The sequence below is a fragment of the Mixophyes fleayi genome, chromosome 11 (assembly GCF_038048845.1).
Source record: "Mixophyes fleayi isolate aMixFle1 chromosome 11, aMixFle1.hap1, whole genome shotgun sequence".
In the NCBI taxonomy this organism is placed as follows: domain Eukaryota; kingdom Metazoa; phylum Chordata; class Amphibia; order Anura; family Limnodynastidae; genus Mixophyes; species Mixophyes fleayi.
In genome coordinates, this window is record NC_134412.1 from 33389856 (window position 1) to 33461944 (window position 72089).

Consider the following 72089-nt stretch of genomic DNA (forward strand, 5'->3'; position numbering starts at 1 on the left):
TGTGAAAGCGCTGGACCTTACATCAAGAGGGGAAGCAACATTAGTAGCAAGTAGCAAATTGGGGAGTTTGACTGGGGCGGTACACCTGTCAAACCGTAACGCAGGTGTCCTAAGGCGAGCTCAGGGAGGACAGAAACCTCCCGTGGAGCAGAAGGGCAAAAGTTACTTAGGTACATTTTTTATCCCTACCTTTCCACTTATTTTTTCGTGATTTACATCTGCATTATCATATTCTCCTTTTTTAACTACAGTGTATACGATTGGATCATATGTACCTACCTGGATTTTTTTCTGATTTACATTTTGGATTTAGTTTGGATTTATTTTTATTGTTTATCACTATTTTTATGTTTTTTCTTTTTTCTTTTTATTTATATATTTTTTTCTTTTTATTTTTTATATTAACCCCTGGGATATATCTATTTTTCCCTTTTTTTGTACCAAGCCAAAATAAATCTTTTTGGGTTATTTACATAAGTGTCTCCTGTTTGTATAATACCATCCATGTTGAGAATTGTTGCATTTTATTTCCATCGTGTTGCTGCTCTTTCTAGCGCTGTGGGTCAACATTGTATTTTTATTTGTTTATACTGGGAAGTTTTGGAATTCGTCCCACTCAGACCCACTTTGGCAGCTTTATACATATTTTTTAGAGCAGCGCTGTTATCCCTACAATCCTTTTTTATTCATAATGGGATTATTAACCATCAAATATTGGAATTCCTCTTTGTTAAGTGATTGTGTATAAAACCCTTTAAGTAGAATATCTTTAAGAAGAGAGACATACTCGTCTGTTGGGTCATGGTCTAGTGGTATATATGAGACTTGGTCACCTAAGAGTCTGTTTGCCTCTTTAATATAGTCAAAGCGGTTCATATCCCCCCTTTGTCAGCCTGTTTAATGACTATGTCTTTGTTTTCTTTTAAGGTCTTAAGGGCTAGTGATTCTTTTTTTGTTAAATTGTTATGTATTGAATCGTCGTATTGGTGATTGCAAAGATCTTTTATCATGAGTTCTTGAAATATATATAGCTGCCTTTTGACTCTAGAGGGAAATACTTAGATGTAGGTTTAAGGCCAGATTTGCACTTCTTTTCATAATTAGTGTTCATCGCTTGATCTTTCTTTGCGAAATGTCGTTTAAGGGTAAGTTTTCGGGTGAATTTATGAATCTCAATGTATAGCTGAAACCTATTAGGTTTCTGCGTTGGGGCAAAGGACAGTCCTTTCCCAAGAAATGAGGTTTCAAATTGCGAGAGGGTATGATTTGATAGATTAAATATCCCATTTTCTTTCAATTTATTTACAGTCAGAGTAGGTGTCTCCTCTTTTGAAATGAGGTTCCCCCCTTGTTTGCCTCGTCTTCTACATACCTTCTTTTGAGTGGGGAGGCTAATCTTATATTTTCCCTTAGGCAGTGTTTCCTGTGCAACAATCTTTCTTTTGGTGTTAGGCCCGGGGGATAAAAAATCATCATCGCTATTTTCCCCTTTCTCAAGCATGGCAAACCTATTCCCGGTAAGCATTTCAAATCTAGTGTTCCTAAGGGGTTTAGGGCTATTCCAGCGTCTAGACGTAATGGTTTTCCAAGGATGTGATGGTGTATGGGCATTATCTGGAGGGTGTTAGTTTTGATATATTTTAATGTGGGGAGCTTTCTTCCAATTTCTTATATTTTTCTGTTCGTAATCCCTTTTATGCCTACAGAATTTCTTTCTTTTGTTTTTATGACTTCTCTTTCGATTCTGTCTAACTTCTTATTAAGTACATGTTCATTAGCTTTGAAATCCTCCTTATCCTTATGTGGTTCTAGGAGTATTTCCTTGTCTTTAAGTTCATTCTCTACTTTTTCGTGTTTTTCTCATGGATAATGAATTTAATTAAACTCTTAGAGCAATCAGGCAAGATGTTATCCCACTCTTTCATGAAGTTAGAATTGTCTAGACCAAATGTGGGCAACTTATTTAAACGTAATGTATGCGGTCAACATTTTGGTAATTCTCCAAGCTTTTTATGTCCCACCAGATCTTAGTTATTAATTTTTTATGACACTATTCAGACCTCTGGGTGATTCTGTTCATTGATTGCCACATCTTTTGTGTGTATATATATATATATCTATATAACTACTCTAATACAGGTATGCAGCCGATATCAGGTGGTTACCGTGTAAGATAGAATAGTATAGAATCAAGATATCTAAATGGCGCTCAACCTAGTAATTGGAACTATGAAGAATTTAAGCAATAAGTCATAAAAAACACCTCCACAGCAAGGTGTGGCTGCCAGACCTCCAAAATACCGGAAGGTAAATCCGGGAAACAATAGAATAGAAGAGGAAGGACAGCGCCTTCAGGTGTATAGATCACATTAAATATGCACAATGAAATATATAGATTATCACATGGAACAGACAACCCCAAAAAAATGTGAATCTTATTGGTGCCACAAATGGTCACCCAGCGTGTGTTTTATGTACTAATATTCTCAGTTGATTGTGAAGTCCCAGTCTAACAGCAGAAGTCCCAATGTGCTTCAGTGCAGACAATTAGTAGGGAAACGTATAGTGTGATATACCACGACAGGTCTAAAGCCCAGAGCTCCAAAAATACATGCGTACCAGAAACATAAAAATATCAGCTTATCTGTGTAACCGCTCCTTATTCGTTCACAGGACTGCTCCGCTGTTCAGAAAGTGTCGCCTCCGTTCACAAAGAGAAGGCAGTATATTGCTTTGCTGTGTAGATGTTTCTTGGTCATAGATATGACCACCCCATTGTTTCTAATTATATCTCATCCGCTCACCAGATAGGGAAAATAGAATAAAAAATACCATGTGGTGTAGTATTTTGCAGATAATAATTTAATCATCATAAAATATAAAATACAAACTTACAATAGACATAATATAAATAAGCTTATCTGTATTGCATGAAAGCAGGTTCACTGGTTTGATGATAAATCCGCAGTGGGTACATAAAGATGTTCCCCAAAGTCTCCACACAAAAGCACAATAAGAATATGCTCTCTATAAAGCCTAAGAGGTGGGTAGTGACACCTTAATACAGATGAGAGAAATTAGGCCTCAACGCATTTCGTTTCTTAGCTGAAACTTCATCAGGAGGAATTAAAAGATACGATAGTGGTGTCCATGTTTAAATATCGTGTGCGCCGCCATCTTGCGCATGCGCCCTGGCTACCGGGTGACATCATCTTGCGCAAGCGCCCTGGCGCTAATCATATCGTCAACAGTGTGTAAATATTTAGGCACACAATACTAGCGCAATAGTGTCTATATATATATATATATATATATATATATATATATATATATATATATATTAATATCCAGGTGCTTGCCACTCATAAATAACATGTGTACAGTACCCTGTTGCCTTCCTCTGTACCACTTGTATGGATAGTACAATAAATAGATTTCAGGTGAGGCGGCACTCAAAGACTTAAGACAAATTTTAGTTTGTATCAAAAGGGTGTATTTAATCCATTCTAACGTTTCAGTATAGTACTTTCCTCAAGGACATCATTTTGATACAAATTATAATTTGTCTTAAGTCCTTGAGTGCCGCCTCACCTGGAATCTATATATGTATTGTAGAAGTCAGCAAATTGGATAAAGTCATTTCAATTAATATCGAGCAAACATGGTTGTCTTTGTCTGAAAAGATGTGTAGAGCGCGCTACGGCATGGAAGGGCGTACGCAGCCGCAACAGGTGGCAATAACAGTTTTTACACACATTCGCACAAATATGCACATTTGTAAATAGTACACATTAATTGTAGTTGCAACACATAATTATTTATGTCGAAATATAGTAGTATTCATGTTTAATATTATAAGTTATATGCATGTTAGTAAAACATATGGTTCAGGTCAAAGGAAATGTTTCATGTCTAGTATCATTTTAATCCCCTATTCATCAACAGTTGTCCGATTCCTTCGCTGAAGAGATCGCACATTGCATACTCTAGTTATTGATGTTAGGGAATAAACCTTTAAAGGGATACTGACTATAAAATGCTAATAGACTAGTTGAGACTGGATTCTTGGAGGGAAAGTCGGAGCATATCCCCTGGAGAGATGACCCCCACCTTTTGATATTTTTGTTTGAACTAGCCTATGATCTGCAACACCCTGAACCCTCCTAAAAACCTGGACCAATAGAAGCAAGCCACGTCATCTGCATTGTTTCACTGTATTCTTGACTGCATATAAGCAGGAGCTTTTCATCTAGTGAGCAGTCATCTTTGACCACAGACTTCAGACCTGAATGACTGTTCACTGGATCCAGAGCGCCTGCGATAAGTAACGGCTGTACTTATTATTATTTTGCTTGAATTATTCTGCTACTTTTTGAGAATAAATATTTGTGCGTTGGAAACACAAATCAAGATTCGACAATCGTTATTGGATAGCGACAAAATGTGCATAACAGTATGTATGTGTATATATATATATATATATATATATATATATATATATATATATATATAGATAGATAAATAGATAGTATGTTATATTGGTGAAGTGCAAGAAATATGTGAAACAGACATTTCAGATAGGCCAAGAGTTGGCCTTCCCTCACGAGTATGTATGTATAACTGACATTGGTGCAGATTTGGTTGTCAAAAACATCTGTCTTGACAAGACAATGAAATTTGAAAGTTCATGTGCTGTAAAAATTTAAAGGACAGAATTTGACACCGGCAAAGAATACATGTATAGCTAGAGATATGATGGCTGACAATTTACACTATATGATGGAGTTAGACAATCATATAGACTGGTTGTTAGGAACCCCTCTAGCTGGTACAACACAACCCGGAATCTACTCTGCCAGTCAGGTGTTCACTGGAGCCCCTTGTGGTGGGGACAGACTGGGCTGCAGACTAACAGAGGGTCGTGAAGTGTGTACCGGCTGGGGAGAACCCAGGTAAGCGAAGTGAAGTCCAGGCAAAGGTCAAGGGCCGGCAGCAGATAGCAATTCCAATAAAAAGGCCGAGGTCAAGGGTCACAAGCAGACAGGAAGGTCGGTAAACATGCCAGAGGTCAGGGTAATGAGAAACACAGGCAGGGTCCAAATCCAGGCAAAGGGTCAGACTGGCAACAGAAGCTATAACCGGCAGTGAGGCAGCAGACCTCACTGCCTTAAGTACCCAGATGGACCAATCAGGGCTTACCCCTGGATAGTGCACACTTGCAGGCTAATTGCCTGCTACACTACACATCAATCAGGGCTTAGCCCTGTCATACACACCTGCAGGCTATTGCCTGCTAATTCAGCTCACAGGCTGAATCTAATAGTTTTACAATATGCGCGGGCGCGCCGGGATGCCGCACTGAAGTAGCATCCGGCCGTTGCCTAGGTAGCGGTCGGGAGTTGGAATGAAGTGATGTTCCGGTCGTCATGGTGACGGCCGGGACGCCGGGGAGGACAGGAAGCTCGTGACACTGGTAAAGTTACAAAATCCTTAATTAAGACAGCTCGCGGCAGACTTTGGCCAAAATTGGTGAAAATTTGGATAGTTGTGAAGGGATCATTAGAAAATAGTCTGGAAATTAATGTTACTGCTATAAATAGAAATAATAGGAGAAAAAACAGCTCATAATCACATCGTTTACCTCTTTTTCACAATTTTAATTAAATCCAGATCCAAAACTAATACCTTTCTTGATTTTTGGAGAAAATCATAAGTTACAAAACCAAAACATAAAGAAGTTTTAGAAGCATAACCACATCTAAAACCAAAACACGGTCAGCGCACATCACTAATTCAATATAGTCTATGTGATGCATTGTATTTTACTTATTTTATGTGATACCTGTCTTTTGGCTTAATGTACAGTACACTTTACAGTTCTCCTTATTTTAAAGGTATTTTCTTTGAATACAAAATCATTGTTCACAAGAGCAAACTCACTCCAGTTCCTTGTCATTCCTCTTACAAATTGTTTATACAGAGTTGTCACAGTCCAGCAACATGTGGATGGCATCATGAAGTCTGGAGATTACCAGGTCATTTTGGAGCGTAATGTTGCACCCAGTGTTAAAAAGCTGGGTCTCTGCCATAGGTCATGGGCCCTCCAGAACAACAATGACCCCCAGAACACTTCAAAAAGCACCCAGGAATGGTTCAAGATTTGAAACTGTTCTGTAGTAGCCAGCAACGAGTCCATATCTAAATCCTATAAAACATCTGTGGAGAGATCTTAACACAGTAATTGGGAGAATTTATATTTATTTTCAGCTGACAGACACCTTTGGAGGGGCTGTCTTTACCAGAACTGCTGCTGTTACTGCTAACTGACACTGATACTAGTGGATTAAAGACTGACTTTGCTGTGAAATCTTATGTCAAATGTGAGATGATGGATACTAATTAAAGTCAGTCATCACCTCCTATGGTTATAACTCTTAATGATATAATATTATAGAGGCCATTTTAATCTGGAGATAGAAAATATACAGAGTTTTTGCATCTTATTAAATGATAAATACTGATCCTATATTTGGTCATTTGTGGCTTGCTTTTAGTTGATTTTTTCAGGCAAACAACAACTTTTTGTGGGACTCGATGTAGTTCCTTATATGCACATTATTTGCTATAGGTGGTCTAAATTTGCGAATTAAGCCTCAGCGTATGATGTATGTGTGACTAATGTTTTTATCTTGTATCTTTTAATTCTGTTTGTGTGTGATATATAAATGTAGATGATTTTCATATAATATATTGATTTACAGGCATATTTAATTTTTTATTTTGTTAGATTGGCAGTGGCTCTGTTTTAGAATCCAGCGAGTGTATGTCAATTTTATTTGGTGCCAGTGATACTTGTGGCTTTGTTGGATAGGTCTAGGTGGGGTTTGGCAGCCTCTGCTTTTGTCCTGATTTTACTTTTTAAAGTGTTAGGTGGTGCACATTTTTATATGCAAGCTAGGAAATAAAGGAATATATTTGGTATACTCCCACAAGTACAATTTATTAGTGCGAAGAATAATAGTTGGGCAGCTTAAGCGACAAGGGTACAGTCGAGAGGTCATGTGTCAATTATGCCCTCCTCACTCTCATCTTGTCACACATTTCCTTACACTATTCTCTTTCACATATGGTGTGCACTGCACCACTCAGGTCACTAAATTCATAAAACACCCCTGCTTCATGGGGCAAAACAGCATACAGAGTTATTGTCATGCCCAAGCGACTTGCTCTCTACATCAAAGCTCCCCTATTGTGCCAGGCAAAATAACAGAATAAGGGGAACCACTCAGGAGAGACCATAATGCTGTAAACTGAGTTAAGCCATTTGCATGCAGGGTTCGCTGTTTTCATATACTGTCTCCTGGGTTTAGGAAGCATATACATTTTTTTTAGGATTATAATACACTTTCATTGTGAAAACTGCATTGTGTAATCTATGACAGAACATAGCTTTACTCCTGTAGAGGTTTTTAAGCAATAATTATTAGAAATTATTAATTATATTATTTTGTATGTAAAATTGAAATGCACAGTAATGCTTCTTCATTTTGTTTTCGATTTTGCAATTATATCTCTACGATTGATTACTTATCAGTTATTTTTAATTGCTTGATCAACCGTTTCCCAGGAAGATAAAATTGCAGAGTAATCTATTTAATCTTTTGTTAAGATTACAAAATTGCAAATTCCACTTTAAAAGTTCTGTTCAGTGATGTTGCTTATGTAGTCTTGGCTTTTTAATCTGTGCTTCATGCAGAATGTGAAAAGTGACTGCTACAAGTTCTCTGCACAAGTTCTTATAGCTTGATGTGATTTATTTTGGTCATTTTCTGTTCACAACTTTGATTTGTTGCAGTATAACTTATTTAAGATATCCTTTTTATGTGACAAATTTGAGTTGGTATTTTTCAGTAGAGCCTTATGAACTATAGTGAACCTTTGAGACATACTTCACTATTTAGCCACCCCACAATATAGCCCTTTGTGAAAATGTACTGTATGTGGCAACCAATTAGCAATTGCGTTTAGTAAACACCCCAAGCTAGCTTTCATGTAGCAAGATGGGATCATTTTCTCATCATGCAGTTTAGCCAAATGAACCAGGAGCCAAATGTTTATTAACTGTGGGAGTAGGGAAGATCCCTGCTGAAAGACTACATGGGGAGCTGGCTAAAAAGCAGTGAATGTCCAAAGTGTGCCTCCCTATGTAGTATCCTGAATGGGGTAATAATTAGGGACCATAGGGGATTAATACAGAAAGAAAAGAATTGTTTAATGTTAGTGTGAATGTGTTCCTTATTGGTTATCATATTTATTATTATTTTCACACAGGTAGCCTTAGTTACTTTCCATTTATCAACCCCAAACCAATAGTAGAGGTGAATGAACCAATCGGGTGCTGCAGACTGGGGACAATGGTAGGAGATTCAGGACTGGAAGAAGAGGCTGGCAACTCGGAACTGGATAGCAACTCAGAACTGGATGGCAACTTGGAACTGGAGGCAGAGGCTGGCACCTCGGGACTAGAGGCAGAGGATGGCGAATCGGGACAGGAGGCAGAGGATGGCGCCTCGGGACTGGCGGCAGAGGCTGGTGCCTCGGGACTGGAGGCAGAGGATGGCGCCTCGGGACTGGCAGCAGAGGCTGGCGCCTCGGGACTGGTGGTAGAGGCTGGCGCCTCGGGACTGGCGGCAGAGGTTAGCGCCTCGGGACTGGCGGCAGAGACTGGCGAGCTAGGCCTCATCCTAGGGAGCAGAACAGGCTGTAATGTGGGAACCGGAAGTGAAGCACAAGAAAACCCAGAATGAGGAGGGGAATAAACAGAAAACGGTTCTGTAGGCTGTCGTGGTCTGCGGACAGGACAGTCTTGTAAAAGTGTATATTGCTGGCACAGTAGAGACATAATTTATTAGTTCTTCTGCGCTCTTCAGTCAGATGGGGGCGTGGACCACCTGTGAATCTGGAGTTAGTTACACCATTGTTCTTGGTAAACAGTAAGTTTGTATTAGAGATGATGTTTGCACTGATTCAGCAGCAGCAGAACTGGGATAGACAAAATCTGACACTCTCCAGAGTGAGTCCATAAGTAAGGTAGAAAATTGAGCCAACTGACAGCGTAGGAAATTATGTCTGCTTGTAGAGTCTGTAGCATAGGTAGTTCAGTAATTTGTGAGGCAGACATGTTGCAAAAAGAGACAAATGAAAAACAATTGCAGAAAGAGTCCCAGGAGAAAATCTGAAGCAGGATCTCTCACACGGCTCCAAAGCTGTCTTTTTGGCTGCTTATACTGTCACGCTTCAATGTAAATCACAGCTAAGGAGTCCAGGATGTGATGAAGCATAAGGTGTTTATTGCTTAGTGTGACAGGATGGACCGCCTATGCCACCCTGTCTGTTGTTGCTGAAAACCGGCTGGGCTTTCTTTGCCACTGTTCCCTTTCGTTATTACAAGTATGCCCCTCCTGCCGCAGTGGGAGGGGCCTGCTGCCACCACTGAGCTCCTTCTATGACACTCAGAACCACGTTTCTTCTGTGTAACTGATACTGCTACCGTGTCTCATTGCTGGTGTATCTGGGCTGGTAACTCCGGACCTCTTACTATGGATCCGGGTTGCTGTGAATGGATCCCCCCTGGCCTATCACATGGAGCAGGGCTGCTGGGTAGCAGGCAGAGCAGTGGTACTGGAAACGCTTAGGTCCAAAACCTCAGAGGCAGCCGGAGAACGGATTAGATTTAGGGTCTAATCTGTAGATCACAGGAATACAACGATATTGAAGATGTTTCCAAGCAGGTCTTAGAAGCAAGATGTTTTTTTGCTCTCACTGATTAGAGGTATCAGTGATCAAGTCAGATGTTGAAATCAGAAGAACACTTACATGCTCACATAGCTCATCTTTTATACAGTTCAGAAATAGTCTATTTTTAGAATCAGGATATACTCTATTTACACAAACATGAATTTACATGCATTTCAAGGCTAACAAAATTTACACTTATCTATGAAATTCTAGAACACTGTGATGTCCTACACCTGGTTTTCAAATGCAGAGAAACCAGGAGCCAGTCCTAATAAAAAGTTCCTGCCTTCAATGTTGGACCTTCACACATCAAAAGATCTAATTAACATGTGGCCTTTCATCAGACGGTTCAGAATACATATTCACACAGAACAACAAAAACCAAAACAAGCTAGTTCCCCACATCACAATACACCAAAGGCCTGGTAAACACAAGCTCATTGTATCAGATATATACTTCAGAAATAGGCATATCCTATAGCAAGGTTAAACAAGAGACAAATTTCTTCCCCTGGTCTCAGAAATAATGATTTTGTATCTCACAATATACACAATATCAAAAAATAGGTGCACATGCAATTACATAAATAAGTGCTCCGCGTTATTTGCTTTAAATACATTTTTACCAAAAGTTATTTATAATTGATCCAGTCACACTATATAATATAAATAAATAGTGCAGCACTGTGGCTAAGTGGTTAGCTCCAATGGGGAGGGACTGATGTGAATGAGTTCTCTGTACAGCGCTGCGAAATCAGTGGCACTATATAAATCAATGGAGATGATGATGATAGTGCAAAACAATATAGTTGAGACTGCACAGGGATTTCTGATAAGACTAAATTCAGGTTGCAAGGAATACTGCAGAGAGATAGCAAGATAAGTGGAGAGAGATCCAGAGAAGTGGTATTAGCAGCAAATGTGAAGATTCAAGGGTACAGGAGAATTAAACCATATTAAGGGCAACAAAATAACAATGACCAGCACAGGAGAGGAAGAGAGGCAGGTATAAGTAGGGAACACCCAGGTGCAGGAGATAATTAGAGAGACAGGTTAACTCCTAGTAATAACAAAGAAAAAGGCACAATAGCAGCACCTCTGGTGAACAGAGGTACTGCCAGATAACATGATAAAACAAGTCCAAGGTCCTAGAGGCAGGAGCTGCCAATAGGGTGTCTCCCAATCAGCTAATCAAAAGCCAAGAATCTAGTGGAAGATTGTGGAACTTCTCTAATAGCTAGCAATAAATAGGTTTACAAATAATCCCAACCTTTACCCATCTTTATCCAATACTTTACTTAGCATATTCCTTAAAGTTTTGTTCAACCTCTCCACTAAACCATCAGTCTGACTGTGATACACAGAGGTCCTTAGCTGAGTAACCTTAAATAGGCGGCACAACTATTTAATGATTCTCAATATAAATAGGGTAAGCAGATCAGATAGGATTTTCCTTAGGTATCCCCCAGCTAAAGACAGGTATTAGTTTCCTAGTGATATCTTTGTTGACGTGTTGCACAATGGTATTGATTCCAGTTATACTAGTGACCCTGGGCAGACTCTATTAGAGGTCTGACTGAATCCATAGCTATTCTTTCAAAGGGACCTCAATAATGGTAATGGGACGAGCAGACTTATATAATGTGTCCTGGGAGCATGGTACTTACACTCAGGGCAGGATATACCAAAGTCCAATATATTTATGGACCCCTGGCCAGAAAAACCACTGCAAAATTCATTATGTTTTTCTCTACCTCCATGCCCAGCAGTTATGTGACCTGTTTTTATCCAACTCCCTTAACCTTCTTGCCATTACTGAAACCTGGCTCTCCGATTCTGACACCGCCTCCCCCGCTGCCCTCTCCTATGATGGCCTCTACTTCACCCATTCCGCCAGAGCAGGTGCCCGCCCAGGCGGTGGAGTGGGCTTCCTCCTATCCTCCACCTGTACTTTTTGTGTCATTCCCCCTGAACCCTTCCTCTCCTCCTCCTTTGAAGCCCACTCCATCCGCCTCTTCTATCCCATCCATCTCCGCGTCACTGCCATCTACCGCCCCCCTGGCCCCACCTCCCTCTTCCTTGACAACTTTGCTGCCTGGCTTCCTCACCACCTCTCCTCCGACCTCCCCTCCATCATCCTCGGCGACTTTAGCTTCCCCATAGACAACCCCACCGACCCTGCTTCCAGCAAACTGCTCACCCTTTCTTCCTCCCTTGGTCTCACCCAATGGACCTCCACCTCTACCCACTGCCTTGGTCACTCCCTTGATCTTGTCTTCTCCTACCTATGTAGTCTCTCTGACTTCTCCATCTCTCCCTTTCCTCTATCCGACCACCATCTCCTCTCCTTCTCTCTCCTCTTCTCCTGCTCCCCTCCCCCTGCCCAAACCTACTCTGTCCATACGCAACCTCGATGCTCTTGACCCGGCCTCTCTGTCCTCCTCTCTCGATACCCTCCTTTCTCCCCTTTCCTCCCAAGCCTGCCCCAACCAGGCGGTCTCACTCTACAATCACACCCTCACCTCTGCTCTGGATGCGGTCGCCCCTGCCCACTCCATCCACCCTCGCTGCTCCAAATCCCAAACCTGGTACTCCAAATTTACCCGCTTCCTCCAAAAATGCTCCCGTATCGCTGAACGCCACTGGAGAAAATCCTGCTCCCTGGCTGACTTCCTCCACTTTAAATTCATCCTTTGATCCTACAGCTCTGCCCTCTCACTCGCTAAACAATCTTTCTTTAAATCCCTCATCTCTTCCCAGTCCTCTAACCCCCGCCGCCTCTTCGCCACCTTCAGCACCCTCTTGTCCCCCAACTTCGCTGCCTCGGTGTCATCCTCGACTCCTCTCTCTCCTTTGGCTCCCACATTCTCTCTCTTGCTAAATCCTGCCGCTTCCAGCTGCGTAACATCGCTCGCATCCGTCCCGCATCCGGCCCTTCCTCTCCCAAGATGCCACCAAATGTCTTATTCACTCTCTGATCATCGCCCGCTAGGACTACTGCAACCTCCTCTTTACTGGCCTCACCCACTCTCATCTCGCTCCCCTTCGATCTGTTCTTAACGGTGCCGCTAGGCTTATCTTCCTTTCTCGCCGCTCCTCTTCTGTCTCCCCCCTCTACCTAGCCCTTCACTGGCTCCCCTTCCTCTACAGAATCCTGTTCAAGCTCCTCACTCTCACATACAAGGTCCTCGCCAACTCCACTGCTCCCTACATCTCCACGCTCCTCTCTATTCACGCTCCATCCCGCCCTCTCCGTTCTGCCAATGACCGTCGCCTCTCTTCCCCCTGATAACCTCCTCCCACGCGCATATCCAAGACTTTGCCCGCGCTGCCCCCGTCCACTGGAACAAGCTCCCTCCCTCCATCAGAACTTCCCCATGTCTGTCCAGTTTCAAACGGGCTTTAAAAACCCACCTTTTTCTTAAAGCCTTCCAGTCTCCCACTTAACTTCCTACCTTATCTTCTGCCTCTCCCCCTTCATTCCCCTTCCCTTTATCTGCCTCCGTTCCTTCTTCTCTCCCTCTCTCCCCTGCGTCTCTCTGTCTGTCTACCCCACCCCTTAGATTGTACGCTCCTTTGAGCAGGGCCATCTCTCCTCCTGTTTCCACCACTTCTAACTTTGCTCTCCAGCTACTTAGCCCTTCTCCTCGAGGACCCTCCACACCCCGTCCCCTCTCGCTCCCTCCTCTCCCCTCTGGGGGTCTCCCTGTCATCCGCGCCCTCCCTCTTGGGCTCCGTCGTATGCAGATCTTCCCTCTCCCCTCCCCCGCCCTCTCTAGCTGTGCTTTGAGCTTACTGAGTTACTGTGCTTACTGTTTACTGTACTGTGCTGTCTCACCTCATTTTGTAATCCATTTGTCCCTGTACGGCGCTACAGACACCTAGTGGCGCCCTATAAATAAAAATTAATAATAATAATAATAATAACATGAGCCAGGTCTAACACCGTTTTTCTGTATGCCTTAGGAACCATCAATTTTTCTACAACGTCTTGTCCTTTTTTGGACCTTTGATGCAACAAACCTTGACTCATTGCCATGTGAGGGTATAACAACCTACCGTCAGGCTCTACTGGGTTTCCATCAACCACTTTTACACTCTATCTAGCCTTTACCACAGTATGGTGTTTTAACTGAGACAAAAATATATTTTCTCACTTCAAGAAGAGGCACACAGTCAACTGGTTCAACAACATTCCCTACTTCAGTAAGAGTTATACTATTCTGCGCTCCACTGCTGCCCTTGTCCCTTTTGACTCCCCAGTCATGCTTGGAAAATGGAACACATTAGACTCTGGGAACACTCCATCTGTCACTGCATCAGTAATATTATCAACGGGTATGGGTTACTTACTTTTGTAAACAACTGGGTTTCCTACAGCTTCCAGAAGAATGAAAAATCTCTCCCTAATATAGCATCAAACATCAAATAAGGAACTAATCCCACAGTGATTACTAAGGGGCCACACTATGTTTCTATGGGCACTTTAGCAGGAACATAATGCAGAGTATCCTCATGTATACAGGTTACTCCAATAGTTTTCCCATGATACTTTAAGTGCTCACCAACTCGGCTTTCACAAGACTTTTAGCAGAGCTTTTAGCCCTTTGCCTTCTACAGTAATTACACACATTTGTTTGTCTGACTCAGCCAGTCGGTCTGCGGTGCAGGCTAGCTGGGCAAAGAAAGATACTCTGCGATGTAAGCAGTATCACATTGCATGGGTTCAGAGGTAAGTGGACAATTAGCAGCAGCATAGCCCTAAAACATCTGATCACGAGTCTCATTCTCTTGGCACAGCTGGCCAGTCTCCAGGTTCCAAGCCTACAGTCTCTGGATGTTTCAGTTCATTGCACCACCCTAGGCCCTTTTCACCTGGAACAGTCTTACCAGAATTATGGGCCAGTGTGGTACACTCATTAGTTCCTCAGCCACCATATATTGCTCCACAGTTTCCACAAGCTGGTCTGCAGTTTTAAGGTCCCCATGGCTTACCCACTTTCGCAGAACCACAGGCATGGATCGTAAATATTGGTCCATAACAACCTCTTCCACAAACTGTAGCACTCTCAATGTCTCTGGTTATAGTAAGTTCTTGGTGAAAGGGATAAGGTCATGCATTACAGAGCAGGGAGTTTATCCACCCGGTATTCTCAGCGATGAACTTGTTGCGCTCAAACAGACATTGTGACACCCAAGTGAGTCAGAATTGCAGCTTTTAGTTTATCATGGTCCTTGGCATCAGTAAAGTTTAAGTCAAAATATGCCTTTTGCGAGTCCCCGGACAGGAAGGGAGTCAATAGGCCTGCCCATTGACTTTTAGGCCAAATTTCCCTTTCAGTGGTTCTTTCGAAAGGCATTAAATAGACTTCAACATCATCACTCTTGGTCATCTTGTGCAGAAAATGACTAGCATGTATAGAGCTGGAGCTAATCATTACCTCCAAAGAAGCATTTCCAGACAAGGCTGTGAGAGACTGTACCAACACTTTGAGGGCCTCCTGGTCTTGGTGCTGTTGCCTCCAGATCTCCGCAACATCCAATTGCTGTTGCCTCCGGGCCTCCTCAATGGCTAACTGCTGCATCCTGGTAGCTTCCTGCTGAGCAGTGATAGCTCGCACCAACATCCTAATTACAACCTTCATAATATCTTCTGGTGCAAGGGGAAGAGCAGAATTTGGCTTCTTTAAACAGCTGATGATTAAAAAAAATGGCTGTCTGTCACATAAAAATTTTCACACAGCTTTTATTATTATGATGGCTGCAATTGAAGAGCATTGCTTGCATTCTCCACCATGTGTCTCAAGATCACGTTAGGGTGCCATCTCTTGGGGTAAATGGTAGCACTTCCGATGCAACAGCCAAATCATAGCACATCAGTCCAGTGACTTGGTACAAGTAGCAGCAGTTAGTTTTATATAGCAGCACAAAATAAAACATAACATAAATCCTAGCCTGTCCAGCACTATCACAATAAAGAATTCCCTCTCTAAGACGGATGGACCAAATATCCCACACACACACAAAATAACAGAACTTACAGGTAACAATGGCAGTGTCTCGCAGAATCTCCTGTTCCTGAAGCAGTGAGAGAACAGCCTCACAACCTTTTGACTACACTTCACAAGTGCAACTGCTAATATATGCCCACTCAAATTTATTAGGGGATAGGGCCTCCGCAGTGAATTAACAGAGTTAGTGGATGCCATTCCTAGACAGCAGCTGCTCCTGAAATGTGAGAGGTGGTGTGGGGAGAGACCACTGCGCATAATTAAGGAAATTGCAGTGAGCCCCCTTGTAGGCAGCATGTCTGCCTCCACTCCCAAGATGTTGGGCCCCACAGTTGCCCCCATTTACTCCAGTCCCAGCCCCCAGGTGCCCGACTCCCGGACAGAGCCGCGACAATGCAGAGAGGCTCCCTGCAGCATCTTTGACGTCATATAATTAATAACGTTAAAAAGTAAGAAATCACATGTACATAAGTATTCACAGCCTTTGCCATGAAGCTCAAAATTGAACTCAGGTGCATCCTGTTTCCACTGATCATCCTTGAGATGTACCTACAGCTTAATTGGAGTCCACCTGTGGTAAATTCAGTTGATTGGACAGGATTTGCAAAGGCACACACCTGTCTATATAAGGTCCCACACTTGACAGTGCATGTCAGAGCACAAACTAAGCATGAAGTCAAAGGAATTGTCTGTAGACCTCCGAGACTGGATTGTCTCGAGGCACAAATCTGATGAAGGGTACAGAAAAAGATATGCTTCTTTGAAGGTCCCAATGAGCACAGTGGCCTCCATCATCCGTAAATGGAAGAAGTTCGGAACCACCAGGACTCTTCCTAGAGCTGGGCAGCCAACTAAACTGAGTGATCGGAGGGGGGAAGGGCCCTAGTCAGGGAGGTAACCAAGAACCCGTGGTCACTCTCTGTGAGAGCTACAGCATTCCTCTGTGGAGAGAGGAGAACCTTCCAGAAGGACAACCATCTCTGCAGCAATCCACCAATCAGGCCTGTATGGTAGAGTGGCCAGACGGAGCCACTCCTTAGTAAGCACATGTCAGGCCACCTGAAGTTTGCTAAAATGCACCTGAAGGACTCTCAGAGTATGATAAACAAAATTCACTGGTCTGATGAGACAAAGATTGAACTCTTGGGCGTGGATGCCAGGCGTCATGTTTGGAGAAAATCAGGCACCGCTCATCACCAGGCCATTACCATCCCTACAGTGTAGCATGGCAGTGGCAGAATCATGCTGTGGGGATGTTTTTCAGTGGCAGGAACTGGGAGACAAGTCAGGATAGAGGGAAAGATGAATGCAGCTATGTACAGAGACATCCTGTATGAAACCCTGCTCCAGAGCGCTCTTGACCTCAGACTGGGGCGACGGTTCATCTTTCAGCAGGACAACGACCCTAAGCACACAGCCAAGATATTAAAGGAGTGGCTTCAGGACAACTCTGTGAATGTCTTTGAGTGGCCCAGCCAGAGCCCAGACTTGAATACGATTGAACATCTCTGGAGAGATTTGAAAATGGTTGTGCACTGACGCTTCCCATCCAAACTGATGGAGCTTGAGAGGTGCTGCAAAGAGGAATGGGCGAAACTGCCCAAAGATAGGTGTGCCAAGCTTGTGGCATCATATTCAAAAAGATTTGAGGCTGTAATTTCTGCCAAAGGTGCATCAACAAAGTATGGAGCAAAGGCTGTGAATACTTATGTACATGTGATTTCTTAAGTTTTTTTAATAAATTTGCAAATATCTCCCAAAAAATCACGTTGTCATTATGGGGTATTGTGTGTAGAATCTTGAGGGAAAAAAGGAATTTATTCCATTTTGGAATAGGGCTGTAACATAACAAAATGTGGAAAAAGTGAAGTGCTGTGAATACGTTCTGGATGCACTGTATGTATATATATATATATATATATATATATATATATATGATATATTCACCAAATAAATGTACATAGGTTTATTAGGCGTTTCAACTAATTAAGAATGTATGTAGGACATTATGCTAATGACATGCTAATAGTAGTCTATAGGGCTCTTATTATATTAGTACCTTACTAATGATTTAATTAAGAGAGCCACTTAGATTTATTGATGAGCTCCTTTTTCAAATTTTTATTATTTTCATTGGATTTTGATGTGAAATGCATGATCATTTGTATGATTTCATAGATATATGAATTTAGGCTAGATTGTTTCCATCCATGGCTAATTAGTCCCAAAGACAGTTTAATATTAGACTGGATGTTTAAATTTTACATTGGAATAAAGTAATACTAAACATATTCAGCACACAATGTTGCATTACTATTATCATATGATCCTTGAGGATTCCATTCCCCATTGGAAGTTAGAGATGTCAGTCATTGTTTTACTCTATCAACAGCTGACAGCTAGAATCTGATTGGTTGCTATAGGCAACATCTCCACTTTAGGCCTGCAGTTTAGTAAATATACCCCCAGATCTACACTAACTCATTGCTGTTGCAAACTTATGAGTATTTTTGAAAAGTTAACATGGATATGTGCCCTTTCACATAGCAATGGCCGAAGTTGTATAATTATACATCAATAGCCTCTAAGTTCATTGTAGTACACATATGTCCCATATTAACTCTTCTTAACTTTATAGTTGATGCAAACAATATCTATTTGCAGCACTTCTGCAACCCCTGTCAATATGCAGTCTTCTGTTCTCTGACCAGACCCAACAAGGTTGTCAACCATTACTACAATTTACTGTAAACAAAGTTAGTGAGAAGTTAGAAGTCAGTAAAAATGAAATGCTACATGTCACTGCAATTATACACACAGAGGTGCAACAAGAATGATGTTGTGTGGCGTTGTTCTTTATTTACAATCCTTAAAGCTCATGTTGTTGTAGATAATGCTGCTAGTTTGAGCAATATTCAAAATATAAACTTTCTTCCTTATACGTAAACAACTCTTGTGTAGCATCTGTTGGTTCTATTACAAACAAGGCAGCAACAGAGTTGCCAGACACTGCTTCTAGAAATATTTCTGCTTTGCTTCCATACATAGTATTGCAATTGTGTAACATGAACATGTATAGACAGTGTCAGATAAGTGCTCTTAATCCTATAAGAAAGAAAATTGTTCCCAAACAATATAAAAATGGGTTGTTTTCACATTTAAAATGTCAATGACCGTTTTACACTTTACATATTGTAAACATTTCAAAGTGCGGCATATTTAGAGGCCATGTGTAGAGTTATACAGAATAGTGGAATTTGAGATCAAATGAATGAAATGTTTTAACAAAGAAGATGTTAGAAATAAGAAAAAATGAACAGTGTGTGCTAGGTGACCATGATAGGATAAACTTTGACCCCAGCAAGCTGACCTTCATAGGACTATGACTAACACAGTGAGCCTGATTCTTACGCCTACCCTGACAAAGCAAGCTTTCATATCTGCACCTCTTCAGAGACTTTGTTACAGACAATGCACCTTGAAGGCATTCTCTAGAAAAGGAAGTAACAGTTTTCAATTAATTTGTATAGCTTTTCAAGCAAGTATTGAGCAACAAACCAGTCTCTACTCCAAATTGTAAAACAAAGCTTTAATTCATTTCGCTATTGGAATTTTTTGCAGAGGTCTTGGATTTTGCAACAAAAATTAAAGCAGCAATAACTTTGCACCCACGTGCTAAAAGAATAATAGGATGTTGTTAATACTTGGCCTGTGCCTTTGCTTATTGGAGTCAGTTTTCACTAACACACAATAGTCTATGGGAAACTGCATAATGATAAACACAAATATGTAGAAAACATATGCCAATGTAGTTTACACATCTTTTTCTTTTTTAAGGAAAGATATTTTGCATGATGTCCTTAGTTCTTAGTTTACCATTCTAAGGTCCTATATATGATATACACATTACATACCTACAAAATAACAAATGTACTCAAGACATGCAATTGAAGTAGGTATAATGCAACAGTGCAGCGTGTGTACGTTCTATGTACATTATCAGTTATTGGTTGTCCTGGAAACCTAGCGTCAAAAGACAAAAGGAGAAAAAAAGTCCACATACACTTAAGGTTGTTGTTGTTTATTAGAACACAATAAAAGTCAGTCATTTTATATGACACCACCTATTTAACTGTATTTGCATACAATGGATTATATGTAAGGAAAATTGAAAAAGACCCTAAATGGTAGAATAGTGTAAGCAATTTTGTTAATCTAAGCAGATTTAAAAAAACAAGTAGTGTTTGTATTTATGACACCAATGAAGAATATGTTATGATAGTAAGGCTGGGTACACACTACAGTGTTTTCAGCAGATTATCAGGCCAATCAGACGATAAACGTCCGGTTGACCCGATATCACAGTAGTGTGTACCCTGCAACTAGGAGCGATTATCGTTCCAAAGCACATTGTATCATTGAACAAGATTTTTAAACAGCACTAACAATCTCGTTCAATGATGGAACAATATTGTTAAAATTCTGTAGGGTGCATGCCCTCACGACTGTCTTTGTCCTCACAGCAGCTCAGCTTTCACAGCTCCCCTGTCATCTTTGTACTCCTTGGGATGAGACTTGCGCTTCTCAGGCCGCTGCCTGGCTGTGCATTAGTTAGATTGTAAATGTACAATTTGTGCTGTACAACTGTGATCATAGCAATAACCTGGTTATGTAGTTTGGCAGTGTGTTACTTTCTGGAGAAATATATCTCATCTGTCTTTTATTTATTTTAGGATGAGCCTTCCCTGGAGCGGATTTTAAAGGCCACCGTTACAAGTGTGGATTTCAATCCTAACATGAAGCAGATAGATGAATGTCATGGAACAGATGTCAGAACAATGATATTGTGTCAAAAGAACTATACCTAACATATTAGTCGGAAATAAAGTCGGTTTGTTGGTCTATACATAGAAACATATTGGCAGAGGTTATACATAAAGAACTTTACTTCTCTGGATTTATTAATACATAGAAATAATGGGCATCACCCTGTTCCCTCATGTTTTCCTGACCAATGGCCCCGGATCACGGCACTTCTCAGATGGGGGGAGCAACAGGTAGGACAGGAATAAGGACGTGAATGTGGTGTCAGACAGGAGCTGCTGTCATCCATTCAGGTGCCACATTCATTCCATACCACCCGTCCCCACATAACTGTGTGTGTCTATGATGGGCTTCATTCCCCCAGCATTCTCTCTCTCTCCCTCCGGCTAACAGCTTCTGTATAGTCAACGTGGGATTTATTCTACTTCTTTGGTGGATCTTTACCAAAGGGGATGTGGAGGTTAAAATAGATTATCATCTTTGACAATTATTGAACTCAAAGTCCTTTCCACCAAAACATGAATCCGTCTACATCACCGACACTATGCTGCTACTTATGACAGATGAAGAGCACAGATCTGAGAGTAAATAGTGTACAATGTGTATAGTGTATACATATGAATTTGGCATGCTGATCGGGACTTTTTTTTCCTCTAGTTGTTAAAATCACTAATATCGAATTTTCCTGTAGTGTGTTCCCAGCCTAAGAAAGAAACGTATATGTTGTCTGTATTACATTTGTATTGCATTGCAAATTAGAGAAACATTGTTTTTAATTAAACCTATTGCTTTTTAATTGTGTTTTGGGTTTTTTACATTCAAAATAATATTGTACAGCTGGTGCATTGTCCTCCAATTTTAGCAAACCTCTGTCACTTTGTAACTACTAGTGACCCTGTGGAGGTTTTTCTAGACCTTTTCCGACCAAATCTTTCTAGCGCTCTTTCAAATACAGCAAGTATTGTGGAGTTGGAGATAAATGGATGGTACACACAAAACATAACCATTGTGGGTTAAAATATATATATTTTTCCTATTACTATGTCAATAGCAAGGCGGTGAAGTAACGATCTGTTTATTACACTAATACGATATAAGCTAAATACACGTTTCTCCTTTATGAAATAACACTGTTGCATTCATTTATGTGTAGTCATGTCCTGAATATTGTTTATATTGTTTTGAAGATCATGTACAAACCAATTCTTTTTGACCCTCCTCTCTTCCTGTGCCTTCCAACTGCACTATTGTGGTGTGAATTTTCTGTATTGGCTTCTATGATTTACTTCCAACCAGCTGCATTCCTTAAGGTACGTTTAAATGGAAACATGCTGACAATGCATGTTCTCTGCATGCAATAAGCTTCAAATGATTAATTCATTCAGTCTAAGGAAAATGAAACTATACTATACGAAGGGTTATATTTTTTCTTCAAGGGCTGTCTCTACTGTGCATCAAAATGATTGCCAAAAGGATGGTTGGCTTTTTAGACAGGTTGCATTTGTGTGTTGTGTTCATGAAATCCACTCTGAGGGTAGCCAAGTCATATCTAATGTACGCCATTTATTTCCCAGAGCTTGGAAATCCATGGAGCGGGTATTGATGATGACGATGATTATATTTACAATGCAATTGGTCACCTGGTTTCACGTCAGGCTGAAGATGGTTAAACCCAACGAGCAGTAATCAATCCCAGAGAGTCTGACCACAGTGCTTTCTTCATATCTTCTGATGTGTAGAAAGAGGAAATTGTTCTCACGGTTATTCCCGTTTTCTTAGGTGAATGTACATGATTCCGCTCAGCATGCTGAGAGGAAAAGCCACCCAAGCCAGTATAAAGCAGTGCCCAAAATGTCCTCCTTCACCCTTGTCTTTGTTAAACTCCTTTACATGGATTGCATAGATCACTGCTCCAGAAAAGACAGCAAGACCTGCATAATAGAAAGCATGCAGTTATCCAGAGTTCAACATACAGAACACAGTAACACATATATAATAATATTTTTATGTGTGTGGTAGTTGAAACCAAGTTTTAAAAGTATACCCTTTGCCTACTCGCAATGGAGGCTGCCATTTTGCTGATTGAACCAATATTCATGACAACTGAGCCTATCAATTAACTAGAAACTAGTGACACCTGTGAGGCAGGGGCGGGCTGGGCCGGGTGGCAGGGTGGTATCGGTACCTGGGCCGCTCAGAATCTTAGCTGTCAGGGCCGGCCGGCATATGTTACTCTCTCTTCCGGGGGGCGGCCGGCCGGCATATGTTGCCCCCCGGAAGCAATATCGCCAGTAAACCAATGTGGTGTGGTGATGCGGCCGCGTCCCGTGTCATATGATGCAGCCGCCTGTGCGCCCCCCGGGCTGACATCAGCCAGCCCGCGCCTGCTCTGAGGCATGTTATGAAATGACAAATTACAGTATATTGAGTGATGTGTGGGAACTGGTGCAATTATGAGAAATTCTGTCATATGTCAGTGCTACAAAATGGTTGCTATGGGTAATGGCAAATATTTCCTGTGCACCAGTATCCATTATTGTCTCTAACCTTGCCTTTCTCAGATCTTAGAACCACCCTGTTTAAAGTTGCTGACTCATATTTCTGACAAATTCCATCCCACATTCCAGGTTTCCAGCTTGGATCATAAAGTACATTAAGGTTAGCCTCTGCCGATCTCGGATATGACGTGTCCAAAACATCTACCTAGAGGAGTTCACTGCTAAATTGTAATTAATTATTACATTGTAGCCAGGGGTGCGAAGAGGGAGATGGGGCATGCTAACGATACCCAGGCCACCCTTACAGCCCTCGGGATGGAAAATTATGATGACCCCAGCAGAGCCAAATTGAAGGTTGGGAAAAGTGATTATGCGGTCCAATAGCTTCTTAGTAGTCCGTGTGATCACACCACTCCATCATCTTTTGCTTTGGTTGCAGGCAAAGCATGATGGGGTTCTATATGGACATACACCCTGAGATGGTGCAGAGACCCTGGAGGGCAGCACCAGGGCCTGAGATTACCTTCAGCAAACCTGCATGTAGTACAAACATTTCATATGCTTAGTGCACAATAATATACATGTTATAGATGTTTGTAGGATGTTTGGTGTCTCTATCATAAACTCTAAATATACTATGCTTTCTTTGTGTGGAAAGTGGTCAGTATGAACCTGTTCCTCCAGCTAGGACAAAATGGGTCCAACCAATGGAACTCTGCAACAATAGTAAGTGCAAGTCATATTGGTAGTGGGTATGTTGACACTAGAAACAATGGTAAATTATACCCATTTACATGTGTTTTACATGTGTTTTACCACCAACAAAAAAAACAAGAATAATGCATGTAACTAATGCAGTGGGTTTGAGGCCTTAGCAGTAGTGCCTGCTGTAACACTTTATTACCTTCCTTATCTATTTATGTATCATTTTCATTATGAGAAAAAAGCTATCATACATTTTTGTTGCTTTCAATATGCACAGTACACTAATCTTCCTTTTGGATATCAGCATAACATCTCCCAGTTAGTACAAACTGTCACTGCAGAACTCCCTATGAATAATATGTTATTACTTTCTCATGCATGGACTTTCTCATGAATCATCGTTTGTCTTCATCTATTTCTCATCAACACAAAACTTCTTCAAAACTGTAACTACGAGGATGTGACTCAATCTATGATCATACACTACTGAGTAGTCCTGAATCCTAGCATAAAAGTGATATTAATATAGAAATACATTAATAGACAGGGCACACCACTGAATGATTGATATTGACATATAGACATTTGATCAGATCAGTAACTAAAATTATTTACTTGCGAGAATCTGAAAGATGCCTGTTGCATAAAAGAGTCCCCCTCTTTCCATGGTGTAGAGCTGGCACATGAACAGCATGAAGGATAAGCTGGAGAACAGTACTGAGAGGACCATGAGAGCCTGCACAGCATGGAACCATTCTGGGGAACAAGAGACAAGAATTACATAGCTGCTGCGGTCACTTACTGCAGTGCTGATACTTCTAAACATGGTTCTGGATGTCATGGCTAATGGTCTGTTCACTGAGACATTGGCTGGGACTTTAAATTAGTAAAAACGTTATTACGTCAACTTTAACTCAATTGCCTTAACTTAGGAATATTAATATTTACTATTTTTCTAATTATAAAGGGTCACATTTTAGCATTTCAGTTCAGTTTTCACCATGGCAGCTCGGCTTTGTCTGGCTGAAATAATTTTGTAGACATTTTATCCAGTTTCCTGCTGGGAGGCTTTGGGTGGTTCAGGGACCCCTCTTCTGCTGGTACTGGAAACAGGTTCATGTAAATATGAATGAAATACACAAAACCCGAACTCCTGGTCTTACCCCCACACACTACCACCCTAAAGTATTGTACTGTCATAGTATACCTTTACCGGAAAAATATTCCAAGACTGACACATGCACCATGGGGTGATTTTCCAGCACCAGATTTAAGTAATATTAAAACGTCCATTGAAAGTCAGGTATGTTTAGGAGACCCAGTTCTTTTTCACATTTGACAATCACACCTGTGTGGACCTTTTGTTTCTCAGCCCTATAATTGTCAGAACTTGTATAAAGGACACATATTTGGTATACTGGCTACATTTTGGGGTAAAATTATGGAATAGCACTAATTGCTGAAAGTAATTTTACGAAGAATTATAGAAAAGTTTCTTTTTTCCCTTATTTTGCCCAGTCTTCTTCTATATAAAACCCATAGGGGGAATTCAATCCCCCCTCCTCCCGTAACAACACAGCATTAAACTTATTACCATTAATACGGTAAATTTAACCCAGATTTCTGTTTTTTGCTCGCGGCTTAGGGAATTACAAGCAAAAACCATTGTTAAAGATTACCGTACTAACGGTAATTATACGTATTACTACCTTAGTAACAGTAATAGCGTGCAGGCTGCGTTACTTCAGCCAATTGTATTCCCCCCGTTGTATAAAAAGGTATAAAAATTAGGCTGGTCACCAAGGAGCGAATACTCTACGGTTCCTAAGTGGTTAAGTGATGCAAATATGAATTAAAATGAAATGAGATGAGAACCAAATGTCAAGACACAATGGTACATTTTCTGAGCACTGAAGGTTTTATGTCTCATGTCAGTATTAATAATTTTCATGTCTCTATAACATTACATTGCCGGCGTGTATTAAATTTACAGCATGGATGTTCCATGAGTATGAGCCATACAGCCAGTGGCTTTTAAGATCATCGATTGAAGATCTGGCGAGAACAAATAATGAATCAGTGCTTTAATAGGCAGCATTAGGCTGGGGGTCATGATTCATATTACACACAGGAACGGCTATGCAGTGGCTGCTTAATGGCTGTAGTCAGTGCTTTTCTGGTTTTTATTTTCTAAAAGGTGACAACTCTTCCTGCTTTTTTCAAACATACTTATGCTGTATCTATGTAGTGTGGGTATGACTTACCACTTGTAGACACTGAGGAGCACACCCAGCTCTCTGAGCTGTTGTTATAAATGCAGTCATGCCACAGATTCAAAGTACCATCTTCTGGCAGCACCCACCATGACTGGATTGATGAGAAAGATGAAAAAGTTACATTGCAGATTGATTTCCACTATTGTATTTAATAATCTTCCACAATTAAAATGGACAGACAGCTTTAAATGAAGACATATACAGATGAAGAACGATTTATTTCCACATATGGCACAATCCAGTTCTGCCAGCCTGCAGAGGGCACACTAGATGGTGTCATAGTAACGTCACACACTCCATAGTAACAGAGATACGGATATGGGAGAACATGTGATCAGGGTGCTTGGTCATGCCACTTGTCCAAAACCGACCAGTTCCATCTCTATATTTTATAACGTACTGTCTGGGAAAGTAATGAGCACACTTCCATTAAATTTAGTGGCCTCCTTGCGTTTTGCCTCATAGCACTGTCTGCTATACTTCTGCATTATAGGGCTCATGTAAAAAGTGCATGTGTTCAGTTGACACATCATTAGATGCATCCCCAGAACACCTGTATACAGATGTTCTGACTCCTGGCTACCGTATAGCCTCCTTTTACATTTCATGCAAGTACAGATTAGCTCTATTCTCCAGACGTTTTGCATGCATGTTCAAACAGTACCCTGTACAGTTATTTTGCTAATGTTTGTGGTGATATGGTTGTAAATACTGTACTGCAAAGATATCAAACGTTTAGCAACCTTTGTGTAACATGAATGTCTTGATTTTCTTTAGGAAAAATATTAGAGCTCTAGTTTATATTAATTATTCTTTGCTTGTAGGGCCATTCATATCCACAGTGGTTACTGAATGATACTGCATATCAACAGTCACCAAATCTGTGCAGTCAGGGACTCAATCAAAATAATTACCATGTGACGGCATTAGCTAATGACCCCAATGAGTAAGAATCTCTGTTCAAAACAATATTTTGCAGAAATCTTTGTTTCTTTAAATAAACTATATTGACATGACCAGTGTATGTGTGGTTCAATTGTTTTTTTGCAACTATCTGAAGTTGATGAAACAATGAAGTGAAATGTCATCATTTTTTCTTACATTGTCAAGGGTGGCAACGAAGAGCATAATCAAGATGATGATGTGCATTGCAGTTACAGCAAAGAGTAGGCAACTCATCTTCAGATCTTCAGTGGATAAACTAAGAAAAACAATGAACTGTTATTACTTGTTATAAATAAAATCTAAAAACAACCAGGAGTCATTAACTGTAAAGCATAACTTTTATATCAAATATTTTGCTCTATGCTGGCAGCATTAACCTTTTAAATACTTCTCCCCTATGCAGGACACCATTCTCCTACTATAATATGTTATGTACATTATTTATTGCAGTTTTCAAAGATTTTGAAAAGCGCAAACAATACATAGCGCATAGCAGGAAAATGGAGGTAATGGAAGTTGAAACAGCGCCAGTGCAGAGCTGGTTACTGTAAGGGTCATTCATGAAAAGTCTGCGGTACAAACATTTTATTGCAAATGCATTTTCAGACTGACCATTTTCAATAATTGTAACTTTTACAATTTCTCCAAAAACATTACTCATTTATATCTTAAATGTGTCATAACAGTAAGGGGACATAAAATGTCGTAATCTGTCTCATTTGTTTTTCTTTATATTTCTTTTTTTTTTTTACATTAGTAGTGCCTGTAAAAGCACTTTCCCATATAAATGTCACCTGGTTAATGCAATAAAGGCGTGTAATTGGAAGTAAAAGGAGACATCAAGGGCTAGATTTACTAAGCTGCGGGTTTGAAAAAGTGGGGATGTTGCCAATAGCAACCAATCAGATTCTAGCTGTCATTTTGTAGAAAGCACTAAATAGGTGAAAGCTAGAATCTGATTGGTTGCTATAGGCAACATCCCCACTTTTTCAAAGCCGCAGCTTAGTAAATCTAGCCCCAAATCTCCTCCACCTTTTTCCGAGACCAACTGCTAAACTGATAACACTCCCTAAATGTTCAATCGTTCTACTTCCACTCTTTGAAGATTGTTTAAAAATCTCAATCTTGAAACATTAACCCTCTTTTTACCCTACGGGTGCAATATGAGGCACATTGATGCACCTAGACTGCTTTCGGCAAGGAATGCCTTGTTCGCCAGCACTTTCCATCAGGAGGAGCAACATTTTGCATTCACACCATTGATGCCATCTTGACACATTTAACAAAGTGTTATCCAGCTTGGTGCCTCATGGTCTCCTGTGACTGGCTAAGAGTGTGAAATGATTCCGAACTATGTGTGAGAATGATGTTCTTAGTTTGTGACCAGATAATAGTTTTAGCATGATGTGATATGTTTATTGATGATCTCTATGAGATAACGCTCTATATTTTTTTTACACAAATTAATGTTCAAAGTCTGATAAATCTCTAGTCCTCATCTGCCTCATGACATACTAAAATACACTCCATTATAAATACTTTGATGTTATTAAAGTGCACTTTATGTGAAATGTCCATTGTTGCATGGTGCACATTTTTATACAAACCTTGAATGTTAGTATGCTACTAATTTTTATAGTTACGGTGAAAGATGAAGATATCACAGTAAAGCTGGGTACACATTACAGAAATTTACTGCAGATGCGATTTCTGTAAAGATTTTACCAACGACTAAAAGTCCCGATGAGCAGATTTATGTGTACACACCTACATGATTTACCTTCAGATCTGTGCTCTTCATCTGTCATATCGATTTGCTGAAAAGATTGTGACTCTGCACACTCTATAGAGATCTGCCTACACTGCTGGTCGTGAGTGCGTACACAATTTCACATTTGCCTGACATCGTTCCATTATTGATCATGATTTTTAGGAAGTTTTAATGACCAAATCAAACAATATGATGTGATTTGGTGCAATAAAACATGATCGGGGGAGGAAAGACCTGCTCACTCGAGCTTACAATCTAAAGGGAAAGGGGCAGACAATGGTAAGCCAATGAAAGGGGATTTGAGGTGCAAGAGTGGGAGAGATGAAGGATGAAAGAGGGTGAGGTATATTACATGGTGAAATGGTTAAGTCGGGGACTGGTAGACTTTTTTAAACAGGTGGGATGGATAGGGGGGGGGGACGACCAGAGGTGGGAACAGTGAAGGAGCTGTTGGCAAGGTAGGAGGTGAACCATGAAAGGACAGTGTCAGAAAGGTCAATGGTGTGAAAGTTGTGGAGTAGGAGATGGTGATCCATGGTGTCAAAGACTGCAGAGAGGTTCAGGAGGATAATCAGGGAGAATGGCACCTGGATTTAGCTTTATAGAAGATCATTGGTGACTTTGGTCAATGCGGTTTATGTGGAATGGAGGGAGTGAAAGCCAGATTGCAGAGGATCAAGGAGGAATTGTCAGAGTGATAACTGCTGAGACGGTTGTAGGCCAGCCGCTCAAGTATTTTGGAGGCAAAATGGAGAAGAGAAATGGGGCAGTAATTAGATAGTGAGGTGGGGTCAAGATTAGTTTTTTAAGAATGGGTGAAACAAGAGCATGTTTAAAGAATGAGGGGAAAATTTCATTGGAGAGGGACAGATTGAAGAGGTGAGCAAGGTGGGAGCAGGCAGTGAAGTGGGACAGGGAGCGAAGGAGGTGAGAGGGAATGGGATCCAGAGGGCAGGATTAGGGTGGAGAGAATAAAATAAGAGAATGAACTTCGTCACCTGGAAGGGGGCGGAAGGAGCATAAGAGGTTGTGGCTGGTGGGAGAGGAGGGTGGAGTGATAGGGGTGGTAGAAGAATGATGGGAGGAGGAGCTGTGTCTGAGAGCCAGAATTTTGGGAGTGCACAAGAAGGCAATGTCACTGGCAGTAAGGGAGGAGGCGAGGGGAGGATGGGGGGCAAAGGAATGTGTTGAAAGTGGCAAAAAGGAGCTTGGGATTGGAGGACTGTGAAGAGATGAGAGCCTTGATTGTTTAGTTGAACTGTAGGATGAGATGATGAACTTGAAATTAAGGAAGTCTGCCAAGGAATGAGAGTTCCTCCTGTGGCATTTGGCAGTATGTTTGCATTTTTGAAGGACCTGGGTAAATTTGGAGTGCCAAGGTTTGGGTTTAGAGCAGGGCGAAGGTGGACAGAAGAGGTGATGACAGCAGATTCAAGAGCTGTGGAGAAGGTGTGGTTGTAGAGGGTGGCCCCTGGGTTGGGGCAGGCCAGTGTGGATAGAGGGGAGAGGAAAATATCAAGTGAAGAGGAAAAAATAGCAGGATCAAGAGCTTCAAGACTGCGTTTAGAAAGGGTAGATTTGGGAATGGGAAGGGGTGCAGGAGATGAGGAACTAGTGAATGAGAAGCAATGGTGGTCAGAGAGTGGGAAGTGAGAGTTGGAGAAGTCAGAAAGAACACAATAATGGGAGAAGACGAGGTCAAGGGAGTGACCAAGACAGTGGGTGGAGGATGAGGTCCATTGTGAAAGGTCAAAAGAGGAAGAAAGGGCAAGAAGTTTGATGGATGCTGGGCCTGTGTGTTTGTCGATGGGGATGTTAAAGACACTTAGGATAATGGAGGGGAGATCTGATGAGGGAAGATCAAAATTATCAAGAAATTGGGAAGTGGGACCAGGGGGGTGATAGATGACTGAGACATGGAGATTGATGGGGTAGAACATACAGATAGAGGAGGAGGAGAATGAAAGGGAGGGCTCAGGGGAGATGACGCAAAAGGTACAATTGGGGAATAGGAGGATACCCACCCCACTGCCTGGGCAAACATCAGGTCTGACAGAGTGGGTGAAAGAGAGGTCCCCATAGGAGAAAGCAGCTGGGGCCGCAACCTTCATTTTTTGTTATGTGAAAATGGAAAACAAAGAATATAAGAAAAATACATTTTAATGACTTTAATCCAAATACATTTCATATTTGCCTGGTCTATTTATCCTTTACTTACAGCCTCATATTAATGAGTTCAAATTAAGTCATTAGAGAGAAATGACAGACGAGGTCCTGCCTTTTTTAATCACACATAGCATTCAGATATATTGGAATTATGATAAATAATGCAATCACGTACATCATGTTTGATCTTCAAACAGGTCATCGGTAATATATTTAATCAAGTAATAAATAATACTTTTAGGCATGATATGGCACACAAGTAAAAAATCTGCAATCGCTGATAAAGGTAATATATGTCATTTTCGCAACTCAGCTAGCTATTCACGATAAAAGGGAATAATTCCTTTGTTTTCTTAAGTATCTGTCTGTAAAAATGGCATCACTAAGGCCCTGCGCAGCGCTACGTGATGTAACAAATTGCGCCATTGTGCAGCGAGGCAGTGATGATGCAAATAGTGTCAGAAGTACTATCCATGAGGGTGGCCTACTCTCCTGGGAGTTTGGGAGGATACCTCGAAGTTAGGGGGAGGGGTCTCCCAGACATTCTGGGAGAGTAGGAAAGTATGGATAACTGTCTCTACATCTTAACCTTTATCATACTTTCCTACTCTCCCGGAATTTCAGGGAGCCCTCCGGATTCCCGGAAGAGTGGGCAGCCTACCAGACGTGACGGAGGCAGGGCTTAATTAATTTGGGAATTTCCTAGCAGCAGGCAGGGGGCAGGGTCATGGCCCTCCTACCCCCTGTCCACATGACCTGTCTTCCAAGATCTCTCGGAGAGTTTTAAATAGTCGGCAAGTATGACCTTTATATGTAATTTAAGTGGATGAGGTCATAGCTACTGTGAAGCTGGTCGGGCAGTCTCATTGGTCCGTTTTTAGAAGCAGTGGAACACCTATCTGACATTAAAGCACTCACAGTTAGGGAACAGAATCACAATTATTTGCTTTACCCAAGCCTGCTTTCCAGCATAAACAGGAGTTTTACATTGAGTTTGCGGCACACAAAAATCAATTCTTGTAGATTGTGGTATCACAATGTCAGGGTCTTCATAGGGTCATCATCCAAATAGTCAAGTATGTTACCTGGTGTTTCCAGTGTACTAATGGCAGGGCAATACATATGGGTGCCTATCAGAATAATGGAGACACACATGCAACCAATGAGGCTTATCTCCGACATGGCAGACAGATCGGAGAGACAAGTCATGTGCATAGTTGTAGAACACCATGTTCATTCAATTACAATGAAAATAGAACAATAGGTTTAAAAACTGAAATTAATGAATATTTTTGGGTGTATGACAATCCTAATATAATCCTTTTATACTTTCACTGCTACAAGCATACCTGCCATTCTTCTGAATACATCACAGCAATTAGTATTATGAAATGGCCATTAAATAGTAAGCCCAACGTCAATTTCAAGGTTTGTTATCCTGATAGAAACTATCTTATAAATTGCTTTTCTTCTGCTTAACTCTCTATAAAGGAGAATGACTCTGGTATATTAAGGATGTGCTGGTATAGTCTTTTGTAAATAGATTACACTGATAAACCACATCTACTTGTGAAATATCACAATAACATGTCATACCTTGACTTGAACAACAATGAAGTCAAGATTCATAAATGAAACTTGAGATTACAATTAGCAGCAGTAAGTTTTGCCCCAGTGCTATACATAACTGTAAAGCTATAGTGGGACCACTGTCCTTGCAAGTATTTGGAGAATGTGAGAAGCCCTCTGTAATGCAACTGCGATTATGTAGGCAAATAAAGTGTTCAAGTGAAGTGGTTTAGATCACAGTATTATATGCTCATAGATAAGCATGGGTGTGGGGTTGGGGATTTAAGGTTGGAATGCCCTCACTAGACCAGAAATACTGAATGGACTGTATAAAATTTAAAGAAAAAAGCTTTTGGATTGCTATTTTTAATAAAAAAATAGATTCTGTTTTGCATGACCATTTGAACTTTTCCAGAGCAGAAAAGTGAGGACATACTTGCCTAGTCTCCCGGAATATCCAAGAGGTTCCCGAATTTTGGGAAGTCCTCTCAGACTTCCTCCCTGACATCGTCCTGGGTCTTGGTGGGGGTGGAGCTTAATTATGCAATCACTATGTTATGCCCCGCCCTCCACTATAAAATTTCCGTGAACTTCAGCATTTCATAGCAGGGGCGAAGCCACGGTGACGCAATGTGACACTTGTCACATGATCTCCCAGAGGGGAGGTATTAAAAGTAGGCAAGTATGTGTTAGAATTGTCAGCACTTTAGATCAGCTCTGTACCCTACCTCTCAAATAACCATCTTCTCACAAGTATAAAACCATTAAATATTTGTGAAGAATGTGGGAAATTATAGAGTGGGGTATTTTATGGCAGGTGGGTATCTGAAAGTGTGTGGGGCATTTTGTGGAAAATGGAGATCTGAGGGCATGTGGTAGATTTTTTTTAACAACTGGGGGGGGGGGGGCTGAGTGGATGTGGAAGGTCTGAAGGGCATGTAGGGAAATTGTGGTATGAGTGATGTGGGTATGAGTGATGTGCGTGTGTGATGTGGGTATGTGCAAGTCATTTTGATTTTTTTAATAGTGAGATTATGGATAATGAGCAGCACCTTTGAAGTTTGGAGGGCGGGACATGCGGCCTGTGAAATGTATCAAGTTGCCGATCACTACTGTACATGAATCTTAGTGCACTTACTGAACTTTGTTATATTGTAATTCATTTGCATATTAAATATTCCTCTTATATTCATTTCATCCTTCATTAACTTGCACTAGCATATCCCATCACACTGAAGAGTAGGAGAACACAGCAAACAAACATGGATAATAATATAACAAAAATAAGTTGAGACAAGACACGAGTGCACTGCTCACTAGCATTTTGTTCATCATGATAATACACAAGGAAAGTCTGCAGGAATAATAAGGTTAAGGTTGAGAGATTGTCAGTGGTGAACCAGATTTAACAGGAGTGGTAAGAGTTAGGTAGTATAAGGATATTCTGTCTGATGTTTTCAGCTAGTGAATTCTTTAAGAGAGGTTCTGCTCTGGAAAAAGTCTTATAGGTGTGAATGTGATGAGGTTACCAGAATAAGAAAAATTGTGCTGTACAGTTGCTCATTATTGACATTTCCAGGAAAGAATCTTTGAAACAGAGAACTGTCTTAGTACATTGGAGAGAGTTGACATTTATGTATGGACTGTAACTGACTCTAAATACAGCTCATTTTTATATTGTCATGGAATGAGTTAAATTCATTAAATGTAGCTATTTTTTTATGTCTTTGGCCCCACATAAATCAATAAGATGAAGCTGAACAGGAATGACCTTACTATATTGTTGTATCACATTTCTACCTCTGACCATCACCCTTCACCCCCAACCATCCAATGGGGTTACAACAGTGCAGTTGTTGTTGCTATATGCAGTGTTTTCTCTCTCTCTAAACTAGCAGGAATGTGAACAAGGTCATCTGGGTATCCAGGGAAGCAGCTCAACAATCCTGCACAACAGTCTGTTTACAGCCACCCAGCAGTAAATGGGTTTATTTTCAGTAGCGCTAATTTAAAGCTTGAAAGCTCTGATGAACAATTTGACATGAACACACTCACACACGGAGAGAAAGAAATGGAGAAAATTATGTTATTTTCTGACTTCCTGTGACTTACACAAAAATGTCCTTGTGTTTTTTCTTAAATTAAAAGCAGATGTTAGTCATCCGACCACACTAAGCATCCCCTCCCACACCATGTGCTTTCTACACTTTATCACTGGAAATTTAATCTTAAGCATATTTTATTTTCATGTGTTTTAGTTACCAGTAAGTAAACATTGCCATCTCGAAGTCCTATAGTAATTTGTACTCTCCTTCCAAGTTGTCCTGCTTATAACTAAGGTGATTTGTAATATTATTGCCACATTATTGGTTATTATACACAAGTTTGAACTTTAAGGTGTGTTTGATTAGATTCTAAACATCTTATTGCTATCTGACTTCAACTCCTGCTCACCTGGGGTGGGGTTCACTCTTGAAGTGGGCGGTTATAGAACAGCCTGTAGCCAATCAAGTCATCAGAATGGGAGACAATGGCCTGTCCACTTATGTGACTATGTTAGGGAGGGGAGGGCTGCATGTAACAGGGACAGTTTTGTAATGTTGGGGTGAAAATGGAGGTAAGCTGGAATCCACAGACTTTTATATGAAACAAAGTTCATACAGCCTACTTGTTATCTTCAAGGATAATGTATGTGTGAATTATGGACTTTGAATTGTTGCTGCATAATACTGCATATTCTGTATTATAATATCCATAGAAACCCAGTGGTCTTTGTTTTGTAGCAGATCAGACCATATGCAATAGTTATTATATAAAATGCATCCCTGATCAAAAATTGAGCAGCTCTGCCCTCAACCACTTCAAAGATTTGGTGCATTGAGGATGGGAAAGAGGGATACAACACGTTGCATGGTTCTGATTACTGTCATAGACTCACTGTTGTGTCACAAACTGCCATGGAAGTTGTGTGGTGCTGCAGCAGTAGCTGATCTGAACTGTCTGGGAGGAGTGGAGGTCTTGGTTTATATGAGGCTCAGTGAGAGCAGAGAGTGCAAGCATCAGACTCCTGCACTGGCTGCTGTTAGCATGAGGTTGTGAAAGTGATTATATCACTTCCCCATTGTACAAGTATTCTGGCCCTGAACTCAGATCAGTAAATGAATCTGTCCCCTGCTTCTTTCATGTAGCAAGATTGCTGCTAGAACTAAACTTTAATAACATATAAATGAATAAAATAGTAACACATGCTGCAGAGTTTTACAGGGCCCACAGGACTCCTAGAGCCCTGAGCATGTGCCCTGTTTGTCCCCCAGATGTTAGCCCTGGCACTTTTTCTCCGCTGTTTATGGGTTTGTACATCTGTTAATGTGTCAAGATGGCATCTATTGCAGGGCTTCCCTGCCAGACGTGCTGATTATGGTGTTCAATACCGAGGGTTCGTCACGGTAATGCGCCTGATTCTGTGTTCTGCAAAAAATGAAATTTTGGATTTTGTGTTGACACTAGACATTTAGGAAGGCATTTCCAGTGTACCTGGTGTCTGCAGAGACTTTTCAGCCCTGCAAATCTAAAAATGTTGGGGAATTCTCCCAGACTCCTGGAAAATTATGCCACACCTCCCGGATCCCGCCCGATGTTCTTGCAAAGTAGGCCAGACCACATTGATGCAGTTCACTCTATATTGTGTCATCATGGCAGACCCATTGTACTGGCGGCGGGGTAGTCGTGATGCCATTACACCATACTTGCCAACTTTCCCCCTTCCCCCTCCGGGATGGTGGGGTGTGAGGGTGGACATGAATGCATCATTTTAAAGCGGGAGGGGGGCCAAAATTACGTGATTCACTGAGAATCGCATCATGGAGGCACCAATCCTGCCTACTTCACTTGGAAGTGGGTGGGATGCAGGAGAATGGCCTGCTCCGGGAGACTTACCTGCAATTCATGAGTCTCACTAAATTCTGGGAGAGTGGGCAAGTATGCATTACGCCCCCCCCACTTGCTCCCTGGTCCTCACCTCTGGGCGTGGGCGTGCTGCTTCATATACACTAGATGGAGAGGTGGCTGCATTTGCTCATAAATAAATGTACTGTTCATCCGCATATTCTGTGGCTAGTAAATGACCATCATTATGTGGTAAGGAGGGGCATACGGCTGCTCAACTGCTTGAATCCCCTTGAGATGAATAGGACACTTAGGTTGTTGCCAAGAAAACATTATGCCTCGACTGTTAGAATACAGCATGTGTGGTAAAACTTGCTGCATCTGTTAAAAATCCACTTGCCTTCAATATAACTCAGTGTATTCTAGTACTGTGCATTGGGTGTTGCTCCTCCATTCAGCTGAGATATTCCAAACTCTTGCATATTCCTTTGCTGTAACTGGAATGCTTGGACAAAGTTAGCATTCATACAGAATTCTTTGCTATAACTGGAATGATTAGAAAAGTTTAGTAGTACTGTCCTGTAATCAGACGATTTCAGGTCTTCCTACAGCTCTGTGTCAAATGTTTGTAAACCACCTTACAATACATGATATATTTTAATTAACTTTAATTTAAATAATTGAAATGGAAATATCATCCTAAAGTAAAAATAGGCATGGGTGAATATATTTGAGTGTCATTTATAAAACAAGACACACACACATGTAGAAAAAAATGGTATTTTACCTCATATACATTATTTCAATTCTGACTTTTCCTACTGTTTAAAAGTACCACTTTTTTTTAATGCTCACTCGCTGGTGTCTATCAATATAATATAAACCTTGTTAGCAACAAGACTGAAAACTATTTTCATCCAATTCTAGTTTACTTTTTATATGACTGTTTTTTCCTTTGCAGCTCAGCATTAAAGTGGTCACCCTGCAGGGCAATTAATGCACACAGTACTATGAAGTTCACAGGAAAAATGTAAAGGTGTCAACAGAAGGTGTTTGGTTAGTTGTGACACTACTCAAGCACTTCTCCATTTTAACACTTTTGTCTTAGAAACTATTAGTGATATACTGACAACACATTTATTCAAGGTACAGTAGTGTGGGAGTGAGCAGTAATTATTTTTCAGTACATGCTCCAATTACCATTGATATTCCATTAGTTATCCTCTTTTTAAAGTAATATAATGTATGTTGGTATCAGGGGAGGGGCGGCAAATTTTAGCCGGGGGGGGGCAAGACTCGACTCAGCAGTCTATTAGGTATATTTTAAAGGAAAGAAAAATATATGGGGGGGGGGGGGCTCAGCAAATAGCATCATTTGGCCCCGCCCCGTGATGTAATGATGCAAATGCGTCATTTTACAATAAGGGGTGGGGTCAAATGCAGCAGTTGCCGGAGAATCGCGGCATTTTGGATCTAATTCTGCCCACTTCACTAGGAAGTGGGCAGATGCGGGAGGCTTCCATACTCTCCCGGGAGTCCGGGAGACCTACTCGGAATTCGGTAGAGTTTCCAGGAGAGTTGGCAAGTATAATTTACAACTGTGCCTGGAGAGAACGGGGGAGGAGAGGAGTATTCTAGAGCAGGCTGAGTACAGTAAATGTTTGCACAATTGCGAACAAATGCAGACTGGGACACAGTGGCATATATGCCTGAACAAGTCATATTATTTGCTGGTGGTCAGCAGCAAGTACAAATAGTGAATGATGATGATGACAGTTTCCAGCAATTGCGAACCTCTTTTGATTGGCTGTTTGTGAATGCTCCGCTGATGCTGATAGGTGCTTGCTTTGTTACATGTACATATTTTATGCTTTTGTGTGCATGTTTAACCAATTTTTTCTCATATACATGAGACAGGGAATTGTTTCTCCCTTATTAGAGAGGTTTTTTAAGTTTTATTGAATCCTAACAATGGTTATAAACATTGGGGCAAGTATATGTGATGTATGCCTGATGTAAACCAGACACAGATCCTACTTCCTACCGTAGCTTGCAGCTTTGCATATGCCTGCAATTGTGGCATTTTTAGTCTGCTCAATGCGCGTCCGTAATTTAGCCGATTGCTGACAACTCTGTACAGCACTAGTTTGTATTTATTTTTGGGTGTTTGTGATGATTTCTTTTTAATAGTGTACTCTGAAGAAGCCATCAGGATTAGCACATACTTGCCAACTCTCCCGGAATGTCCGGGAGACTCACGAAATTCGGGTAGATCTCCCGGACTCCCGGGAGAGCAGGCAAATATCCCGCAAACGGCCTCTTGCTGTCAAAATGGCGTAATTCGTGGTGAATCGCGTCATTTTAGCCCCGCCCTGCGACAAAAACGGTGTTTTGATGTGTGGGCGGGGCCAAAAAGCGCCCTGCCCCTCCCGCCATTCAACCACACCCCCCTGTCTGGGATCTCCCGAAAAGAACTTTAAAAAGGTTGGTAAGTATGGATTAGCTACGAACCTGATTGAGAAGACGGAAAGGAGGATTAATTAGGGAAGACTGAATGAGTAAAAGGATTCATAGAAAGTTATTAGAAGAATACACGGGCGGAGCTTAATGACACCAAGTAGGTGTGTAAATGCGTATTATGCCGTAAAATGGTGTCCTTGTGCCCTGCTCACTTGGGCTGATGCTGAGTTTGAACGAATTTGCGTCAAAAAACACAAATGTAAAATGTGTTGACAAAGAAAACAATTGCACAAATATACAAAGTTGAATGAATCGTAAGATTTCTGCAGCTCTGCAATATTAGCCTCTTTTGTCAGATGTACATCAAGCATAAATCAGATACACTTATACCCAGTTTTTTTATATTTTTGTTGTGACAGCAAAATACACATTTACTAGAAGGTTGGAATGAAATTAAAAAACCTCTCAAATACAGCAAATATAAACCTCTGTCTCGTATACACATTAAAAATCTTGCTGAAATACCCTCTCAAAATCATATATGTATGATCAATGAAGAAAGCATCTGAAGGTGATTCTGCAAACAGCCAATCAGAATCGGCTAGCTAGTGCTAGCGACCATCATCATCACAGATTGTATTTGTACTTGCTCTCAGACACTCATTGTTGATAGGTCTACTGACAAGTGTATATACATCTCTGTGTGGAGTCTGCATTTGTTCACAATAACGCAAACACACCCTCACTGTACTTGGCCTATGTTAGACCTCCCCTTCCCTTCCCCCATCTTACCTCTCCAGTTGTAAGCAGACACAAGTGTCGGATGCGAGGAATCTATGTGCATAAGTGCGCGGTTTGTTTTCTGGGCATGCGCAGTACAAATGTACGGATTTTACGCCAAGCCAGCAGGAGTAGGTCCAACTCTGCACCAGGCCCTCAGTGGGTGTGTCATGTTGACAAAATCAGCATCATTATGACACATCACTACCCACCAAAGAGGTTGGTGAGCCGTTTTCAGGGAGAATTGACTCTGGGAGTCCAGGAGGTCTCCAAATAATCCGGGAGTCTCCCAAACATTCCAGCAAGAGCGAGGAGACTATGGCAGATATCAGAACATTTTGTGCTCCTTGTTCCGAGTAATGTCAGACTAACAGCGTACTGACATCTAACAGCACTTTGCCAGCGGGAGCGAGTATAGCAGCACCAGGCATCTGCCATATGTACTCCAGTTAAATAATCTTCTAGGACCTGGTTTAGTGTTTCACCCAAAACTGTATTTTCAGGTTTGAGTGACATTTGCCTACAAAGAGATGGTTATAAAATAATGCAGCCTAATTATTTAGAAAACCTTTGATGTCAAAAACCGAAGATAGAAACACAAATATACTATAGATATATTGAGCAAGCAGCTTTGAATCATTCCTTGGCTTCTAAATGTTAATAATTAACCCTTTATTTTTATTACTAACACCAGTCTCTAATGCTAACTGTCAATGTAGTTTGCAGATGTTTACAATCAAAACACCTCAATCATCAGCTAGATTTTCATATTTCACTTCATATAAGATCTTGATTACAAAACATCTTGAAAATATTAAATCTCTTTTCATCACTTGATCAATCTACTATAATTGTATAGTATATTCCTTTCTTTCGGCCTTTTTAAACAAATATATAAATCCAACACAAAAGTGAATAGTGTAAATGTTAAAAAGTTAGACCTACTTCAAGCCACATGCCAAGTCTGGCATTCATTTCACTTCTCCCTCATATCAGGCCCCTATAACACAAACTACTTCCAACATCTGTCTACATTTGTAGGTGAAAAAAAACGTGGGAGCTATGTTTAATGCGGCAGAAGTGTAACAAGGAATGTTTTCTTATTTAGTAAGACATGAAATGTATTTTTGGTTTTGCCTATTCAATGTTACAACTTTATCTTGCAACATTTTTTAGCACAGAAATGTTCTACCAGCTTATAAACCAACAAAAAGTTTGAGACTTTATCCAGAGTTCTACAAAACATGAAAAACAAAATACCTTACCGTATAGATGTAAGTAGTAAATAAGTAGTCCTTGTGGAAAATAGCTGTACTTTTGCTGTTCCTCTCTCTGTAGCCCTCTGTTCACATAAAAGTGATGCCTGGAGTGGGAGTTTACATTAAGTTGTTTGCACTGAGGCACTCCTCCCTTCTAAACTTGATGGAGACTATACCTCCCACCCCACACCCATCTAAACCACATGTAAAAAGAGAACTTTGCTAGGCATATTAATCACGTCTGCCCCACCACCACCCTTCCCCTTTTCTAAAACTGGGCAGCTGTCCAGCACTCACATTCTGCAACTGTCTCTAGACAGATGTTTTCAGTTAAGTTCGGATCATATGCAGTAAAAATGGCAAAGAGAGGTGAACATTAAATGCTAGGGGGGGAGTTTGTTGCAAAGTTTGGATATGTGCCTTAAATTAACAAATGTGACTATGCAATAAAGAAAAGATTTATTACACTTCGTACAGAAAAATCTTTGCATCAATGTATTTATTTAGATTTCATAGATAGGTGGGTATCTAACGTCATTGTATAACGTTAGCAAGATATTTAAAGCAAAGTCTTTATTTCTCAACTAAAGGAGAGGAGGCTTGGTTTGGGAAGTCCCAACATGTTAGGCGTCTTATTAATAGTGCTTTGTTGTACACATTTTCATTTCTTACAATTTGGTTTCCTGAAAGTTAATATAAATAAGCAGGCAATCAATATAAACATATTATAGTGAACAGATACTTAATACAGTGCGCACCAAATTACAACCTGGGGGGTATATTTACTAAACTGCGGGTTTGAAAAAGTAGAGATGTTGCCCATAGCAACCAATCAGATTCTGTCTGTCATTTTGTAGAATGTATTAAATAACTGATAGCTAGAATCTGATTGGTTGCTATAGGCAACATCTCCACTTTTTCAAACCCACAGTTTAGTAAACATACCCCCTGGTGTGATATGTAAAAAACTGCCCAGAATTATACAGAATTTTGCTTTGACCGGTCATTTTTTGGATAGAAATTAAAACTGCAAAACAAACTAAAAAATTGGTCACAATTGCATTGGGTAGGTGTACACGGAACAGGGGTTAGGTACACCATACGACGAGGTAGCAGAAGGCATAGGTACAAAAATGGATAATGTCAGTATTATCTTATTTGCATATAGTTTGTAACATTATTGAGCAAAACCATCCCTGAAAATAATAGTTTGTGAAATAAGTCATAAATGCATAATAAATTATAAGTGAACAAGTACATTCAAACAACAATTTCACATTGGACTTTTACCTGGGTTGTATTTAAGCTTAGAAAGAGGTCAATGCTCAGTACATGAGTACACCCTAAATTAGTAAATGTGTACCCCATACACTCATGACCCCCTGATCCGAGCACAGCTTCATTATTTTACTGGGAAATGTAAAATTTAAATAAAGCTGCTTCCATGCTAATTAATAAATGTATTATCATTATTACCACCAAGTAAAATATATATAATATCATTTTAGCACTCATAACAACATAAATTGTATGACAAAGTGATCAGAATAATAATAACAACCAATATTACTAAGTTTCCAATAATCTTTAATAATTGCATCTACAAAAGTTTGTCACATGACACTCTTTTGTAGGTGTTTGATGGACCTGCTCCACTACAGGCCTTTTATCTAATCAATTCCACCATCTCCACTTGGATGTTTTCACGTTTTCTCACAATTAGCATCGCCAAAACTGACCTCATTGCCTTCCCTCCTTCTAGACCTTCTTTTCATCTTGATCTCTCTATCACTGTTAACAATACTACCATCTCATCTGTTCCCCAACTCTGCTGCCTGGGCATCACCCTTGACTCTTCTATCTCCTTTCCTCCGCTCATTGAATCTTTTGCCCAATCCTGTCTCTTTCAACTTTGCAATATCGCCAGCATCTGACACTCCCTTTCTCAGGATGCCACCAGAACTATTATCCAGGCACTCATCATTTCCCGTCTTGATTACTGTAACCTTCTTCTCATCGGTCTCCCCCTCTCCCACCTTGCCCCCCTCAGGTCTATATTTAATGCTGCTGAAAGACTCCTCTTCCTCTCTTGCTGCTCCTCTTCTGCCTCCCTTCTCTGACTTGCCTTACACTGGCTGCCTTTCCCCTACAGAATCCTTTTCAAACGCCTCCCTCCTCTCCCACTCCACTGCCCCTAACATCTCCAACCTCCTCTCTACTCACACCCCATCACGTTCACTGCATCCAGCCAATGACCGTCGCCTCGCCTCCACCCTGATCATCTCATTCCACTCCAAAATATAAGACTTCTCCGGGGCTGACCCCCTCCCCTGGAACAACCTCCCACACTCCATCCGACTGTGTGTAATTTGTGCACCGTCAAACGGGCACTTAAAACTCACCTCTTTCTCAAAGCATACCAGTTATCCACCTAATCTGCTCTCCATGCCTGACTTCCTCACCTCTCTTCCCCTATCCCGCCACTTGCTTCTCTTGCAACTGATTCCCTCTAACTCCCCACTGTGCCTCCTGTCTGTTTGCCCTTCCTTTAGGATGTAAACTCTCACGAGCAGAGCCCTTGTCCCTCCTGTCTCTCTATCTATTCTTCTGCTCCATCTTCAATATGTAAGCTATGTTGGGAGCTTTGAAGTCCTGGTATTTTTTGTTTATAGTTCTGTATGGTTCTACCCTGTATGGTCCACCGCCTGTATTCTCTATGGCACTGCAGACACCTTGTCGCGCCCTATAAATAAAGATTAATAATAATAATAATTTATTTGTGGTTGGACAATTGTGAAAAACAACTTATTTTAGTGGAAATATGCTCCTTGTCACTATAATTGGACCCAACAAAAATGTCAAAGCTGCCTCCAAGCTGGCAAAGTTCTCCTGCAACCACAGCCTTTAGAATCCAATACTGGGAGAGGCCAGAGTACTGGTTAATGCTGATACAAAAAACGGATTAATGCTGAAACAAGAGATACTGAGTCTAATATGGAACCCTCCAAGGCTCTCCTGCTACATGCAGAGCGGTCCTCACCTCAGACTTTACAGTCCTGGCTGCTATTGATGGTGGATGAGATTGAGCAGATGAAGCAGCACATAAGACTAGGGCTCTGGGAGTGTTCTTGAGACCTGTCACCACTGCTTTGAATGTAATCAACAAGTTATTGATTCTTTATTAGCATACAAATAAATGGGTACCAGTCATCACATCTAAGTGTACTACAACATAGCCAAAATACAATACACCATGAAGCATAAATCAGTCACACTTTACATTACAATACAGGGCATATGGTGTATAATTTGACATCCTACATTATAAAACATGCAATGCACTATTCATTCATCACATAAACAAGATAAAATTTCCAACAAAGATCAAGCTGTTTAATATTGAAGCTTTATTGAACAACTAACACATACACTATATGGACAAAAGTATTTGGCCACAACTGTTAATTATTGAATTGAGGTGTTTCAATCAGAACAGTTACCAGAGTTGTATAAAATCAAGCACCTAGCCATACAGTCTCCATTTGCAAACATATGTGATACAAAATGGGTCATTCTAAAGAGCTAAGTGACTTCAAGCGATGTGCTGTGATAGGATGCCACCTTGGCATTAAGACGGTTCGTGAAATTTCATCCCTGCTGGATATTCCATGGTCAACTGTAAGTCATATTATTAGAAAGTGGAAGCGTTTAGGAACAACAGCAACTCAGCCACAAAGTGAAAGACTGCGTAAAATCACAGAGCAGAGTCAACGACTGCTAACGTGCATGGTCCTTAAAAGTCGCCAACACTCTGCTGATTCCATAGTTGAAGAGTTCTGAACTTCCACCTGCATTAATGTAAGCACAAAAACTGTGTGGCTGGAGCTTAATGGAATGGGTTTCCATGGCAGAGCAGCTGTATGGAAGCCTCACATTACCAAGACCAATGCCCAGCGTCTGATGGAGTGGTGTAAAGCACACCAACACTGGACTGTGGAACAGTGGAAACGTGTTTTGTGGAGTGGTGAATCTTGCTTCCCTCTTTGGCAGTCAGATGGGCGAGTCTGGGTTTGGATGAACGTTACCTGCCTGACTGCATTATGCCAACTGTGAAGTTTGCTGGAGGAGGGATAATGCTATGGGACTGTTTTTCATGGTTTTGGCAAGGCCATTTATCTCCAGTGAAAGGCAATCTTTATGCTTCAGCATGCTAAGTTTTTGACAATGCTATGCTTTCCACCTTGTTGCAACAGTTTGGGGAAGGCCCTTTTCTATTCCAACATGACTGTGCCCCAGTGCACAAAGCAAGGACTACAAAGACATGTTTTGATGAGTTCAGTGTGGAAGAATTTGACTGGCCCACACAGAGCTCTGACCTCAACCCCATCAAACACCTTTGGGATGAACTGGAACGGAGATTACAAGCCAGGCCTTCTCGTCTAACATGAGTGTCTAATCTCATAAATGCTCTACAGAATGAATGGGCACAAATTCCCACAAAAGCACTCCAAGAAGAGTGGAAGCTGTTATCGCTGCAAAAGAGGGACTAACTCCATATTAAAGTATATGTATTTGAATACAATGTCATTACAGTCCCTGTTGGTGTAATGGTCAAGCGTCCGAATGCTTTTGTCCATATAGTGTATATGGAGGAAGCAGGGGGAAGGGGAGGTGGTTAAGTCCTCTTCTTCCTCAGGAAAGTCTAAGATAGAATAGTCTATACGCAGGTTATGGATCAGCCTGTGACTCTCCTAGATCAATATATTGTCCCTTTTAAAAATAAGGTGATTCCTGGCAAGCTACAAAGCATGCTTAACACAGTTCATAAAGCACCAGGCCTCCTGAATGGCCACATAGGTATGTATGCCAGAAAAAGGTCAATTAAGTACCTAGTTTTATGAAAGGCTGTTCTTGGGCGCACCTTCTCTGAGTTCATGTTCCAGGGCATCCAACAGGGCCTGGGCAGGTGGCAGTCTCTAAAGAGATGCACAGATGTTTCCTCATTGACTCACCAGGGACAATGTATATATCTGCCCAGGTTCAGGTTGTGCATGAAAGTCTTAAGGGTAGGCCCTCTGGATTCCCATCCATGCCAAGACTTTGTGCCTGCTGTTGAACCTGACACATTTTACCAGACAGTCTTTACTGTGGCAGCAGGGAGCCTTGGAATAGACTCCATCATGTTCTTAGCCCTGATGAGTTTGTGGAATGTCTTTTAAGTTGGGCTTAACTTTTCCCAGTGGGTGCTCCCTCACAAACATTCCCACATCCAGGTTAAACTAGGAAGTGTTCCAGTTGTAAGGGAAGAAGTTTTCTCATTTGTCCCATGAGCCCCCTCTAGAGGGGTAAGAAGGGGAAGCAAGACATAGAGAAATGCTCTCTGAGCCATTATTTGCCATTATTTGTCTTCATCAACAATTACAGAAAAAGAAGGCTTGGCGATTGGTGGGGATGACTGAGATCTCTTTCCCACCTTTGAGAGTCTCCTTCTACATAACTGCATGCTATACTTTGTCCATTTTGGATCTACAGATATGTGTAAGACAGTCCTTGTGATGGCCTTGCAGATTGCAACAAGAGGTGGCCATGTACTGCAGAACAGGAAGAATCTTTTTACGTAGCACCAGTGCTTTCTGATGGTAAGCTCTCTGAGGTTCCACAGTGCAATTTTCTGTCTAACTTTAGCCAGTCTCTTGTCCCAGAATTTCAAGGCCACCCCTACTTCATGTAACCAGACTCCCAGGATCTTAATTACGTCTGGTTTAATTATAAAGGGGAAGAGAATAGAGGATGACAGGCACCACTGTCCGAAGAGCATCGCCTTTGACTTCCTGCAATTGCCCTTTGTCCCTAAAGTTAGGTTTAAGTTATCTCAGGTCTAGGCAAGTGTTGTCACCAAATGCTGATCTGCACAGAAGACAGTGATGTTCTGAATGTACAGCAAACACTTGGGGCTAGATTTACTAAGCTGCGGGTTTGAAAAAGTGGGAAGGTTGCCTATGGCAACCTATCAGATTCTTGCTTTCATTTATTTAGTACCTTCTACAAAATGACAGCTAGAATCTGATTGGTTGCTATAGGCAACATCCCCACTTTTTCAAACCCGCAGCTTAGTAAATCTAGCCCTTGGTCTCTGGTCTGTCTTGTTCCAATGTTGTGATCCATCTAATCTCTGAGTTCTGGCTGATGCACACAGCAAAGTGTTCTATACTACAAACAAAAAGAAGATGTGAAAGAGGTCAGCCTTGGCTGACCTAAGATAGGACAGGGAAGGGGTCATCCTTCCAGCTATTCACCAGTACTTAACTGTACATATCAAGGTAAATTATGAACAAAACATTTCCCGCACTCCAAATCTTTGCTGCGCCCTGTCCATGAACTAATGTGAGTCACAATCAAAGGGTTTCACTTGATCAAGGCTGAAAAGGGCCACATGCATGCAGTGTTCCTTGATGTAATGGGCCTTGTCTCGGACTAAAGTGATCCTGCGGCCTGGAATGCCACAGGTCTGGTCTGGGTGAATAATCTGTCCGATCATTGCCTTTAACCGGTTAGCTATACCTCAGCGAGGATCTTGTAGTGCATGTTCAGGTGAGAGATTTACAGCCAATTGTTAAGGTCTCATTTCTCCCCCTTTCCACTTTCTATAAGACTGTGACCATTTCCTCCCTGAATTTCTGTCATTTGTGTTTTAAAAAGCCCAGGAAGATTGTTTGTGTGTGGCAAAAAGGTTCCCAAAGAGTGTGCTCAGCTATAGGAAGAGTTGGTATAAGGGTCCCTGGGGTATAAATGGAGAGAGAAGGGTGGGCTCCATTTATAAGACCCATGTCAGGTTTTCTAACAGCAAACAAGTCGCTAGTAATTAGGAGATGCGCCTAATTACTAGTGACATATTTACATAGTGCAAGCAGATTCCATAACGCTTTACAATTTGGAACAAAGTAATAAAACAACACTGGGTAATACATAGGAGTGCCCTGCTCACAAGCTTACAATCTATTAAGTCTCTCAATACCTGGAGTGGAGGTCAGATGGCTCCTGGGAGATACTGTATTTGTGATCTGAAAGTTATATTGTTTTGTATATGTATGGGTCACTAGGTTCCTCAATTTAGAGAGGAAGTTCCTGTGTATAAGTTGGAAGCCAGACAGGCTAGGATTTTTGTTTATGTTTGTTTATTTTTATGCCTGGTGAATAAAACTAGCTGTAGCTAGTTAAACCAAAACATCAGACTGGTGTGATGTCCTTGGCTGATCTGATTGAAGTGAAGCAGTCTACCCCCGAATACGGTAACCCCGATATGATGTTATGACAGCTAGTATCCTTAACTGTCCAGGTGTCATGAGCCGCGGCTTTACTACGAGCCGCTGCGTCTTGCTTCTCCCCACTGCCCCTTGTCCCAGCCGTCATCATGACGACCGGGACATCACTTTTCCCAGCTGTTGCCAGGGCAACGGTCAGACGCTTCTTCAGCCCCTGACGCGTCCCGGCAGGCAAACACAGCAGGGTGGATGTACAAGTAATTTAGGTAGTTAGCGCTGCAACCCGGCAAGCTGTTGCTTGGGCGTATGCGCAGTTTGCACTCTCACCAGCTGGGGCCCATTGTCTGTTTATGGAGCCTGCTCCTGATCGGTCAATGTCTGTATTTAAGGCAGGAAGGGCTTAACCTCCCTGCCGGTTATAGCGTGGTTTCCTGGCTGCTGACCTGCTGATTGTTCTGTGTTCCTGTACTGCTGTACCTCTGGATTGACCTTTTTGTGTATGTTCCTTTGGCATGTTTATTGGATTGTGATTCTCTGCTGGTGACCCTGACTCCTGCCTGTGACTCGGATATCCTGTCTTTCTGCCGGACCTGACCCTTTGCCTGGACCCCACATTGCTGATTGCCCGTGCCCTTTGACCTTGACCTGTCCCTGACTTCGTTTGCCTCGTACTGTCATTTCCTTGCCGCGCTACAGTTTAAACCATAAGCTTGTACTACGCGGAACATAAGTCCTGGGGGCATCTGAGTACCTGTGAGCACATCAATCTCTACGGGAAAGGCGGCTGCTAAAGGCGAAGACCTCTACCACCTGTTCTACAAGCTTATGACTATAACCGGTAGTCGTGACACCAGGAACCATCTATGATAAGTAATCTACTGCAAACAAGCTTATTGACAGAATCAAACATGAAGAGGCTCCCTTGATAAGAATGGCCTCCCATACTGACTTACCACCATTCCTACCAGACAAATAGGAGGGGGAGATGTCTGTAGGTCCTAGAGAAAGACATAACACATTCCTGCAACATATACACATCACACTTCTGAGACTTTTGTGCTCTCTTTTTCAGGATAGTCACTTTCACTGGTTCACATTCCTGTAGGTACTTAGCCATAAGTGCTAGGTGTATACTTGTCTTCTTAAAAGCAATGACAGCTGCCTCTTTCTCTTGTTGGCTTTGCTGAGCTCTCTCTTTAAGAGCCTTGATTTCACACTCTCTTTCTTCCATTGTCACATAGTTCACTCCATACTGAGACTTTGATTTGACTGTATGTTATCTTTCTGTCTCGCAAATATAATTTTTCTGAAAAGCGGGGATGTGCTGTACTGCTTTGTTCTGCTGTGCTTGGATTAAAAACTTCAGCTGTGCTTGCGTCAGCCAAGTTGCCTCTTCCTGGGCAGTAGCTACTTGCACCGCTTATACTTGCTTTGTAGCTGTAACATGCAAACCGGCTCTTTTACATTTCCTCCATTTTGTCCGTTTGACTGTGTGAAAAGTGGAATCTGGTTTCCTAACCACCCCACATCAACAGTGACACCGACATGTTGAAGATGACACTCACAGGTAATTCTGATATAACAGCCGTCTCGTCTGCATTGTCAGGATGGCATAAACAATTTCACCTTGGTGACCTCTAGCACTGACCTAACAAAGATCACCTCTCATGCTTCAGCCCTAGTCATAAGGTAATAAAATATAAAACTATAAATCCCTCCTGAGTGAAGTACTTGTGAGAGTAACTGGGTGCAGGTCTAATATGTCAAAAACAAAAACTAGGCTCCAAGGGAAATCATAGCCTCACAGCACTGGGTTCATGAGTACGATTCTCAACCATGGCCTTATCTGTGTGGTGTTTGTATGTTCTCCCCGTTTTTGCGTGGGATTTCTCTGGGCACTCCGGTTTCCTCCCACAACCCAAAAACATACTAGTAGGCTAATTGGCTGCTATCAAATTGACCCTAGTCTGTGTGTGTGTGAATGTTAGGGAATTTAGACTGTAAGCTCCAATGGGGCAGGGACTGATGTGAGTGAGTTCTCTGTACAGCACTGCGGAATTAGTGGCGCTATATAAATAAATAAATAAATGATGATGATGATAACAGTTACCAAATATCTCTAACAGATATATATTTTATAGTGATGTTCCATGTCTCCATCTGGATAAATTCATTGCAGTAACAATAATGGTTCTTTGATGTTCAAAATGAAACTCGTGGCCTGTGTAAGAATTTATTGCTATTCTTGAATGTACTGTGTTCCCACCCAGGTGTGAAGTTTTCCCGTATTAGCATAGACACCATCTTTTCAAGTGACCTCAGAGGTAGAGGGGCTGAGACGGGAAGCTAATCTTTTAAAACCACTATGCAGGTAAAGTATCTTTGTTCTTTTTACCTGCAGACCAATCTGATTGGGGTTATGCTATATATTTACATATTCTCCCGCAACAGAGAGAAAAAAATTGAATACGTGTTTCTGTCTTCATAAACTGTTTTGTATAATATTGCTGTATGTTATTTTGTTATCCTATTTGTCACATACCTTAAGCAATGTGCCATATTAAATTTAATTTAATAACAACCTATCTCTGTGTTCTTAACAAAATCTTGTGCTAGGTAAGCTTGGTCATTTATTGAAATACAGGGTATTATTTGGTTAAAGATAACTCTGATTAATATAACTTTGATTGTAGTTTGAGATATTTCAAGGTGTGACCAAAGGCTTCCAGTAAGAGTTGAGCTCTTGAAACAATCATTGGTGGTGGCAGAATTTGAGAAGTGTGAGCATGTGATATAAAAAGGGTATTGTAATAAATGCCAGAGAGACCAGTTGGGGTTACTGTGATTAGCCCTTTGTCACATACACATCACACAGGTGAGTGCTGTTTATGACATACCACTGGTGCTTGCTGTGCAGGCTGCTTACGTTTCCTCCATTTTGTCGGTTTGGCAAGCGGAATCTGGCTTCCCTAAACATCCCACCTCTACTCCACTTGTGACACTGGCACCTTCAAGATAACACTTACATGTAATTCTGATATAAAAGCCATCTGCTTTATTTGTTAAGATGGCAGACAACTTTCAAATAAACAAACAACTTCTCCTTGATGACCCCTAGCACTGACTTAACATAGACCACCTGTCTATGAGATTGTCCAGCTTGCCCAGCATCGTTCACACGGATACATGAAAGACAAGCCTAATAAACCTAAGTTCCTCCACCGTGTCTGTATGTCTGTATTCACACTCATTTTGTGTATGGGAATACATGAATTATCTCCTCCCTGGCTATCTTTGCGCTATATGTATTCTCCAGGAATAATGGCTTGGAAAATCTGGCCAAAGGTTACCCAGGATAACCAATGGAGCTGATTGACCAGCTGCTGTGGCTCATGTTATAATCTTTATTCAACACTGTGGCTATGTCTCTGTCAAATTTTCCGTGATGCTAAGTATTATATCAAGCTGTAGGTGCTGGGTAAAATCTGGCTGAAAAAAGGGTGAAAGCAAAACATAAAAAATAAAAGCATAATGATAATTGTATGGCAATGGACAAAATAATCCCTTGGGGGTATATTTACTAAACTGCGGGTTTGAAATAGTGGAGATGTTGCCTATGGCATCCAATCAGATTCTATCTTTCATTTATTTAGTTCATTCTACAAAATGACAGCTAGAATCTGATTGGTTGCTATAGGAAACATCTCCACCTTTTCAAACTTGCAGTTTAGTAAATATACCCCTTGATCTTTTCTATAAATAAGCTTTAGTTGCAGTTATAGCACTTAATTTACATTAAAGGCACTTTATTGAGTGAGAGAGTAATTGATAATCTAAAACATGGATTGTTATTTTTTTTTGTTATGGAAACTCCTGCACTATAAATATGAAGGTACCTTACTGGCTATCTTTCTTGTTACACTGTGTCTGGGAGTACATAAAAACATGTCATAGTCTATATTCAAACTTGATCACTGGAATTAACTGCTTTTTCACTAAATATAGCCCGAACCACATTTTTTCCAAGCTTTGGTAATATGACTAAGCTAAGCTTTTTCGTGCATTGGTATGGTGACACAATGTTCTGGAATCCTGAGAAAAACATATTGGAAAGAAAGTCTCAGAATGCCAAGACCCCAGCAATTTGTGCAAAATGAAGTATGGATGCTATTTAAATCACTTCACTGCATCAGGATCTGATAAAAAATGTTGGTGATGAGACATTAAAGTTCTTTTTTTATATATAGCTTCCTTTTATATAGTACTGTTTCATATATTTTCTGCTTACTCTTAGATGATTATAACATATAATATAGACTCAATGGCCAGTTTATTAGGTACCCCTTTCAAGTACAGGGTAGTATGCCCATTTGCCACCAGGACAGCTTCAATTCCTCGTGACATGGATTCAGCAAGGTGCTGGAAAGATTCTTCCAGATTCTTCTCCAGATACATATGATAGCAGCATGCGGTTGTGTGCAGATGTGTCGGCTGCACATTCATGCTGTGTTTTCCGATTCCCAAAAAGTGCTCTGTTGGAACTAGCCATTAGAAGATGGGTAGACTGTGGCCTTAAAGGGATGTATGTGTTCATTAATATTACTCTGATAGACTCTCGCATTTAAACAATGCTGAATTGGCATTAAGGAGCCTTGTGTGCCAAGAAATCATTCCCCACACCATTATACCACCACCACCAGCCTGCAGCATTGACGCAAGGCAGGATGAATGCATGAATTTATGTTGATTACACCAAATTCTGTCCCTACCATCTGCATGTCACAGCAAAAATTGATACTTATCAGACCAGGTGATGATTTCTTTAATTGTCCAGTTTTGGGGAGCACAATGTAGCCTCCGTTTCCTGATCTTAGCTGACAGGAATGGAACCCATTGAAGTCTTCTGATGCTGTAGCACATCCACTTCCAGGTTTGACTTGCTGTGCTTTTGGATACCCCCTCCTTCATATAACTGTTGTGATGCATATTTATTTGAGTTACTGTTTCCTTCTTGTCAGCTTGAGCCAGTCTCTGACCTCTCTCATAAACAGGTTTTTACATATAACCAAACCATTTCCCCTTCCCAATCCTTCTTACACATGACATAACCTTCCAAATTCACTGTCCAGTTATGACTTTCATCCAGGCAAGTCTCAATTATACCTTCTAGGTCATAATTGTCTTCCACTCTTATTAATCCTAATTTACCTATTTTGTTTGTAAGACTAGTATTTGATATGAAACGTGGTATTTTTTACTGTCACTTATTGCCCTTCTAACCTCTCATCCTCCTTTTCCCTTGATTAAGTTTTGTTCCCTGACTACACTATCTTGCACACTGCTTGAATTCTCATTTCCTAGCCGTCTATCTCCTATTTCCTCCCCAGCACAGCTGCACCCTTCCCCGTTAAGATGCAGCTTGTCCTTACTACAGAGCCTGTAACTGAGAATATTATACCAGCTCCCCAAAAACTCAAAACTTATTCCTGTAATGTATTTAACACTTCAAATGAATACTAATAATTGTTAGATATTGTCACGAACGCCCAGCCTGTCCCAGATACAGCAATCTGAACAGCTGGCCGTGACTGGCGTTACCGTAGTCACTTAGCAATGAATACACCTTTTCTGCCACCACAAAGGATTTATTATGGTGTCCTTACCTTCACCAGAACCACTTATTAATGTTTCACACTTAAATCACATACACATGTAGCATGAGCCTCCCTGGGCTTTGTAAGTTCACAAACAATATGCTAGATAAAATGTATTTAATCTGAAAAATGTTTCCAAGGCTTATTTACAAAAATTAACAACAAGACATACAATATGTTGCACAAATGAGTTTCAGAAAATAAAATAGGAAATTAAATCAGAGTTACTACTTACTAGGTAGACTTGATGTGTGTAAGGGAACACAGTAGAAGAAGATGCACACAGTAATGTTTAAAGCAGAAGATTTTAAACCCTTCTTACAGACTGTTCACACCCACCTTAGAAATTACACTTTCAATTAAGTCAGATTGATTCCCAAAATGACTCAGAGTTTTCCAAAGTAAATTATCTATCAATAAGATATATATTAGGGCACCTCAGAGAATATCTCACCTCTGCTCTGCTTGAGTGACTAGACGGTTTACAACTTTGGGCTTCAAACTCCTCCAAGATCCTTATCTATCTGGCTAGTTTCAAAATACCTCTTTGTTAATTACACAGGTCACCTACGTCAGTTAGCAAATCATACTTTGAAAGGTTACATAAAATATTCACTTGGTCGTACATTAATTCAACAGAAGATATCAATCAGTCATTAGATACACTATATAATCATCACAGATATGTGTTTATACTTCTTGTTTTACAGTATATGATTTTCATGGTGGTGTTCTGGTGCACAAATGTGCAGCAGTCCACAGAAAGAGATAGAATCTTTCATTTGTATCAATAGCCAGTCATTAGTTCTGAAATCTTCTTGGTGCATTGTTAGCAGAGAACTCTGAACTTTTTTTTTACCTAAGTACTTTAATTTTCATCTTATCAGTGTCACCCGGTGCTGCTGTGTGGTAATAGTTTTAAACAGCAAATAACATATTTCAGGATCAAGGGCTCTAAACTTTTCACCACATTATTTTAGGAATGGGGGAAAATTCTTAACTGTGATTAAAACTGTTGCATTCTTTCATTCAAGTTGGGGTTTTAAGTAACAAATGAGGCCTTCTGATATAAAAAGCTAACTCAGAAAGGGGGCAGCATATTTACAGTCCCTCCTTTCTCTCATTGGGCATTTACGTGGTGTGGAGGCTGCTACAAGTAGCTCCAAATTCAAGTAGCTTTACTGTAATCAGTTATGGATCAGTCTATAGATCAGGAGCATCTAGTACTGTCAGTAGTAATACTTTTTTCAACCTCTACCACTCAAAAAAGGTAATGTGGGAAGAAAGTGTAAGAAAAGGCACTCCAAATCCAAACAATGTTTGTCAATTTCAAAGAAAACATCAATTCTTGATGTAAGCTATAAAGGGAAATGTTACTGATGAATGTAGTGATTTGCCTAAAAACTAAGAATAGTTAACATTCCATATACCACATACAGTTGCAAGAAATGGCTCAGACCATGGCCATGTTTTGCTAGTAGTGGTCCTGCAGGGAAGGACTCGACTCAGCAACCTATTAGAAACATTTTAAAGGAAAAAAAATGTAGGTGGCCCAGTGACCCAGCCCAAGGTAGCTCACTATGGGACCGGCCAGAGGGGCATTTGACCTCTGCCTAGCCTGCCCCTGTTGTCCTGCTACTACTCTTATACTTACTAGAATGTCCATTGCAAAAGCGAGTGACAACATGGTAATGTATCTTCTGTAAAGAAAGAAAGCACTGAGGTTAATGAACAATTTGGGCGTTCACAGAATCCTTAGCAGATTCTAAGGGTGTCCATGAGTGTTATATGTAAGTCTGACATTTCATATTCTGACACTATAAGTATAGGGCAACCACGTTCCAAAATTTAACAAGCATTCGGAAATGTGCAAATGATTAGTAATGATGATGATTTAGACAAAGAAATTGAGGATGCTGCTTTGGAACGTCCAACAGGATGAGGGGGATAATTATGAATCTGAAAATGTTGGAATGTGTTGTACTTGAACAAGATAATGAGGAGGATGATGAATGTGTCCAAGTAAGTCAGTCACCAGTGGTACCACCTCATGCCCATTATAAGTGCAGAGTAAAGATAATGACATTTATAGAACCATGGTATGCACAGAGTACTTTCCGGCCGGAAAAAGAAATAAACTGGCATAGGTACTAACATACACAATGCATATTTAAAACAAACAGACAACAGCTAGAGCCGAGAGGTGAGGGATGAATGTGTCAGTCCGTACACATCGGTATACAGCTGGGTAGTGAAGTTCGTGCACGGTGCATAAATAAAATATCAAATGTCCGGAGGACAAATGTAGAGCAAATGTCATTGAGCGGTATAAGCAAAAACAAATGTCCCATAAAAGTCCTGGCACACCGGTTGGCCCGCTGACCAAATAAAAAAGCCCAAACGCGGTGTTGCAATGAATGACAGGGTGTTATCCGGTTGACCAATGTGAAACAAATGTCCCAAAAAGTCTACAAACAGTCCAAAGTGACTTACATGATGGCGTCCGGCAGTAGAAGTTATCCACGGAGCGGAGGTTCCTCCTGTAGTGCGGCAGCGTCTCTTACCTCTTAGCCTTGTGATGGTACAGATCGCAAACACGCAGCTTGTATATGATGGAGGTGGCGTACGCACGCTCTCAGTATTCCTCGCGAACAGCGGATGTCTGGTCAGTTTGTTTGGAGATGGGAATCAAGCATGCTAGACGTGGGTTTCCAATCTTTGTCAGTGCTGAAATCAGTAGAATGATGGTACTTAACCAACGCGTTTCGCTCGTCTTCAAAAAGCCAATGAGCTTCCTCAGGGATTGTTGTAATGAAACTGGTTTTCCTTCCAGTTTTTATGGAGCCCGGATGTTTTCAATTAGGCGGCAAAAGTTTCACTTAATTGTCCGGAGGCTCAGCTGGTAGCAATGGAACATGAAGATCGGATGATTAAATCATGCATAAGCGAGTAAATCAATGAATGGCAGTCTGTAACTTGCACAGAGGTAATCAAAATGAATATGGTACATCCCAACATGAAGACATGGCTGTTATTAATATCATATCGGGTGCCATGAATACCACAACTTACTATGTGTTAAATATATATATGCTTTCTTTCCAATGAAAAACGGACGGTTTCATAGACCAATTAGAGCAAGTGAATGAATAAAGTCTCTGGGTAACTTGAGAAATACCAGAGATAAAGCAATATTTTAGATGTAATCATAGCGGGATGTAGTAGTAAATACACACATGAACAAAATATAGACATTGGCATATTATGAACATAATATTTATATAGAGAGATTTGGACAATAAGTCCTGAACGAATATACAAAGAACTGTACAGACTAACCCCAGTATATAATGGGGTAAAAATGATGGCAGAATGGGAACAATAGATAAGATAGGGATCCTATGAATTCAAAAAGTATCCCAGATCGAAATCTATATTAAGTCCCTTCGGAGTCAGGGTTTTAAGATTAAAAATCCACCTGGCTTCTTCTTTCGAAATGAGTGATATATAATCACCACCTCTCCAGGGTATTGTGACTTTGCAAATCACTATGTACTGGAGGGTGGTGTGATCATGATTATGATGTTTGAGGAAATAAGCAGATACGGTGTGATTCTCTGACTTATTTCTAATATTTCGTAAGTGCTCAGAGATGCGCACATGTAGTTTCCGAACAGTGTGTCCAACATACTGGAGGCCACAGGGGCACTCCAGTAGGTAGACCACACCCATAGGGTCACAAGTGTTTTTAGTTTGGATATTGTACGACTCCCCTGTAGTGTTGGATCTGAAAGTGGTGGTAGGTTTCAGTCCCTTGTGATTGGTCGTTGTACAAGCCTGAAATCTGTTGCAGAAATAAAAGCCCCCACTGTTCTCTTTGAGCCAGCTTTGTTTCTGTTCTCCCTTTGTTGTGGGGATACAGCATTTTACTAACTTTGTGTTTAGAGAGTCAGATTTTCTGTAGATGATCTTGGGGTGGTCTGGAAAGATGCCCTTCAGTTGGTCATCCATCTGCAATATGTGCCAGTGTCTCCGTACAATCTTTTCAATTTCCTTATGATTGGAACTGTACTTAGTAATAAGGGCAGGTGGTAGTGAATCGTTTGTGTTTGTAATGGAAGTTTTGGGTTGAAGGAGAATCTCCCTATCTAACCCTTTTACTTCTTCAAATGCCATGTTAACGGTATCCCTATCATAGTTCCGTTCAAGGAATCTCTCTTTCAAAGTTTTGGATTGGAACAGTTCCGTCTGATGCGAGTGAACTGGCCTTTTGGTATATTGGCCTCCACTGAACCAAAAATAGTTATGATGTAAGGTGAAATCAATGGCCTGCATGATCAATTAAATCTGCTCTGAATTGATGTCTGTCTCTGTAGAGAGAATGTGCTGTACATACTCGCATCCTGTCTTGTGATCTATGATAGTGTACAGAGAACAGACATCACATGTCATGGGTAAATACCCAGTTTTCCAGTCTATGTTTTGTAAAGGGGGGCGGAATAACCCTCCTTGACCAAACCACATATCTTACTGAATTGGAGACTCAGTTTAAAGACACCTCTACATACAAAACTCTACCTGGGAACCCAACTCAACAATACAAACCGGAACTAACCACACTCTTGATTGTGGCATTAGAAAAGGGCATACTCACAAAAACTGAATATCAGTTTTTATTAAATCAACATCCAAGACTGCCTGTCATCTATTGTCTGCCCAAGATACATAAGTCCATTACCAACCCTTTCCCGGTCGACCCATCATTTCCGGTATAGAGTCGCTCACTACACACCCCTCCAGTTACATTGATACTTTCCTACAACCAGTAGTCACCCATCAAAGAAGTTATCTTAAAGACACTAGGCACGTTCTACAAATTTTACAAAACATAGACTGGAAAACTGGGTATTTACTCATGACATGTGATGTCTGTTCTCTGTACACTATCATAGCACATTCTCTCTACAGAGACAGACATCCCTTCAGAGCAGATTCAATTCATCATGCAGGCCATTGATTTCACCTTACATCATAACTATTTTTGGTTCAGTGGAGGCTTCTATGAACAGGTTCGCGGAACTGCCATGGGAGCGAAATTCACGCCCAGTTAGGCGAACCTGTTCATGGCAAATTGGGAAAACACCACCGTCTGGCACAATAACCCATACAGTTCATACATCTTGGGGTGGCACAGATACATAGACGATGTCCTGTGTTTATGGACGGGTACTATGGATATGCTCCAAGAGTTCCTTGGCTATCTTAATAAGATGACATCAACCTCCGGTTCACTGCCCAGATTAGTGATACTAGGGTGGAGTTCTTAGATTTAGATATAGCTATCATAGACAACCACATCCAGACCAAGACTTTCCTAAAACAGGTGGACTGCAATTCTTACATTGCAGCAACAAGCGGCCACCTGAAAAGATGGCTCACCAATATACCAAAAGGCCAGTTCACTCGCATCAGACGGAACTGTTTCAATTTGGCGCTGTATGAAGACCAATCCAAAACTTTGAAAGAGAGATTCCTTGAACGGAACTATGATAGGGATACCGTTAACATGGCATTTGAAGAAGTAAAAGGGTTAGATAGGGAGATTCTCCTTCAACCCAAAACTTCCATTACAAACACAAACGATTCACTACCACCTGCCCTTATTACTAAGTACAGTTCCAATCATAAGGAAATTGAAAAGATTGTACGGAGACACTGGCACATATTGCAGATGGATGACCAACTGAAGGGCATCTTTCCAGACCACCCCAAGATCATCTACAGAAAATCTGACTCTCTAAACACAAAGTTAGTAAAATGCTGTATCCCCACAACAAAGGAAGAACAGAAACAAAGCTGGCTCAAAGAGAACAGTGGGGGCTTTTATTTCTGCAACAGATTTCAGGCTTGTACAACGACCAATCACAAGGGACTGAAACCTACCACCACTTTCAGATCCAACACTACAGGGGAGTCGTACAATATCCAAACTAAAAACACTTGTGACCCTATGGGTGTGGTCTACCTACTGGAGTGCCCCTGTGGCCTCCAGTATGTTGGACACACTGTTCGGAAACTACATGTGCGCATCTCTGAGCACTTACGAAATATTAGAAATAAGTCAGAGAATCACACCGTATCTGCTTATTTCCTCAAACATCATAATCATGATCACACCACCCTCCAGTACATAGTGATTTGCAAAGTCACAAGACCCTGGAGAGGTGGTGATTATATATCACTCATTTCGAAAGAAGAAGCCAGGTGGATTTTTAATCTTAAAACCCTGACTCCGAAGGGACTTAATATAGATTTCGATCTGGGATACTTTTTGAATTCATAGGATCCCTATCTTATCTATTGTTCCCATTCTGCCATCATTTTTACCCCATTATATACTGGGGTTAGTCTGTACAGTTCTTTGTATATTCGTTCAGGACTTATTGTCCAAATCTCTCTATATAAATATTATGTTCATAATATGCCAATGTCTATATTTTGTTCATGTGTGTATTTACTACTACATCCCGCTATGATTACATCTAAAATATTGCTTTATCTCTGGTATTTCTCAAGTTACCCAGAGACTTTATTCATTCACTTGCTCTAATTGGTCTATGAAACCGTCTGTTTTTCATTGGAAAGAAAGCATATATATTTAACACATAGTAAGTTGTGGTATTCATGGCACCCGATATGATACTAATAACAGCCATGTCTTCATGTTGGGATGTACCATATTCATTTTGATTACCTCTGTGCAAGTTACAGACTGCCATTCATTGATTTACTCGCTTATGCATGATTTAATCATCCGATCTTCATGTTCCATTGCTACCAGCTGAGCCTCCGGACAATTAAGTGAAACTTTTGCCGCCTAATTGAAAACATCCGGGCTCCATAAAAACTGGAAGGAAGACCAGTCTCATTACAACAATCCCTGAGGGAGCTCATTGGCTTTTTGACCACGAGCGAAACGCGTTGGTTAAGTATCATTATTCTACGGATTTCAGCACTGACAAAGATTGGAAACCCACGTCTAGCATGCTAGATTCTCATCTCCAAACAAACTGACCAGACATCCGCTGTTCGCGAGGAATACTGAGAGCGTGCGTACGCCACCTCCATCATATACAAGCTGCGTGTTTGCGATCTGTACCATCACAAGGCTAAGAGGTAAGAGACGCTGCCGCACTACAGGAGGAACCTCCGCTCCGTGGATAACTTCTACTGCCGGACGCCATCATGTAAGTCACTTTGGACTGTTTGTAGACTTTTTGGGACATTTGTTTCACATTGGTCAACCGGATAACACCCTGTCATTCATTGCAACACCGCGTTTGGGCTTTTTTGTTTACTCAGCGGGCCAACCGGTGTGCCAGGACTTTTATGGGACATTTGTTTTTGCTAATACCGCTCAATGACATTTGCTATACATTTGTTCTCCGGACATTTGATATTTTATTTATGCACCGTGCACGAACTTCACTACCCAGCTGTATACCGATGTGTACGGACTGACACATTCATCCCTCACCTCTCGGCTCTAGCTGTTGTCTGTTTGTTTTAAATATACATTGTGTATGTTAGTACCTATGCCAGTTTATTTCTTTTTCCGGCCGGAAAGTATTCTGTGCATACCATGGTTCAATAAATGTCATTGTCATTATCTTTACTCTGCCATATATGTCATACCTACCAGCGCCTTGAACCTGATATACATATATTACCAGTCCCCCCCCCAGGGGCAAACGTAGGATTTTTAAGGGGGGGTTTCCAAATAGTTGAATTCTGAACAGAGCAAAAATACAACTTAAAAAATAAAGCGCCACAATAAGATAATAGCATTGATAACACACATTAAAACTAGCAATGATACTCCACATTAAAACTAACAATGAAACCGCACATCAAAATAGCATTGATAACACATTAAAACTAGCAATGATACTCCACATTAAAACTAACAATGAAACCGCACATCAAAATAGCATTGATAACACATTAAAACTAGCAATGATACTCCACATTAAAACTAACACTGAAACCGCACATCAAAACAGCATTGATAACACACATTAAAACTAACATTGCTAATGTACATGAAAAAAACAAAGAAAAAAACCCCACAAAAAACATTTATAACATGACACAAGTTTGGACTATATATATATATATATATATATATATATATATATATATATATATATATATATATATATATATATAAAAAACAGGGATACTCTGCACTCTCCAAACACATAATTAATGCTGTACTAAATACTGTTCTATATTAAAAACAGGGAATGTTGGTTCCACATATTGCAATATATGTTAAGCTGACCAACTAACGCCAAAGTCTTCCCAATCTGGTCGTTAGTTGGTCAGCTTAACATATATTGCAATATGTGGAACTAACATTCCCTGTTTTTAATATAGAACAGCATTTAGTACAGCATTAATTATGTGTTTGGAGAGTGCAGAGTATCCCTGTTTTTTTGTCTATACAATGTGGGCAACCCCCTCTTGTACCCCAGTCTGTACATGGTGAGTGCAGAGGATCTATGTCTGTTTCTGTATATCTATATATATATATATATATAATTTATATAGATTTGTTATTGGGTTACAGGGTGAAATTAGATACTGGGCACAATCAATCTGATGTATTTTTTTTATTAATAGAACAAAGACTTCATTTCTGAGGAGCCTGCAGGGTATTCAGAGCTGTGTGAGTATATATAAATATTGTATTATAGGATTAAAAAAGTAGAGGAATCCTCTACTTTTTTAATCCTATAATACAATATTTATATACAGTAGCACAGCTCTGCATACCCTGCAGGCCGCCCAGAAATAGAGTTGTCGAAGTCAGCAAATTGGATAAAGTCATTTCAATTAAAGTCGAGCAAACTTGGTTGTCTTTGTCTGAAAAGATGCGTACGGTATGCTACGACGTACATGGGCACGCTACGGCGTGAAAGGGCGTACGCATCCACTACACGTGGCAGCAACAATTATTGGTCTTTTACCATACATTCGCACAAACACGCATACTAATAAAATAGTACACATTAATGGTAGTTGCAACACATAGTCAGTTATGTCGAAATATAGTAGTATTTATATGTTATATTAGAGTTACATGCATATTAGTGAAATACACGGAACAGGTTGAAGGAATCATATCATAAGTGGTATCATAATAAACCTCTTTACATATCCTACTGTTTGGTTCTCTCTGCGAAGGAATCGCAGAGTGCATACACAAGTTATGATTGATAGGGAATTATGAACTTCTTAAGACTAAGGAATCTTGGCGGAAAGAACCGAGCATACCCCATGGAGAGATGACCCCCTCCTTTGGATTCCTTAGGATGAACTAGCCAATGATTGACAACCCCTTGGACCTTCCTGAGACCTGGACCAATAGATGCAAGCTATACCATCTTCATTGTATTACTGTATTTCATTGTGTATATAAGCAGCAGCTTCACATCCAGTGTTCAGACATCTTGTCCCCAGACTTCAGAATTGAATGACTGCACTGGATCCATAGCGCCTGCGATAAGTAACGGCTGTATTTATTATTACTTCGCTTGAGCATATTATTCTACTATTTGCGAATAAATCTTTGTGCGTTGGAAACACAACTCGAGGTTCGACAATCGTTATTGGTTAGCGACAATATGCACATAACAGAGTCTTTGGTCTTTTAATAAAACAGTAAATCAGATTGATTGTAGCCAGTATCTGACGATATTTTACTATATATTAATTGAAATATTGCTTGAAATATCAAGCCCTACCGTGCCCCAGGGAAGCCAGGATGGGTGATGCTGACTATTCAAGGGAGGAGCTGCTGCGCTCGCGCATGCGCAGCAGCTCCTTCTCTCCGATTGTGAGTTATACAGCAGCCGCGGCGCTGTGACAGAAGCGTTGCGGCGGTGCTGTAATAGAAAAAATCTTTTGCATGTTAAAAAACATGTCTATGCCCGACTACGATCCGTGGAGGGGGAAGGGGGTTTCTGGAGACTCAGAAACCCCCCTGCATGTGCCCCTGCCCCCTTGGGAGGGTAGGGATTCCCTCCCATACATTTCCAGGTTCGTTTTTGGCTGCTTTACATTCATAGATAGCGCAACCCACCCCCTCTGTTTTACCATTATAAGTGCATTGTCATGCCTGGGCAAAAGACCAAAAATCCACCTCTTGTGTGTGGAAATATTTTATGCAACCTGTCGTGATTCGGGTTCTTAGCCCTGTTTACGCCAATTGGCATTATGATATCATCGTGCACCGCCCTCCTCAGAGTGCAGCATTCCCAATCCTGGGACAAAGTGTGACTGCTGTCTGTTGCACTAGAGGCTGCCATTTTTGGTGAGATATTTTGCTACATCCTGTTATTCTGAGCGCCTGACTTCGCCCACCAATTAGCTCCCTCTGCTGACTATAAAAAGCACATCTTACCCTCAACAAATTGCCAGTGAAACACTTTCCTAGTTACTGGTTGCAGCTTACCACTGTTGCTGTTTGTTTACTGCTTCATTCTGCCTGCTGCTGTACAGACTTCAGCCATTAACCCTTCGTGTGGATTCAGATTCATTCTGCCTGCTGCTGTACAGACTTCAGTCATTCACCCTTCGTGTGAATTCAGCTTCATTCTATTTTTTGCTGTACAAATTCTAGCTTTCAACGCTCATGTGGATCCAGTTCTCTTTAGCCTATTTCTCTGACTCACCCACTCACCTATTTAGGGTAGTAGTTACTGCTCTGAATCTTCCAACTTCTGGAGCCATCTTTGTGTCTCTGGGTATGGGCTTCCAATTCCAGGTTTGACACAGGTTCTGAGTTCTGGGTTGTCCGGGGCTAGTTCCAGACTTATCCAATTCAGGAGGAAGTCACCCCAGATAATGCGCTGCCTGAATTCTGTGCCTTCCCAGTCCCAGTTTTGGTACTATAATCTTCTGAGTTTCTGGATCCTTGTGGGTATTGATTCTCTGACCGTGGGTTCAGTCCCTCTGTTCCTACACCCAGGTTCCAGTCCACCAGGTACAGATTCCAGTTGCTTATTTCAATGCGGAGTCCAGTCCAGCATTCCTCCTTCTGACATCTGGTATATATGAATAGAGCACATCTTCTCTCTATGAACAAGACTTTCATCTGGCCTCTGGATGACATTTCCACTTCATCCCTGCCACAGCTAGTTCCTAGGGTTCCGAAACGGATCCAAGAAACCCTTTTTCCGTGACAAAGCCTTTGTGATGCCACAATAAGTAGAGGTAGAGATGTTGACCCTCTAGGTACCTCCTCCCTTTATCATCCTTACTTATTTATATATATAGCGTCAGCAATTCCATAGCACAATACTGGATAATACAGACAGAGGGAGAGGTAAGAAGGCCCTGCTTGCAAGCTAACAATCTCCCTGTTACACTATTTGCATTGAGTTAATTCAAGTAGTTTACCAAAAGTTGGAAAATCATGTACAGTAACAAGCAGTCCAGCAACAGCTAGCAGCAGAATGGATAGACTCCTCATGCAATCCTTACCTTCAACACCTTCATCATCAACCTCATCATTAACAGTGCGTAGTCCAGCATCCAATTTTCAAATGCAAACTTGCTCCCCTAATGCAATCCATGGTTCCCAAGAGGCATCCTTGTGCACTATGGCTGCTGCTTTGGGTGAAACATCTATACATCTATACAGAAGGGGACCAAGAAGAGTAAGCATAGTTTTGAACAATGATTGTTTGTGAAAAAAGTGTTTGTAAGAGGAACCAAGTATGACAGCAAGCATCCTGTTGCACAGTGGATCACTAAAGCCATTACAGCTATGTAGGCATTGGATGTGTGTCCAACTTCCAGGGAAGGGCTGGCAAATTTCAGCCAGGGGGGCAAGACTCCACTCAGCAGCCTATTTTAATGGAAAAAAAATGCAGGTGGCCCAGGGACACAGCCTAAGGTAGCCCATTATGGGACCGGCCCGGGGGGGGCAGATGCCCCCCTGCCCCCCAGCCCAGCCTGCCCCTGCCAACTTCCACCATCAATGCATCGGTTTTAGCAGATTAGTAGAGATCATGTGTCCACGCTACCAAATACCATCTCAATTCCATTTCTCCCAAACAGAAATTCCTCAGCTGTTCCAGGAGGTTAAACAAAAAGTCATTCAATCCTTTCAAGATGCTATTGTACAGACTATGCACGTAACTATGGATATGTGGTCAAGTTGTACTGGTCAAACAAAAGACTACATGACCATGACAGCCCACTAGGTAGCTGTACTGCCTTCAGCAGCAGCACCTGTAGCATCATCCTCCTCCTCAACTCTTCAGCATAGTAGTGCTAGCACACAATGCCAGTTCATTCACAACACCCTGTCTTTTGGCCGCATATTAGTATAAATGTGACACTGCCCCTCACACAATTGTCGTCACAGTCAAATACTTGGATTTTAAAAGGAAGATGCTCAGAATGCTACTTATAGTCAAGTTCATCCTGCTTTTGTACACTAAATAGTTCAGATGTCACTGATACTGCCCCTTACACAATTGCATTCAGATTGAAACACTTGGGATTTTAAAAGCAAGAAATAGATATATTTTTGGGTGTGCTGCTCACAGTCAAACAGCACCCTGCTTTTTTTTACTACTAAATAGTTCAGGTGTCATTGATACTGACCCTTAAACAACTGCCTTCAGATTGAAAAAAAATGATTTTAGAAGCAAGAAAGAATATTTGTGTCCACTCCTAATTAGTTTTCTACTATAATATTTCAACCACTAGCCACTGATTGTCTGCTCTTCACTCTATCAAACCCAATTGATAAGCACAAATTTCCAGCAGACTGATCGGCAAACAAACTGTTAAGCTTTGTGCAGTAAAATCGCAGCTATTTCATTATACATTGCCTCTTTCACCCTGTCCAACTCTCTACAAGCCACTTAATGAGCACAGAATTGCAGCAAACGTCCTACCCATGCTATCACTTCTAAAATTGCAGCTGAGAACAGGGGGGAGGGCTATGTATATTTTAAAGATATCGATCTCAATTTTGCGAGATTCATTTTACCGGAAATTATGTTTTGCCTTGTTTTTAGATCCAAATTTGGTGCGAGAAACCGAGGCAGACTGAGTTCGACTCGGTAGCCCAAAATTAATTTCAGTTGGATTTCTCAGAATCTAAACCGCTCCTCTTTACATAAAGTCATTAAAATTATACCAAAATGTAACAGTTTATTTTTCATTTATGACCATTTTTTTGTCTATTTAGAAATAATTTGCTAATTATTACTGTACTCATCTCTCTAGAGATTGCAAATCATTGTCCTGTGCACTCAATGACAGATGCATATACGAGGAATTTAACACAGTTGCCAAAATTGCTAAGATCTCTTATAAATGGTGGTAATGAAGAGATTTCGGTGTTTGAAGCATTGTTGTTAGTGTAGGATTTGCAAACAGTAGGACTCATGACATGGGTTGCAAGCATAAATGTTTTGATTAAATTATGATCTCATACTTTCATTTTGCTAGGTACAAACAGATTTGCAACAGTAAGAATAAACGCTGGCAACAAATGTTTTTTTTGCCCACATTGAGCATTGTTTTAATGCCACAGCCAATCTGTCTATTGTTGCTGACCATGTGCATACCATTATGGCCACAGTCTACCTCTTCTAATGGCTACTACCAGCAGGATAGTGTACCATGTCACAAAGCACACGTCATCTCAAGCTGGTTTCACAAACATGACTGGAGTTCAATGTACTTCAACAGCCTCCATAGTCGCCAGATCTCAGTCCAATAGAGCAACGTTGGGACGTGGTGGAACGGGAGATCCACAGCATGACTTTGTAACCAACAAATCTGCAGTAATTGCATGATGTTATCATGTCAGCATAGACTAGCATCTCTAAGAAATGTTTCCAGCACCTTGTTTAATCCATGCCACAAAGAATTCATGCTGACCTGGGGCAAAGGGAGGTCCTACACATACTAGAAAGTTGTAGATTATAAAATGGCCACTAAGTACATATTGTCGTGCAGCTGGTACCCTAGATACCATAGGATTAACTGAGTACAGACTTATTTCTTTTCTATTTTGTTTCCAAATTAAACAATTTAAACTGGTAGAGCTGACTGAGACTTACGGGAATAAGAGAAGGAAAACAGTGATGGTAGAAGGAAATTGAGGCGGAGAAGTGAAATAAAAATAATATCAATAATAACAAAAACAAACATACACAATGAAAAATGCTAATACAATATTAAAATAAAAGCGATGCGCGTGAGATGCAATGTGGAGAGGTAATAAATGTAAAATGGTTTGGGAAGAAAACATTAGAACACAATGCAGATAGATCAAATGTCATAAAGAGCATTACATATATCCTCACACACAACTATTTCACATCCCATGACATGTTCTACCCATAAACACAAGCGACAGCTTTGGAAACAAAGTTCCCCCAACTATGTCAAACTCTACATTTACACATGGGAAGAAAACTTACTAACTGGTTCAGCCTTGGTGTGATCTGAAGCCCAGAGTCCTAGGGTAACAACTGCTGTAAAGAAAGTGCATTACACTTGGAATTATGATTCACCACCTTTTCCAGATTAACAGATGTATTAAGCCGCAAGAAGGTCAGAAAGGGTTAATCTGGTGATGTCTTGATGAACATTGATGCTGTACAGGTGCTGGAGAGAATACCTGTGCTTATGAGATCCAGTCAGTGCAAGGAACCCTTACCAGATGATTGAATGTTTTAGACCAGTTTCCAGCAATCCTGTTACCTGTATCTTGATCTTGCTCTGCTCTGACTGATGTTAAGTTGCCTTCATTCTGACAATGCATTGTTTGACTATGATTTATTAGCCTGAAGTATGCACTGTGATGGTGCTGTACCCCTGTGCACTACCTAATGCTGAAGCCTATACTTATTGAATTATTGCGTGCTCTGTTCCTGCATCGGCTGTGTCTGGTTTCCCCTGCTGTTATCAAGCACTGAACTATTGCTGTGCTCTGTGGTTGCTGCTATGCATTCTACTACAGCAGACATGGCCAACCTGTGTCTCTCTAGATGTTGTGAAACTACACAGTCCCAGCACACCTTGACAACTACCAACTGGCTATCTAGTGACTGGGGCTTTTACCTGGAGAGCCGTAGGTTGACCAGGCCTGTACTACAGTGTCCACGCAGATGAAATCACTGAGAAGGCCACGTGCCAGTGGTGAAACACGTTTTGAACAACCACTATACAGATAATCACAGACACATTATTTTTATCTATATGTATTACATTGTTTTATTTAAATGTATTATAGTGTATTATATCTTCTACATTTTTATTTTTTAGATACTTTATATTTTATTACAGTTAAATTAAATTATTTCTCTTTTATATTTCTGTTACATTTTATTTCATTGCATTTCATTCCATTCTATTTTACTATAGTCTATCGCAGGGCCATAACTAGGGCTGTGCGATAGGGGCAACCGCCAAGGGCACAACCCTGAAGGCGGGAGCAGTTTATGAATATTTTCGGTTTATTAGGTTAATACTGAGGGCCAGGGCGGCGACATATTTCTCTCTCGATCCAGGCGCTAAAATTTTAAGTTACGGCTCTGGTTTATTGTAATCTACTTTTATTTATTTATAATTTATTTAGTTATATATTTACTTAATATAATTTACTATTTATCTTTTTATTATTTAATATCTTATCTTACGTTATTCAAGTATTATCGAAGGCTAGAACAATTAATATAACTATCTGTAACCCTATAAGCCTAGTTTCTGACCAAACCTGCAATAAATAAGGTATCATACATTATATCTGTTTGTCTCATTCTTTTCTTTGTCCATTTATTACCATATTTTAGTTTGGCCATATATTTTCAGCCAGTTCTATTATCAAAATTGCTATTTCTATAAAATTCACCTTCTGGCTACCCTACCCCCAGGGACGGTGCTGGGAGCTCTGGCTTCCCCTTGCATCTAGCTTACCAGCTATGGGGCAAGCACTTTGCATGCACTGTTCCCCCTTACATCCATGCTTCTTCCAATACCTGCTCTGTTATCCAAAAAGCAGGGACTACCACCCACCTCTTGTTTTCCCCATTGCTTCTCTGGTTTCATTATCCACTGTGTCACCTTTTCTTCTTTTACTTTTATTTTCATTTCTTGTTTCTTTGTTTGTATTTATTTTTATTACTTGCATTAACATTATTATATTTATATTTTTTGTTTTATGTTTTTTTTCTCTTTCTACTTTATTTTCTTCTGCCATCATTTCTCCAGTCTCTTCCTTTGTATTCATCAGGGCTACCTGAATTCCCAAACTGTGCTGCCTGTGACATTACATTTGTCTCCTTATAATAGATGGGAACTTTTTCACCTACCAATGTAACCCTCCATCACTCTTGGTACAAACAACTTTGAAATTCGAAATTCCCACTTGTACTTATTAAATGTTACTGGAGCTGGGAAGGATAGTTCTGGTTTCACATAGTGACAAGAGCAGTTGTCTACCAGATTGTGGGTGAGGTGGTGGGGGTGTTGGATAGCCTTTAAGTAATTTTACAAATTAATAATCTAAGTGCAAAGTGAGGAACCCATCCACAAATTAAAATTGTGGAGGATTTACTCTTGACCTGTGACTGCTGCAAGCTTTTCTATGTAAAAATTAAATTCAAGTTATAATTTCTTCTCTGCATGAGGAATAAGTTATTTGTCTGGGTATATATTGTTTTCTTTTACATTTTTGGGAAAACATTTACTTTTTTTGTAATTTATGTTTCATTTACTATTAAAACTTGCAGAATGTAACAATATTGTATTATGTAAGCACATAAATGATACATTTACAAAATATTGTATTATGTAAGCACATAAACGATACATTTACAAAAATGATACTCTTAAAGTTATGAGAGGTGTCCTATGTCCATGCTAAATTAGTCTTGCTCTGCGTTTACTTATTCATTTACTTTTTATATTTATTTTTCTATTTGAACAAATTCTGCATCAAATTGCCCGCATTAATCAATTCTGACAATTAATGTGCATCTGTAATTTTCTGGCTTTTAAAGTGAGAACCCTATTTCTGAAAATGTTATAGCCTTTCATACAAAACTTACTGATTGTTCTAAATCTAATTTTCATTAATTTGCTTCACTTTATAAATACAATGCTTAACAGTGAAGTATTCTTGTTCGTTTGGAGACTATGCATATAAATCCTTAGAATACATTATTTAGAACACACAGAAGGTGGACCGGTGGTGAACACAAAATACCTTGTTTTTTCTCCAATGTAATGCACCTGTCCATCCAGTGCCATTTTTAAAGGTGCACTGTGCAAAAGTGTAAAATACTACTTAAATTAACCTTATTTGTGGTTAAAATAAATCAGGAAAGTGTGGGGACATTAGAGCTGTTTTTTGTATCTGAAACTTGTTTTTATGAAATGCCTTAAAGTGTTACAGTGTGGCCCCACCACCTGGTGACAGTATCACCTGGGGGGGTGCTTTAGTATAGAGGAGAGAGCCTCATACAATGAGGAGGGTGTTGGTGATGAGGGTGGTCGTGTCAATGGAGAAATGACCCCATACAATTACGTGGACAGCTGCGTCATCAGTGGGGGTGTAGCCAATGGGGCGGACCAAAAGCACCAGCTCCGGATAAAGGGTGATCGGGTGAGGGACTATAAAGACTCTTATTATTCTGCATTTTAGTGAAGTGCAGCCATAGTGAAGTCAGGACCTGGGGAGATGAATGAAGGTCACTGGTCCTCGTGAGGAGGGGGGAGGTGCACAGTGGCACTAGGAGGCACAAATTGGTGACTCCACTAAGGGGGTCTAGAGGTCCCATGAGCTAGAGGCCCATAAGAGAAGGGTAGAGCAAGCAGAGGGTATCCCCACCGTCTAGTTTCCCAGGAAGTGGCACCAAAGCAAATGGAGCACATGAGAGCTGCACATGGACAAGATGGGGAGAGTTTCCACAAGCAAAAGCAGGGCCGTAACTAGGGCTAGGGCTGTGCGGTAGGGGCAACCGCCCAATGCGCAAAGCTGAAGGGGGGACACAGTTTATGAATATCTTTTCATTTGATTGAGGGGGCGGAATTTGGTTTCTCGCCCCAGATGTTAAAATTTTACGTTATGGCTCTGAGCAAAGGTCTCAAGAGAGGAGAGCTTTTGGAGGTAAAGCTGCCTGTACTA

The 72089-nt window shown here is 40.8% G+C and overlaps 1 protein-coding gene across 1 annotated transcript; it reads right to left on the minus strand.

The window, feature by feature from the left end:
- Positions 1-19383: 19383 nt before the first annotated feature.
- Positions 19384-41137, minus strand: EMP3 (epithelial membrane protein 3 (MAM blood group)). Its single transcript, XM_075190986.1, has 5 exons — positions 40954-41137; positions 27214-27313; positions 26101-26203; positions 24452-24592; positions 19384-22564 (listed from the first exon to the last, which is right to left on the minus strand). Exons 2-5 carry the CDS (start codon positions 27289-27291, stop codon positions 22395-22397), a joined length of 492 nt encoding a protein of 163 aa, XP_075047087.1. The 5' UTR covers positions 27292-27313; positions 40954-41137; the 3' UTR covers positions 19384-22394.
- Between the last annotated feature and the right edge of the window lie 30952 nt (positions 41138-72089).

Excerpts from the sequence above, each read along its gene's own strand:
- EMP3 (XM_075190986.1), bottom strand. The coding sequence starts at position 27,291 with ATGAGTTGCCTACTCTTTGCTGTAACTGCAATGCACATCATCATCTTG. Across the intron at positions 24,593-26,100 it reads CTCCTCAGTGTCTACAAGTG|AATGGTTCCATGCTGTGCAG; the intron begins GTAAGTCATACC and ends CTTGTTCCCCAG. Across the intron at positions 22,565-24,451 it reads CATCTTTCAGATTCTCGCAA|GTCTTGCTGTCTTTTCTGGA; the intron begins GTAAATAATTTT and ends TCTATTATGCAG.